The sequence below is a fragment of the Nicotiana tabacum genome, chromosome 1, assembly GCF_000715075.1.
Source record: "Nicotiana tabacum cultivar K326 chromosome 1, ASM71507v2, whole genome shotgun sequence".
Classification (NCBI taxonomy): domain Eukaryota; kingdom Viridiplantae; phylum Streptophyta; class Magnoliopsida; order Solanales; family Solanaceae; genus Nicotiana; species Nicotiana tabacum.
Genome location: NC_134080.1, coordinates 19786602 through 19858690, shown reverse-complemented (window position 1 = coordinate 19858690; position 72089 = coordinate 19786602). Strand labels below are relative to the sequence as shown.

General features: G+C 36.7%; 2 protein-coding genes across 2 annotated transcripts; one reads left to right on the top strand and one right to left on the bottom strand.

Moving 5' to 3' along the window:
- Positions 1-38143: 38143 nt before the first annotated feature.
- Positions 38144-38589, bottom strand: LOC142162064 (uncharacterized). Its single transcript, XM_075218370.1, has 2 exons — positions 38407-38589; positions 38144-38323 (listed from the first exon to the last, which is right to left on the bottom strand). Exons 1-2 carry the CDS (start codon positions 38587-38589, stop codon positions 38144-38146), a joined length of 363 nt encoding a protein of 120 aa, XP_075074471.1.
- A 22948-nt stretch (positions 38590-61537) lies between these two features.
- Positions 61538-65857, top strand: LOC107805343 (monocopper oxidase-like protein SKU5). The gene is made up of 9 exons (XM_016629375.2): positions 61538-62114; positions 62322-62431; positions 62515-62785; positions 62896-63034; positions 63644-64010; positions 64092-64457; positions 64555-64633; positions 65202-65401; positions 65493-65857. The coding sequence occupies exons 1-9, from the start codon at positions 61971-61973 to the stop codon at positions 65593-65595; spliced, it is 1779 nt and encodes a 592-aa protein (XP_016484861.1). The 5' UTR covers positions 61538-61970; the 3' UTR covers positions 65596-65857.
- Positions 65858-72089: the final 6232 nt, after the last annotated feature.

The window sequence follows — 72089 nt, the reverse complement described above, 5'->3', positions numbered from 1 at the left end:
ATGACTCAAAGTTTAGAGCAGATGAAGAAACACCCAAGGCAATGGCTTGGATTTCATTCTCAGGTCTATTGCTAACCTTTTTTGTGAAGGAATGTCTATATTCTCTAGCTACAGCAGTAGGTAAACCTATGCATCTAGACATGGCAACAATTAATAAAACTAGACCTAGTTGTGCTAGGGTGAAGGTACTAGTTGATCTACTTGCAAATTTGCCTAAAAAGGTGAGGATGGACATATTCAATGAAGCTAAAGGAACAACAAGAACTGAATGGGTGAGAATTCAATATGACATGCTGCCTAAATATTGTAGACATTGTAAACTTCAAGGGCATGATCAATTTGAATGCTGGAGGATACACCCTGAACTATATGTGGAGAAGGAGAATGCTAACCAAGCAGATACAGCTAAGAAGCAGGACATAGGGAACTCACAGCCTATAATGATTTTATCTAGTAGAAAGGTCGTGGGTAATGTGAATGTTACAGCAAAAGAGCAATGGAAGGAAGTGAAGGACAACAGAGTTAGAAATGTAGTAAATCAAAATACTAGTCTCAATAATAATGGAATGGAGATGGCACCAGCTAAGCAGCTTGAAAACAATCAGAACAAGGAGGGTACAAGTACTGTAGATAGACAAGTAGGAGCACAAAGCAACAGTGGTAAGGAATTGGTGGCAATAGACAATGAAGATAATGATCATGTTCAAGTAGCTAACAAGTTTGCAATATTACAAGGGGTGGATGAAGAGGAAGAACCTGTTAATCAATTGGCAATGGTGGCAGCTAATGCAGCAACAAACAGTCCAACAGTTCATAACCAAGCATCTACAAAGCAAAAACCAAAACATATGGTCAATAATGAGGAAAATCTAAATCCAGCAGCACAAGCTTTTCAGCTTAACTCATCGGGGATTGGTTCGACTAATGGTCTAGTCAATGGAAAGGAGGCATCAAAAGCAAAAAAAGATATTGCACAATGGGTAGAAAGAAGTTTCAAGGATAAAACAGGAGATGGAATAGTGAAGATCAATACATCATGCCAGGAAATCCCATCACAAGATACATTAGTGAACAAGGAACTTAATAAAACTCCAAATTCTCAAGCAGAAGGGTCAAAATCATCTACATTTAAAGAAAGAGTGCAAGGCTGTGGAGGCAGGCTATGGGATGCACAAAGAGAATACGATTCAGAGGAGAACGAAGTACCACTAGGATCACAAGCTGATGAGGAACCAAATGAGAAGGACAAAGAAGAAGATGAGCAAATTGTAAATGGAGAGCCCCATGCCAATGACAACAATACAACTGGTAATTTTTTAATAAAGGGAGGATCAGAAAATGTTGAGCACAACAATAATTATCAGATAGCAGAAGTCACAGAAATTAAAAACTATGAAGGAAGAGGCCCAAAGGTAAATGATCCTGGAGGAACAGAAGATGATAAACTTCAGAAAGCAGAAGAAGACCCACAATGACACAACACAACAGAGAAGGAGAAACAGCCAAAGCAAAAAACAGAAATAGTAAAATGTTACTGTTACATTGGAGAAAAATCAGTTGCAGCTTTTAAAAAGAGGAGAAGAGAAGGCCTTGGTCCCTAAAAAGAATGCACTTGGAGCTACATCAGGAGGGAAGGAAGACAATGAAGAAATAGAAGAACCTGGTAGATCAGGATATGACATGGATCAAGAATCAACTACCCAACACCTTATGAATGCTGCAAGGCAAGGTGACTTATCACCTACGCAAGTGGAAAAGGCAAAATCAGCAGCAAAAGGTAAGAAGAAGCAAAAAAAAAGATAATTTTGCAGCCCCAAAAGCTGGGGTGCACACAAGGAGAACGCTAACTAAATCCAACAATCAGTGATGAATGCTCTTATTTGGAATATAAGGTCAGTCAACACACAGCAGGCCTTTGAAAGGTTGACAAAAATGCACAGGCAAAATCACTATGAATTTGTAGGATTAATGGAGCCAAAGCAACAAGCAAAAAAAACTGGAAAGGTATAGAAACAAGATAGGACTTGCACAGGCAATTTCAAATGTTTCCAACAAGATCTGGGCTTTCATAGATGAGGTATTTGAGGTAACTGTTATGTACAATATGGTGCAACAATTAACACTATTATTGTTCTATACTGAATCGCATATGGAGTTTGTCCTAACATTGATATATGCTAAATGTGATGCAATTGAGAGGATAGAATTATGGGATTCATTATATGCAATGGCAAGGGATATGGATGCACCATGGCTTGTAGGAGGTGATTTCAATGTAATATGGGATGAAGAAGAGAAGTTTTATGGGTTATATGTGTCATTGAATGAAATTTATGACTTTCGACACTGCGTCAACACTTGCAATCTCTTCGACCTTGGATTTAAAGGCAGCATATTTACATGGTGGAATGGGAGAGTAGAGGAAGACTGTATATTCAAAAGGCTAGACAGATGCTTGTCCAATGTTGAGTTCCAACAAACATTTCCAGGAATAGAGGTGCAACATTTGTCAAAGACTGGTTCTGATCATAGTCCAATGTATCTGAAGTGTGATATTGAGACTCCATCAATAAAAAAGCCTTTTAAGTTCTTGAATTTTTGGGTGGAACATGCGACTTTTAAAGATGTGGTGAAAGAGAATTGGATAGCTGATTTCAGTGCAAATCCTTATATTCTTTTTAATCACAAGTTAAAAAAATTAAAGAAGGCCCTTTCATTGTGGAGTAAGGCTACATTTGGAGATATTTTCCAAAAGATAGCAAGCATGGAGGAGGTGGTGATGGTTCATGAAGCAGAATTTGAAGCAAATCCTACAGGGATGAACATGGAAAGGCTACAAAAGGTTCAGGCAGAATTGATCAAATGTCTTGCACTAGAGGAGAAATATTGGCAACAAAAGGCAGGCATGACTTGGTTCAAGGAAGGGGATAGGAACACTAAGTTCTTCCACGCACAAGTGAGAGGTAGGAGGAAGAGATTTCAGCTTAATAGAATTCAAAATAGTGGAGGAACCTGGATTGAAGAAGAACAAGAAATTGCAGAAGAGGCTATCAAATTCTACGAGGAACAGTTCACAGAAGCAGCTACTCCTTCATCACTTGATATCATAGAGCATGTTCCTAATCTGATTAACATTGAGCATAATGCAGAGTTGATTAAGCAGCCAACAAAAGAGGAGGTTAAAGTGGCAGTACTTGGACTTAATGGTGATAGTGTTGGGGGACCAGATGGTATGACAGGCAAATTCTATCATTCTTGTTGGGACATAATAGGGGATGACCTGTACGACATGGTGAGGACTTTTTCAATGGCCATGAGCTACCAAAGTGTGTAACACACACCAACCTAGTTCTGCTACCAAAGAAAAAAGAAGTTACCACTTTTTCTGATTTAAGACCAATAAGCCTCAGTAATTTTTCAAATAAGGTTATATCGAGGGTGGTACAAGAAAGGCTAGTGAAATTTCTCCCAAGTCTGATATCGGGGGAACAGGCAGGTTTTGTTAAGGGCAGGAATATAGTAGAAAACATCCTTCTAACTCAGGAGATAGTGACTGACATTAGGCTTAGAACTAAGGCTGGACGTAATGTCATCCTGAAGCTAGATATGACCAAAGCCTATGATAGATTATCTTGGCTATTCCTAACCAAGGTATTGAGAAATATGGGATTCACAGAAAGGTTGATAGGGATTGTCTTTGGATTAGTTTCAAACAATTGGTATTCTATTCTAATCAATGGTCAAGCTCATGGGTTCTTTAAGTCCTCAAGGGGAGTAAAACAAGGTGATCCTGTATCTCCAACTTTGTTTATCTTGGCAGCAGAAACATTATCTAGGGGTCTCAATGCACTACATACTAACCTGTACTTTTGTGGATTTGGGATGCCAAAGTGGAGTCCAAAGATCAATCATTTGGCGTATGCAGATGACATGATTATTTTCTCATCCTCAGACGAAACATCTCTGATGCTGATTATGCAAGTGTTGAATGCATATGAAGTTGCATTTGGGCAGCTTGTTAACAAGACCAAATCAGCTATGTACCTGCATCATTTAACAGACATGGAAGTGGTCAGCAAGGTGGAAAGGATCACAAGCATTCATAGGAATGATTTTCCTATCATATATCTAGGTTGTCTTATATTTTATGCAAGGAGAAAGCTGGAATACTATCAGCCCCTAATTACTAAGGTAATGGACAAACTGCAATCATGGCAGGGTAAGTTATTATTAGTAGGGGCAGGGCAGTTCTCATATCCCATGTACTGCAAAGCATGCCTATGCATTTATTATCAGCTGTAAACCCTCCAAATTATGTGATAAATAGGTTGCACAAATTGTTTGCTTAGTTTTTCTGGAGCAGCTCTGTAGGAGGAACTAGTAGGCATTGGACTTCATGGAATAAATTATGCATGCCAGTTGAGGAAGGAGGAATAGGTTTCAGGTCACTGCATGATGTAGCAAAAGCATTATTTAGCAAGTTGTGGTGGAATTTCAGAACAAAACCAAGCCTATGGAGCTCTTTCGTATGTCAAAAATACTGTAAGAAATTGAATTCTGTAATTGTTCCATGGAAAAAGGGGTCTCACATTTGGAGAAAAATGTTGGAATGCAGAGATCTGATTGAACATCAAATCTTTTGGCAAACAAAAAGGGGATTCTCACTATTTTGGATTGAAAACTGGACAGGTCTTGGGGCACTATATTTTTTAGTTCCTTAGGACTTTGGCATTGATGAAACTGTACATAATGTATATGATGTTACCTTAGATGGTGAGTGGGATGCGGACAGGCTATTTGAACTACTTTCTGAAGACTTTTCTGGAGAAAATCAAACCACCTTCACCTCAGCAGGTTCTTGACATGCCTTGTTGGATGCTGGAAACAAGAGGATATTTTAGTGTTAAGTCAGCATGGGATTATACGAGAAGAAGAGACGAACCAAGAACAGCTTATAGGATGATTTGGGTAAAGGGAATGCCTTTTAAAATAGCTTTTTTCATGTGAAAAGTGTGGAAAGCAAAGTTACCTTTAGATGATTTCATGAAAAGGGTAGGCTACTGCATGCCATCAAAATGTTGGTGTTGTGTACAACCTGACGAGGATTCTCTTCAGCACTTTTTTTTAGATCAGAAATTGCAAAGACAGCTTGGAAGTATTTTCTATCGAGGGCAGGAATAGCTGTGGAGGGATTAACATTGCACCAAGCAATCACAAAATGTTGGACTGCAAATGTGTGCTTAAGACTCAAACCAGTAATGCAAGCACTCCCCTCATGTGTAGTCTGGGAACTCTGGAAAAGAAGAAATAGTATGAAGTATGGTGATGTTGTGACAACTAGCAGGGTGATTTATCAAGTTTCATCAAATATCCAGGCATTGGTGAAAGTGAGAAAGCCTGGGATGGACATGGTACCTCACAAATGGCAAGATCTATTAGCTATGATGGAAAATTTCACTCATAAACTTAAGGTTACCAAAGTCATGTGGGAATTTCCAAGTGCAGGATGGCTAAAAGTTAATACGGATGGTGCATCGAGGGGAAATCCAGGCAGGAGCTCAATAGGTTTTTGTATAAGAAATGAAAATGGTGACATAGTCAAGTCAGTAGGGAAGGAGATTGAGGAGACAGCAAACACAATAGCTGAAGCAAGGCCATGGTAGAAGCACTAAGGTTCTGCAGATTTCAACAATATTATCATGTATGGCTTCAAACTGACTCAATGTTATTAAAAAAGATAATGGATGGGATCTGGAAACCACCATGGATCATATCTGAGCAGGTAGAGGAAATGATGCAACTAATGAATGGGGGCAATTACACAGTTACTCATATTCATAGGGAGGGTAACAAGCTGGCAGATCACTTGGCTAATTATGCTTTAGATCATGGAGAAATAGAATGCCAACAATTCTGGCATCTAGATACACAGGGAAGGAGGTTAGTTAATGAAGATAAGCTGCAATGTCCAAGTCTAAGGGTGAAGGTGGACAGGAGATAAGAAGCAAAGAGAAAAGGAAGAGCAGGCGCCATGTCAATTTAATCGACCAATATATTCAAATCCTAAGGGAGGAGGATATAATGGTTGGTATTTCTAACTATCTTTTCTCTCGTGCAGGTGCCACTACGAGTATATTATCCTATGCTTTCAAAAATCCAAGAATTAAAACGCATATATGGGCCATGACTTGGGAATGTCTTGTTTTCCATCAAGACAAAAGGAACGACAAAGGCAGGCACGCCTGGAGTTTTAATTTAATACAAATGCATGGGATCAAGGAGTCATCGTTAGAAGCAAAATTCGAGCTTTTTTGTAAGTACGCGTCCAGCAGCTTGATAGAATATGAAGGCATGTGCATTGGGATAACACCACTGGGTGTAATCAGAGACATGGAACACACGCATGCTTCTAGCATTACTATATGAATGCATGCTTCAAGATGTTTGGGTCCTGGAGATTACTCGGTCGACGAGCTACAAGAGTTAGGAGAACAGTTTAAATTCCAACAGGCATGCATGCATGTTTTCACAAGGAATTGCACGTTGTCATACACATGGGAAAGAAGGCATGCGCATGGGGTTTCGACAACAAAAAACTGGGACATGGAATTGCTCGCTGGCAGTGTAACGCAAGCTGGACAATGAATTGGAATATGCTATTTTGGTCAAGCATGATTTCTCACATTTCTGGAGGGGCACGCATGGCATACGCATGGATGCAGAAAGTCGTGCGCTAGTGCATTGGGATGGCAACGCTGTCGAGAAAGCAAGGACAACAACGGGATTAAGAATCGAAAGGACCAATTTACGATGGATGTTCATTCACGCTACCTACAAGCACTAAGAAATGGGGATAGAGGAATCGTGGCATGCCTGGGAATTAAACAAAGGCTTGGCAATGTAACGCTTATCAAGAGTAATGCTTAAAAAGAGTCCTCGATGCAAACGAAAAGCTTAGAAGCGTGGCTGCAATTTACAAGAACAAAGCTGGAAAGTGTAGGCATGCACTTATGGATTATTAAATTAGTAACTTTGGGTGTTGTGCGAGCACACCAAAACATTGGGAAAAGCTTTCGACATCACATTTGCACTATCTAAGTTTTTCGAGCTGCTGGCAGTGTGTATGCATGTTTATGCACAGCACTTTTCCTTACCTAATCCAGGTTACAAGTGGACGATCGCTAAAGACATGCAAAGGAGACTCAATACAGACAATGGATTCAATTGCAATGGAAAAATCTCTATAAAAGCTTTAGATGAAGTTATTCTGATCGTTTATATGCGATAGCTTATTGTACTCTTGCCCTGCACACTACGACGACTTCAATGGGTGGTATTAGCACTATGTGCTCATTCCCTTGAGGAAGAGTGAAAGTTGCGAGACAATAAGGATGATAGAGAGAAAGGAGATGTGGAGCTCGCATTATTTCGAGAAAAGCTGGAAACAAATCAATGCATGCGGCGCATGGGATGTCGACACAGCTTTTAAGGCTTTCTATGCACTTTTGGCACGTTGAAAAAGCAAGATTGGGAACATTACACACCCAAAAAAAGCCAAATGTACAGGAAATTTCAACAACGGCCTGGGGAAAATAGGCTGGGAAGCACTACTTTGGAAATCGCTCATAATAGTACTAGACTCAAAGGACTAGTTGTTACAAAAAAAAACCCACTTTCAAGTTCATATTTTTTACATTCTTGTTAATATGCGAGATTGACAAGCCTCAATAGGATTAGTACAGTAAGGTTAGCCCGGTTTGTGTTATATGGGTAACAATACCGGTGCTATTGTCCCCCTTATTTGTACTTTTCCTAATTAATGTATTTTTCTTTTCTGTTATTAATGAAAAACTAGCCCTAGGCACTTGCCTAGTGGATTGCAAAAAAAACGGCTTAGAGTTGAAGAGAAAACCCTAGAAATGAGAAAGGTCTTGAGGAAAGTCAGATCCTGAGTCGAAAAGACTCATATTGTTTGAACATACCGGGGTAATGGCCGAAGAAGCCATAGATCTATAGATCTGAGAAGGATCTGAAGAGAGCCATTGAAGTCGGGTTTCAAAACCTTGAATAGTTTAGGTCTGATGGTGAGAAAGGATGAGTACAGACCATCCATGGCCGGAGACGCCATGGATTCCGGTGGAAACATGGTGAGATAAGGTGGGAGACGATTAGGGTTTCAGAGAGGCTCGAGAGGATTTGAGAGACGAAGGGGTTCAAAGGCGGCATCTCAGGTGAAATGAATTAGGTCAATGGGGTTTGGGAATTAAAAAGGAAAGGGTGAATTACGGTCGTTGATCAAAATGATCAACGGCCTGGATCAAAGGGGAGCCGGGTGGGTTTTTTTAATCAGGTCAGGGGTCGGGTAATTTGAGGGTTGGGCTGGTTTAATTTGGGGGCGGAATTGGGTCAAATTGAGGGCCAAAATTGAAAGCTGAAAGGGTTGTAATTGAAATAGAAATGGGCTAAGTGTTAAATAGCCTATTTTACCTTTTTATTTTATAAACAATAGTAATAATAATTCTAAAAGTAAATTAAAAACATTGAGCCAACAAATACTATATAAATATTAATTTAAAAATACTAGAAATAATTTTATAATTATAAAATGCTACTAATCGTGAAATAGGCTATAATTGCAATTACATGCAATTTAGCTTAAAAATACCAAATAGGTTTGTAAAAATATACAAAAATCACCTTAATTATATTTTGGTGTAAATATGAGAATAAAATAAGTTATTCACCAAAATAATAATCTTGGGAATAATTATTGGATTTTGTACTTCTAAAAATAGATAATAAATTGATTTTTAAAATCTTAAAAATTAGAAAAAAATACCAAAACTCTTGGGCATGCTTATATGTGTATGTATATGCTATTTTGAAAGCATTTTGTATATAAAAATTCATAGGAAAAAATTGGGTATCAACAGCTTCCGCTCTTTACCCGGAAAGGATGAAAGAGTTGTCGGGTAAAGATATGATGGCCAATTTTGACCGAATGAAATGATTTTGAATAGTTTTGACCGAGATCTGGTTTCTTAGCTGCCTACATATCCCTGGTATTACAGGAATCAGGCTATATGTAGTTCGGATCCATCGGCGGAGTATGCCGATGGAGATTTTTGAAAAACGGACGCGATGTTTAGGTTGAGAAAGGATGGTCAGAGTCTGTTAGGCTGCGGGAACTGGAGCGGGATCGCTCCTACTGAGACGGCCGTTGCTAGCCAGTGTACCTACAAATGAACAATACCAGCATATATATATTGTGCATAAATTTAAACGTGATGCAAGTTCCCATTGGACCGTGAATGCTGTCTTTGGACGGTTAGGATGACGTCCTCGGACCATGATGTCCTGGTCCATGAAGCATGGCGTTCTCGGGCTATGAAAATGGTGCCTCCGAACAATGATGCCTTTGGACAATTTAGCGATCTTTCAGCCCATGAAAATGCAGAAGGTGGTGATCTTTCAGCCGATGCAAGACGTAAATAAAGCGTGGCGGTATTTCATCCATGCAAGAGATATAGAGTGGCGATATTTTAGCCATGAAAGAGAAATAAGGTGGCGGTATTTTAGCCATGCAGATGGAGATAGAGTTTAACCTCGGAAGGCAGAAAGGTAGCCTTATGCAATGCAGGAGATGCAGATGGAGGTAGAGCTTAACCTCGGAAGACAGAAAGGTAGCCTTATGCAATGCAGGAGATGCAGATGGAGACAGAGCTTAGTCTCGGAAGGCAGAAAGGTAGCCTTATGCAATGCAGAAGATGCAGATGGAGGTAGAGCTTAACCTTGGAAGGCAGAAAGGTAGCCTTATGCAATGCAGAAGATGCAGATGGAGACAGAGCTTAGTCTCGGAAGGCAGAAAGGTAGCCTTATACAATGCATAAGATGCAGATGGAGACAGAGCTTAGTCTCGGAAGACAGAAAGGTAGCCTTATGCAATACAGAAAATGCAGATGGAGGCAGAGCTTAGTATCGGAAGGCAAAAAGGTAGCCTTATGCAATGCAGAGAAATGCAGATGGAGGTAGAGCTTAACCTCGGAAGGCAAAAAGGTAGCCTTATGCAATGCAGAGAAATGCAGATGGAGGCAGAGCTTAGTCTCGGAAGGTAGAAAGGTAGCCTTATGCAATGCAGAAGATGCAGATGGAGGTAGAGCTTAACCTCGGAAGGCAGAAAGGTAGCCTTATGCAATACATAGAAATGCAGATGGAGGTAGAGCTTAACCTCAGAAGGTAGAAAGGTAGCCTTATGCAATGCAGAAAATAAAAGGCGAATAGTAATGAAATCTCTTAGCTGATAGATGATAGCTGATAGTTGATTGCTATATTGTGGCTGCTGTGGATGTCGTGTACAGATAGCAACTGTAAATAGGTGATGATTCTGAGAGTTGTATTCCCGGGAAGTATGAGTGTATAGATATATCTGATGATTTTACGACTTGAGTGTCTGCATCCAAAGAAAAATTGTGAGTTTTGTAATGGGGGGAAGGTTAGTTCGTTTCCCCATGAGCTTCGCTTGTCCTGCTTGGCGTTGTGTATCATTGAGGTAGCGTTGCTAAACAAAGCAATTTTGATACCAGACATGCATGATTTAGAAAAAATGTAACATAAATACATAATTTAAAATAGTTTTCTTTAGATGACCCGACGAATGCGATGCGGTTCAAGACATTGCAACCTCTCTCGCTCCGGAATTTTGAGGGTCCTCCTTAAAATTCTGCCCCAGTTTACTGTGCTGGTGCTTCTGACGGCTGCGTGCAATAAATGGCTGAAATCAACTTCGGAATTTTGAGGGTCCTCCTCAAAATTCTGCCCCAGTTTCCAATAGCGGGGGGAAATAAAAAATTTATTGAATTGTGACTGAACCCATAAGGCTACCTACGTATCGCCTCTTAAACGGGAATCAGGTCAGGCGTAGTTCAAATTACATCATACAGGAAATCGTAAGAGTTACACATAGTATCGCTTTACTGCATCTGAATTGATCGGCTTCGGCCAAACTTCACCGTCTATTTCTGCAAGTATGAGGGCTCCTCTGATTATAACCCGGTGAACCATGTATGGACCCTACCAGTTAGGAGAGAACTTCCATTTGGCTTCATCTTGATGCGGGGAAATTTTCTTTAACACCAGCTGCCCCGGTGTAAACTATCTCGGCTTGACTCTTTTGTTGAAGGCTCTGGACATTCTGTTCTGGTAAAGTTCACCATGGCAAACTGCATTCATTCTTTTCCCATCTATAAGAGCTAACTGCTCGTAGCGACTCCTTACCTATTCTGCATCGTCAAGTTCTACTTCCTGTATGATTCTTAAGTAGGGAATTTCTACCTCGGCGGGAATGACTGCTTCTGTACCATAAACCAACATATAGGGAGTTACCCCGGTTGATGTGCGAACTGTGGTGCGGTATCCCAATAAATCAAATGATAACTTCTCATGCCACTGCTTGTGTTTCTCTATCATCTTCCATAGTATCTTCTTGATATTCTTATTGGCGGCTTCTACAGCTCCGTTCATCTGAGGTCTGTAAGCTGTAGAATTCTTGTATTTGATCTTGAAGTTTTCACACATGGCCTCCATCAGGTCGTTGTTGAGATTGGAACTATTATCAGTGATGATTGACTCCGGAATTCCGAACCAACAAACAATACGGTCGCGGACAAAATTTGCTACCACTTTCTTAGTCACTGCTTTGTACGATGCTGCTTCAACCTATTTGGTGAAATAATCAATTGCCACTAGAATGAACCTGTGCCCGTTTGATGCGGCAGGCTCGATAGGTCTGATAACATCCATTCCCCAAGCGACGAACGGCCATGGCGAGCTTGTTGCAGTAAGCTCGTTTGGAGGCACCTTTATCATGTCTGCATGTATCTCACAGCGATGGCATTTTTGGACATACTGGATGCAGTCCATTTCCATAGTCATCCAAAAATAACTAGCACGGAGTATTTTCTTGGCTAAGACAAAGCCGTTCATATGTGGTTCGCAGGTCCACGCATGAATTTCCTCCAATAATCTGGATGCTTACTTTGTATCGACACACCTTAGTAATCCCAAATCAGGAGTCCTCCTATACAGGATTCCTCCACTATGAAAGAAGTTGTTAGATAATCTCTGAGTGTACGCTTCTGAGTAGGATTTGTGAGTTCTAGATATTCTCCATTCGTCAAATATTCCTTGATATCATGAAACCAAGGTTTTCCGTCTACTTCTTCTTCTACATGAGCACAGTAAGCTGGCTGATCATAGATCTTTACCGAAATAGGATCAATAAAGTTCTTGTCTGGGTGTTGTATCATGGACGATAGGGTAGCCAATGCATCGGTAAACTCATTCTGAACTCTGGGAGCATGTTGGGACTTTGTCTTTGTGAACATCTTCCTCAACTCCTGTACATGATGCAGATAAGGGAGTATCTTGGAGTTCTTGGTTGCCCATTCTTCTCGGACCTGATGTATAAGCAGGTCTGAATCTCCGATCACTAGCAATTCCTGAATGTTCATGTCAATGGCCATCTTGAGCCCTAAGATGCAGGCTACGTACTCGGTCATGTTGTTGGTGCACGGGAACCTAAGCTTGGCAGACACTAGATAATGTTGGCCGGTTTCTGATACTAGGACCACTCCTATGCCAACTCCTTTGAAGTTTGCTGCTCCGTCAAAAAACATTCTTCAACCATCATAGGATTTTGCAATATCTTCCCCTATGAAAGATACCTCTTCATAAGGAAAATATGTCTTTAGAGGCTCGTATTCTCCATCCACGGGATTTTCAGCAAGATGATCTGTCAGTGCTTGTCCTTTGATTGCCTTCTAAGTCACGTAAACAATATCGAATTCACTCAGCAGGATTTGCCACTTGGCTAACTTGCGAGTGGGCATGGGCTTCTGAAAGATGTACTTCAAATGATCTATTCTTGATATGAGATAAGTAGTATAGGCACAGAAATAGTGCCTCAACTTCTGAGCTACCCAAGTCAGAGCATAATAGTTGCGTTCCAATAGAGAATATCGGGCCTCGTGCGGGGTGAACTTCTTGCTGAGATAATAGATGGCCTGCTCATTTCTTCCCATTTCATCATGCTACCCCAGGACATAACCAAAAGCTCCATCCAGTACTACAAGGTAGAGTAATAGAGGTCTACCCGACTCGGGCGGGACCAAAACTGGTGGTGTTGACAGGTATTCCTTGATTCTGTAAAAGGCTTTCTGAAAATCATCAGTCTATTTGGTAGCAGCGTCCTTCGTCAACATCTTAAAGATTGGCTCACAAATGACAGTGGATTGAGCTATGAACCGGCTAATGTAGTTAAGTCTTCCCAAGAAACTCATAACATCTTTCTTTTTCATTGGTGGTGGCAATTCTTGGATGGATTTGACCTTTGACAGATCCAGTTCTATTCCTCGGCGTCTCACAATGAACCCAAGTAGTTTTTCGGCAGGAACCCTGAATGCACACTTGGCGGGATTCATCTTCAAGTTGTACCTTCTTAGTTTGTTGAAGAACTTACTCAGATCTTCCATGTGGTCAGTGGCTCTCTTGGATTTGATGATGACATCGTCTACATATACCTCGATCTCTTTGTGTATCATGTCATGGAAAATAGTAGTCATGGCCCTCATGTAGGTGGGCCCACCATTCTTTAACCCAAACGGCATCATCTTGTAACAATACATCCCCCACGGCGTAATGAAAGTCGTTTTCTCCATGTCTTCCTCATCCATCCATATCTGATGATACCTAGCAAAACAATCAACAAACGACTGCAGTTCATGTTTAGCGTAGTTGTCAATTAGAATGTGTATGTTCGGCAAGGGGAAGTCATCTTTCGGACTGGCCCGGTTGAGATCCCGATAGTCGACACAGATTCTAACCTTCCCGTCCTTCTTTGGCACTGGCACAATATTGGCTAACCATGTTGGATACTCTACTACCCTGAGAATCTTGGCTTTGACTTGCATGGTGACTTCTTCCTTGATTTTCAAACTCATGTCGGGTTTGAACTTCCTGAGCTTCTGTTCTACTGGTAGACATGTCGGATCAGTTGGCAATTTGTGAGCTACAATAGATGTACTGAGACCAGTCATGTCATCATAAGACCAGGTGAATATGTCCTCATATTCCCTTAGAAATTTCGTGTACTCTTTCTTTTCTGATGGTGACAGATGAACACTGATGCACATTTCTTTGATATTTTCTGCATCTCCTAGGTTGACAATCTCAGTTTCATCCAGGTTAGACTTAGGTCTGATGGACCAATTGTTGAGGCGTGCTCCTCGGTTCACAGCTTGTATAGAAGGGCCTTCCTCCCCCTCTTCCTCAAAAATGACACAACAATCCATATTGTCATCTTCCAAAAACAAATTCCTTATCGCCGCCAGTGCTTCCTCTTCTTCTGACCCATATATGACATCGATTGGCTGGAAGTTCTGCTCTAAGCGAGGTATCGGATGCTCCAGCGGGTAGTAGGTACTGCGCCATGGTGGCGACCAGTGGTTGAACTCCTCCCAAGTGTATTCATATCCCAAACCAAAAGTGGTACTGTGTTTCTTCAACTTGATAGGCTTAGCGATTCCTTGGAGATTCTTGCCAAGTCCCTTGCAAGTTCGTATCCACACCAATTCAGTATACTTTCAATTTTGTTATCCCACCATTTATCTTTGTCCACGGTGTTGACTCGCTCAATGTAATGGTAGGTTTCTCCGCCTATTTTTTTCTTCCTCCGATTGCTAGTATGGTCCAGCGACTGTATATGGGATTGCTACCGTCGCCGTGAATAACTACCTCTTGGTGATTCCACTCTAATTTCACTGCTTGATATAGGGTTGATGCTACAGCCCCAGCGGCATGGATCCAGGGCCGTCCCAATAGCAAGTTGTAAGATGTTGGGACGTCTATCACTTGAAAATCAACGTCGAACCAAGTCGGTCCCATTTGCAGACACAAACTGATTTCCCCAATAGTGGAGCTTTGGGATCCATCGAAAGCTTTGACATTGATGGCTCTATCCTTGATCTTATGCAGGCTCTTTCCCAATGTTCTGAGAGTCACCAATGGACAAATATTAAGGCTGGACCCTCCGTCAATCAGGATTCTAGTGATGAAATAATCTTCGCATTGCATAGTGATGTGCAATGCCTTGTTGTGGCTTAGCCTTCAGGTGGCAACTCATCTTCGTGGAAAGTGATTTTGTGACTCTCCAATACTTGCCCTACCATGTTTGCCATTTCTCCTTCAGTTATGTTGCTGGGCATATATGCCTCGCTCAGCACCTTTAATAAGGCATTCTTATGTGCGTCAGAGCTTTGTAGCAGAGCCAAGATAGAGATCTGGGTTGGCATTTTGTTCAACTGATCAATGACCGAATACTCTTTGGCTTGTATCTTCCTCCAGAGATCATCAGGCCCAGTTTCAGTGACGGTTGGTCGTCCAGAGGCCTGCTTACTGGACTCAGCTAGATGTTCTGGAGTATAAACCCTGCCGGTTCTTGTCATACCCTGTGCTGCAATTGCTTCTCTAGATTTGGTTTTCCCTTTCCTTCTCGCCTCGACGGTGTAATCCCACGGTATGGCCTTTGGGTGGAACGGTGTTATGACTGTCATGGCCATCGGAATGGGCACCCTTGCTTTGGGAGGTAATACAGCAACCTCAAATGGTACAAGTGCCTTTGGGGACCCAAACTCGACCTCAATAGGCCCTGGCGTCTTTGCAGAAGAAGGTGTTTCGAACTCAAGTGGTATGGACATATTCACTTCGGCGTCTCCAGAAGGTTGCATCTGGACCACAATCGGGTTAAGGGTGACTGTTGGTTTCTTTGGCTCGTCACCTTCATCGATCAATTCAATCGACCCTTTGGGGTCCCAATTGTCTTCTATCTCAATCATGTGAACACCTCCACCCTTGTGGTATAGTAGAGGGTTGTTACGGACATTTGTAGTAGACTCCTTTGCCACAATGATCTTGTTGTCAATTAAAGCTTGGATCTTATACTTCAGAGAGCGGCACTCATCAATGGCATGCCCCTTCATGCCGGAATGGTATGCACAGGTTTTGTTTGGGTTGACCCATTGGGAGGGGGTTTTCGGGGTTTATGGCAGGGATAAGGGTGACATAACCAGCAGCTTTGAGCCTTTCATACAGCTGGTCGATAGGTTCAGCAATGGTTGTATACTGTTTGGGGGGTCCGCAGTTGAAGTTTGGTTGGGGTCTAGGGAAATTTTGGCGAGGGGGAGGTGATTGATGTGGGCTTGTTGGGTGTTGTAGTCTTGGTAAACAGGTGCGGGTTGAGAGTATCTGGGTGAAGTGGGCTGATATGTGGGAGGTGGGGATGATTGGTAAGTAGGTGGTGGAGCTTGGTAAGAGGGCAAGGGTGCTTGGTAATTTGGGGTAGGCTGATATGTGAGTGGAGGTAATAGGTAGGTTTGGTATTTGATTGGGGACTTTGTTCTCTGTGCAACCATCACGGCACTCACATCCCTTTTCTTGGACATGCCACCAGACTGTAGAGCCTTGTTGGTGGCCTATAATGCTTCAAAGTTTGTGACCATACCACTTTTAATACCTTCCTCGATCCTTTCCCCTAGCTTAATGATGTCGGAAAATTTCTAGCCTTCAATCAACATCAACCTCTCATAATATTGTGGGTCTTGAGCCTGGACGAAAAACCTATTCATTTGTTCTTCTTCTAAATCTGGCCTGACCTTAGCATCTTCTGATCTCCAACGAGTAGCATACTCGCAGAATGTCTCCGTAGGTTTCTTCTTTAAGTTCTGGATGTAGAACACATCTGGTGCATTCTCCGTGTTGAAACTGAATCTGTCCATAAAATCGGACACCATAATTACCCAATTCTACCACTTCTTCAGGTCTTGGCTAATCTACCAAGATAGGTCATCCCCTTTCAAGCTTCTCATAAAGAGCTTCATGCGAATCTTTTCATCCTTCCCTACTCCGACCGGCTTGTCGCAGTAGGTCCTCAAATGGACTCTGGGATCCCCTGTACCATCAAACATCTCGAACTTGGGAGGTTTGTACCCCTCGGGTAGTTCGACATCTGGCTGAATGCAATGGTCTTCGTAATTCAATCCCTCGATCCCCTTGCTTCCTTCAACACCCTGAACTCGGCTAGTCAGCTTCTTGAGTTCTACGGCCAGATTCCTGATAAGAGAGTCTTTGTCATCAGACTCAGGTGTGCTTGAAATAGGTTGAGTATAGTGTGGTATGGTTTCCACATAGATGGGGGTGTTGTGGAGATGATCATTTGTGGAGTTTAGTGGTTCAGGGATGAGTAGTGGGGTGTTGTTTGAAGTGTGGCATGTGTTGCAGTGGTGATGGGGAGTGGGTTGGTTTTGTGGTTTCGGGATGTTTTGTGGAGGTGTGGGGTTTCGAGTGTTGGGAAAGTTGACATCTGGGGTGGTGAGGGAATACGACAAGCTTGCCAAGTTCCGAACTTGGTCCAGTTCTTCCTGAAATTTCAACAACTTTTGCTCGAGCTGGGAGGCACTTTCCTTGGAAAACTAAATACCCTGAGGAACCTCTACCCTTTCAATTGAGTTCTCCTTTCTGATGTTGCTCAAATCTTCCATTTTTCCCTTGTTCTTGTTTCTGATAGGACTCAGAGAAGGAGGAGGCGGAGGGCCCTTAGATCTTGTGGAGTATGATGATGATGCCAGAGTAAACGAACTAACCTTTGGGGAGGGGAATAAAACAAAAAAAAACAAAGGTAGAAAGTTAGTGTGGGTTGTAAGAAAAAGAGGTTGCGATATTTAAACACATAGGCAAAAGAAAAGACTCCTAGCTACTTGGTCCCAGAAGGACCTTCTTCAGGTTGAATGTTTTCGTTGATCAGATCCTCCAGCTCGCGCAGATTTTCTAGTAAGAATGCCCTTGCCAGGCGTTTTCCTTTGCCTTCCTCAACGTTTTGACAGTCAATGACTCTTTTCCTCAATTTCCCTTCCAACTCCAGCAGACTGTATTCCAGATATTCCAGCTTCTCACTAGCCCTGGAGACTCTCTCTTTCCATTCGTTGATTTGGTTACTTGATGGGAGGTTCCTCCACCAGGTCAGCAAGAGTGAGGGTATGTTGACCATACCAAATTCGGGAACTTTGTCATTCATTTCTGCAAAACAAAAGGGTGAGGCCATACTTCTGACAGATTCAGCTATTAAATATCAACAATTAGCATGAGCAGCATTTAGTTTTCCAAATAAATGCACAGACATGGTAGCGTCCGTTTGGATTTCAAGGAAACCCAGTGGACTTTGGACAAGGCTATCTTTAAGAGTCATTATGCGGACAACATAACTGACTCGACTAGGTTTGACAGTGATACATGCACAATTGAACAAAGTAAGGTTTCTATGGGTATTAGACCAGTACCCTTGAGTGGACAACTCAAGAGGAAAAGGCACGAAACCGTCGACTGTACCGCTGATCGACTGGTTTTACCACAAATACGCCTTTGCCAAATTTAGGGGGTGATAATATTGGAAGAGAGCAACCACTCATTATAAGCGTTGCTATGGTATTTTGTTTGGCACGAGTGGGATGTGATGTTGAATATACAATTACAAGAATGAAACAAGTTGTCACGTATTTGCACGTTCATAAAGTAATGATTACAATAATTGCTCATAATTACAACGGCATTGAAGGAAAGCGGTAAAAGAAAGCATTAAAGAAAAGAAACAAAGATCCAAGTCAGTTTCATAGCAGAAAAAAGGTAAAGACATTAAATAAAGGTAATAAAGAAGTAGTGAAGTCACAAGTAACATGAGATGGTAAAAGCCTAAAGAAGTCCCCAGCAGAGTCGCCATGCTGTCGCACCCCATTTTTCTAAAAGCGAAATCGGGTTCATGACATTTGAGAGGGCAACTCGTTCCTCTTGGGAATTGGGTTTTTTGGGTTGAAGAGTCTCCACCTAATGATTAAAGTGCATTAGGACACTAAAGAAGAGTTCGAGTTCGAAAACCAGAGTTCAGGTAAGGGCTAGAAATTATCTCGAGGAAAAGGTGTTAGGCACCCCCCAAGATCCACTAGTGTGGTTCCCGGCCATGTTACAATTGTGACTTTAACTAACAAGTAAGCAAATAAAGGTCTCAAATAGAAGGGGATTTACACATAATATTGCAAGTGAATTGAAAGTTTGAAGAAAGATAAAGAAAATAGAAATCTTAAGCAAACAGTCTGGACAGTTAAAAAAAGGATAACAAGTAAAGGGGAAGGGGTCCTAGGTTTACAAACAATATGGATCACATCAATGCAATACCCGGCAATCACTCCTCAGAAGAGGGGTCGCACGTGGTATTAGCGCACCGACCATCATGTCCATATCTACCCTTTCCCACCCCATTAATGTATTAAACGCAGAATAGTGTCGTTACTTATTGCATGCTATTACCCGTCCCGATCCTATCAGTCCTGGAGGCATTTGGGACTAATAGTCCTAAAGGGAGGAGGTTGGGGCTTTTCAGAGTTTTAAAAGGACAAAATTCTAATGCGACAAATAAAACACATAAGCAAGTAAGGGAAAACAAAAGCAGTTTAAGGACTCAAACAGGCCTCCTGACTTAAAGGAGCAAATTATTTAGCATGACTTCAAATACTGGTTATAGTCTGAATTAAATTTAAAGCATTAGGACATGCTGCTTCATCACATATTTCTCAGATGAGGAGTCCGAATTAGGCCTTGTCTGGTTGCAATTTATTAAAACTGACACAGTTAAATAATTAGATACTGCTTACCTAGGTGGAAGTATACTAATTTTAAACAAGGGTTACTAATTTTAGAACCAATTAAATTCTCCAGATATTAAACAAACATTACCACTGAGTTTAGACTTATAGATAAAATAGGCGAATTAGATTCAGACGGCTACTCCTATAGGCATTATTTTATAAGCGTTATTGATTTTAAAATGATTATGTAAGTGCAGGAGCCCTATAGGCATGGTTTCTAGAATGAAGTTGACTACTATTAAACCTATGATTGTTTGCCTAACGACAGATGAATATGCAGAAATGCAGAAACAAAACTATAGTCATGATTTCTATATGCAGAAACTTATAGGCATAATTTCTAATGCAGTAATGAAACAACTTATAGGCAAGATTTCTACGTGTAATGCATAACTTATAGGCAGGATTTCTAAATGCATAAGTGCAGAAACTTATAGGCATGGTTTCTAATGTAATAATGAGACAACTTATAGGCAGGAGTACTATATAATATGCATAAATGCAGAATTTGGAAACAGTAATCCCTATGAGCATGTTGTTTACCCATATGCATACATAAATGACTCTCCCTTTTTTAGCTAGAGCCCCATAGTTATTACAAATTATTACAGACCCGAATGAATCAAAAAAGTACATCAGAACTTCCATTAGCAACCAAATAGCCTAATTCAGACTCAAGGTCTAGCAATATGAGATAAACCAACTTCCAGGATCCGTTTTCCAAAAGCCTTTCTCTTATTTGGGATGTGTCAAAGTTCCCAAGAGTCTCAAAGGGACTCAGGGCAGTGCTTATACCCCTAACATATTGCAGAATTAGATTATAGTGCAGTGTGGAAGAGTCAGCCCTCAAATGTCCAAGTTCAGAGGGAACTCAGAGTCCCAAAGCATGGCTCATAAGAGAGGGGATAGAACTTAGAATCTAAGAGTAAGTGTATGTGCATAGAGGGGGATTAGGAAAGGCCATGGCAGGCTGGTGGTCATGCCCAGCAATTTAAGAGTGCTGGCACACCCTTGACCAGCCTGTCAGCCAAAATTGGGAGTTAGGATCCATTGAGGATCAGGTTTGGACCTGGGCAGTAATTTGGATACTGCCAGGCCATGAACCTTAACTCAAACACATAGAAGAGAATAGGGGTAGGGATTCATAACAGAAAATAGATGCAAGGAAAGAACACACATAGTTAACATTAATCATGAACAACAAAGTGAATAGTTTTGCAGAAAATTGTAAATAAACACATAGGGGTGAGGCATGAAAGCTAAATTAGAACATACCAATTTCAGGGGAAAAAACAAGTAAAAGTAGTCTTGAAAAAGCCAAGTTGCAAGCAAAAGTTCCAAAGGATCCCAGAAAAGAGCAAAATGTTGTAAGAGTATTGAACTCAAAGCAATAAAGTGTGTAAGTAAGTTGAAAGTATTGATCTAAAAGTTCGAGGTATTGGACTCGAAGTGCCCTTAAAAGTGCAGAAGGGTAGTCCCTTTTATAGTGCAGAGAAACAAGTAAGAAAGGCAAGGAAATATCATTGAAATCGATCTCCCTTTGGTTAAGGGATTCTGATTCCAACGGGTAAAAGCCAGTTAAGGAAATAAATTTTAATTAAAACCTTTCAAAGTAGCACAAAAGGGGTAAATACATAGAAGTTATTTAAGGAAAACCATCAATGGTACACGGTTTGTGCCAAATATGGCAAGGGAATCAATCAAACAGCCATGAAACCAAAATTACAGGTTCAATTCGAATGAACCAAGTCAAGAAAGGTAAAGGAGGTTCAATCGAAGAAAAATCAGTGACAATTCGTCAGCCTTATTAAAAGGATTTCAGAATCAATCAATCAGTTGGGAAAAACCTTTTGAAAGAGAAATTTCACATATATAAAGCATACTAATCAAACGAAAGGAATCGTCAGGTTACTCAGAAAAAGAGTCTAACATTGAAAATCTTAGAGTCACAAACAAAAAGGAATCGAGTTCAGTTACAGACTCATAATGAGTCTGAAAGCCTAGGGTCCCAAAGTGGAACCCTAATATCACTTGCCAAAGAAACCCCCAAATCCTAGGGTTTCGAATTGAGTCAGACATAGAGGTGAGAGAGCAGGTCATTGAAAGAGGCTTAGAAGTCTCTTCCAAAGACTTTATGAGATACAAATATACATGATAGAAAGAACTGATTCAAGGTCATGAGAACATGTTTGAGAAAACTCGGAGTTTAAACAAGTTTAGAAGAAAGAGATGATACGAGCTCAAACAAAAGCAGGTGAAATATTCTTAGCAAGAACACAAACAGAGCTAAATAAAGTAAACAAAATCAAAGAACTCAACCATAAACATGTATAGCAAAGAATAAGGATTAACAACACGGATTAACAAGTGAGTACAGGAATAACAACAAAAATAGAAGAATCTTACGTAATAGAAAGGAAACAAGAGAGCAAACTCAAGCATGGTAGAAAAGAAAGCATACGAGTATAATATAGGTAAACACACATGAAGAAAGAACAGAAAGAATCGGAAAGATATTTGAAGAAACTTTTTCAGAAACCCTAAAATTGAAATTGAGCGATTTTGAAAAAGAAATTTGGGGGAAAACCTTTTAAAATGTCAAGTAAAGCCCAGACATATCATAGATCTAAGAAAAATAGGCGAGTACAGAACCTCAAATGGCTTAGAGTTGTAGAGAAAACCCTAGAAATGAGAAAGGTCTTGAGGAAAGTCAGATCCTGAGTCGAAAAGACTCATATTGCTTGAACATGTCGGGGTAATGGCCGAAGAAGCCATAGATCTACAGATCTGAGAAGGATCTGAAGAGAGCCATTGAAGTCGGGCTTCAAAACCTTGAATAGTTTAGGTCTGATGGTGAGAAAGGATGAGTACATACCATCCATGGCCGGAGACGCCATGGATTCCGGTGGAAACATGGTGAGATAAGGTGGGAGACGATTAGGGTTTCGGAGAGGCTCGAGAGGATTTGAGAGACGAAGGGGTTCAAAGGCGGCGTCTCAGGTGAAATGAATTAGGTCAAGGGGGTTTGGGAATTAAAAAGGAAAGGGTGAATTACGGTCATTGATCAAAATGATCAACGGCCTGGATCAAAGGGGAGTCGGGTGGGTTTTTTTTTAATCGGGTCAGGGGTCGGATAATTTGGGGGTTGGGATGGTTTAATTTGGGGCGGAATTGGGTCAAATTGAGGGCCAAAATTGAAAGGTGAAAGGGCTGTAATTGAAATAGAAATGGGCTAAGTGTTAAATAGCCTATTTTCTCTTTTTATTTTATAAAAAATAGTAACAGAAATTTTAAAAGTAAATTAAAAACACTGAGCCAACAAATACTATATAAATATTAATTTAAAAGTACTGAAAATAATTTTATAATTACAAAATGCTACTAATCGTGAAATAGGCTATAATTGCAATTACATGCAATTTAGCTTAAAAATACCAAATAGGTTTGTAAAAATATACAAAAATCACATTAATTATATTTTGGTGTAAATATGAGAATAAAATAAGTTATTCACCAAAATGATAATCTTGGGAATAATTATTGGATTTTGTACTGCGAAAAATAGACAATAAATTGATTTTTAAAATCTTAAAAATTAGGAAGAAATACCAAAACTCTTGGGCATGTTTATATGTGTATGTATATGCTATTTTGAAAGCATTTTGTATATAAAAATACATAGGGAATAATTGGGTATCAACAAACTCTAGACCTCCTTAATCTTATCTCCAACCCGTAGTGTCTTTAGTGTTAATCTACTAATTTAATTTGTTAGTTAATTAGATACAAGAATCTTAATTATTTATAATATAGGAATTGTTCGAGCTTGTCTTCTTAGCAAAATTGAACAAATGTAGCTAAGCCTTAGTTCTCTGTGGAATTCGACTCCGGACTTGTAAACCGGATTATATTTGCAACGGTCGCTTAATCCTTTTTATAAGGCATAGTTGGGCGTGATCAGACCCTAACTTTCACATTCAATTGTCACTTACAATAGTAAATCTTTTTCTCTTTCTCATCACATAAGATAATCAAAGAACCCATTATAAATTCATGGGATTTAAATTCTGGTTACCAGTTTTTTCTTCACGATTTTTGTAAATTTTGTAAACTCTTAATAAGTTGTTAGACCCCAATGATAATTTATCGTAAAAAATAAAAATTTTATGGCCTAGGTATTCCTCCTTGAATAAATTCCTAATTTTATAATAAAGAAATGACATCAAGTCGAAAAAAAATTAAAATTTTCTAATCGGAATCTTTCGATTAGCATAATATTCTTGTTGTTATTGTTCGAAAACGGAGGAATGGAACAAACATGAGAATCATGGTTGTGGTGGCAGCATGGTTGTTATGGAGGAAAGGGGTTGGTGGCAACTATGGTGATGGCAGAGTTGAAAAGATGGAGAAGTAAATTTTTGTAACAATCAAGAGTTTGGCTATTTTTTAGGTGGGTCAGATTTTGGAGTTGAGTAAAAAAAAGGATTAAGGGAGGGTTTATCTAATTGGGGCCATAGTTTAAAATTGAACCAATAAAAATTTATCACGTGTAATTTAAATAATTTTTTTTATTTGGCATTGACCGTTAGTCTTATGGACATAAGTGAGCCAAAAAGATAACGATGGGGGCTCAAGAAGTGAATGGAAGATATATTTGTACCAAATCGAATAGTTTGAGGGTAGTTTTGACCCTTTCCGTATGTAGTATGAGTGTATGGATTATGATTATTTTCAACTTGTCCTAAAACTTATCAACCAGTACATTTGTCACTACTAGATGTAAGGTAAATATATGAAAATTGAGCTACTGTTGCCTACTGGTAAATCACTCATGTGAGATTATATATATTACTAATGCACTTGAGCAGGTAATTAATTACTCGTCCTCTTCTTCAACTTGCCTTGTCCTTTGCAATTGTAAGCTTCTAATTTATTATCAATTTGATTTCTTCTAAAAACTAGTTTAGTTGCTCAAATGGCCATATCGAAATGCAACTTCTCTCTCTTATTTCTCAAAAAGTAATAGTAAAACTTTTTTTAATAGTAATGTATGTTCGGATCACCTTACTTTCCAAAAGTAATGTAACTTTTCCAATCCAGAAAACCCCCAAATCATTCAATTTACAGAAAATTAGATGATATAATCACTCGTTTGTAAAAGTCAATTCCTTGATCGTTTGGTGAAAAGACATAAGTCGGGCCTAACTGGTTTGAATCTTTTTCTCTTGATTTCATCAACTAATCATTTCATTAATCATAAATCGCATGAAATTACTTTTTTAATTAACTTTTGCATATTTTATGTAGTGAACTACTAGTCATTTACTTATGAGTTAATAACCTCAAATCTGCCTAAACTATACAATATTTGTCAATTTCCTAATTAAACTATTGCATTTCTCCGAAAACCTCCCGAACTATATTTCCCTTCATAATAAACTCCCCCGTCATTTATGTGGCATATTATGTGAAATAAATCGCCTAAGAACGCGTGAATAGTGACAATAACCATTAAAATGGGCCCACCTGACAGCAATTAACAGCTAATTAGCCCCCTTTTATAAAAACTTATATTTTCTCCTCTCTTTTTTTTTTTAATTTTATATTACACCTTTCTTCTCTCTTTTTTCACCTGTCTTCATTTCTTCATCTTAATCCATTTGAAATTCTCGCTCTTGTTATTATTGAGTTTATTTCTTATCTTTCTCGTTTTATTCATCCTTTATTTTTACCCAAATTTATTTCAAAGGAAGAGCACAAAATCCCCAACAAAAAAGAAAAGGCATAAACCTTTTTGAACAAAACACAATGGTACCATGTCACTACCCACGATCTTTCTTCTGTAACTCTAACACTATTTTTCATACCATCAACGCCTTCCCCTTCTTCAATCCCCCTACTCTCCTCGAGCCCCATCCTAAAACCTTTTGTCCTTTTTTTTTTCTTATTTTTCAAACAAATCTAAAGTAGCACTTATCTTTATTTAGTGACAAAAAACACAAATCTCAACAAACAATCACAAAACCCTAGATTTAATTCCGATTTCTAATAACAGCAATAACAAGTAGAGAAATCAATGGTAAAAACCGTGATTAATGAAGAGAATCGCTACTTAGAGAAGGTGTCTCTCATCTCCGATGAGAGAATTTTTTCTGATGAGAGCAAAGAGACCATACTTTGAGAGGAGTAAATGACAGATTGTGCGACAAAATCCCTTTTTTATCTTTCACATAATTAGATTAACATATATTAATTAAGCATGTTTTTCCACGTGAATTGCCACATGACAGGTTTTAAAAATTATTTAGAGAGTGTATCACACGCACTAGTAAGAATGAGACGGAGGGATTTTATTATGAAGGGATATAGTTCAGGGGGGTTTTGGGGACACGCAATAGTTTAGGTAGGAAACTCACAAACATTATATAGTATAGTTTAGACGGATTTAAAGATATTAACTCTTTACTTATTGTAAAAATGGCGTGTAGTAGCCACTAATTAAGGGTGTCTTTAATTTTTATCCACTATATAATGCTCAGCAAAAATAGCCATTACAAATAGGAAAAAGACAGTTTTACCGTTTCTTCAATGCATATATTCCGAAACCATTATTTTTTTCATTTAGAAGAGGGAAAATTTGAGAGCGAATCTTTCAGGGCAAGCTTCGTGTGTTCTCAGCATCTATATTATCCTCGCATGCAAACGAGCTGCAGTTAATCTTTCTCCTTCTTCATCTTCTCTGTCATCTTCTCTGAATCGAAATATCGAACTGATAATTTTTTTTTGTTTTATGCATTTTTGTTTTTCTATATATGTAATCGCGATCAATGTCGTGTCAAGTATATGTGAAATTTCAAAAATGATCATTATAAGTTGATTCAGTGTCGGAGAAGTAGCATATTTTTGTGATGCTGTTATTCAGAAATTTTTTGTGTTTAAATGTGAAATGTGTTTGTGGTTGATTCAATATATTTGATTATGTAAGGGCATTTCATAAAAATAGTCGTATAAATTCATAAGCTTATTGTGTTTATGAATTTTTAGTTAACTGTGTTCATGAAAGATAAGGACCAAACGACATTAACTTTTGAAGTTGGAACTCAAAGTTAAGAACTGAGTGTCCTTAACTTTTGAACTTGAAATTTGGAACCTGAAAGTTGAAGTTCAGGACCAAGTATCCTTAACTTTTGAACTTGAAACTATAAGTTAAGAACTGCTTGTCCTTAACTTTTTAACTTGAAACTTGAAGTTAAGGACCAAGTGTCCTTAACTTTTGAACTTGAAACTATAAGTTAAGGACTGCCTATTCTTACCTCTTTAACTTGTAAATCTAAGTTAAGGACTAAGTATCCTTTACTTTTGAACTTGGAATTCAAAGTTAAGGACTGCATGTCCTTAACTTTTGAAACTTGAAATTTGAAGTTAAGGACCAAGTGTCCTTAACTTTTGAACTTGAAACTATAAGGTAAGGACTGACTATTCACCTCTTTAACTTGTAACTCTAAGTTAAGGACTAAGTGTCATTAACTTTTGAACTTGGAATTCAAAGTTAAGGACTGCCTGTCCTTAACTTTTTAACTTGAAACTTGAAGTTAAGGACCAAGTGTCCTTAACTTTTGAACTACAAATTTGAAGTTCAGGACCTATTGTCCTTAACTTTTCAACTTTAAACTTTAAGTTAAGGACTGTTTGTCCTTAATTTTTTTATTTTAAACTTGAAGTTAAGGACCAAGTCCCTCCAACTAACTGTAAGTCCTAATCTTTATTTTCTTTTTCCTTCTTTGTAGTGTGATAATGGAAGGAGACCGTGTATTCAAGTTTGATGTTTGGCGTAATTTTATGGTGTATTGGAAAGGAGATTTACAGTATACGGAAACAATCAAAAGTTTTTTGTCAAACAGGCAGTGGAAGAAGTTGAGGGATGATATTTTTGGCAACTTCTTCTGATTACAAAGTGTGAAGTTCTGTGGTAAACTTATTCACTGTATATTGCTTTCAAAAATTATAAATAATGACCCTGATTCAATGGCATTCAAGGTTTTTGACCGTGAAATTAAATTTACATGTGACGCATTTCATATAATTACTGGTTTGAAGTATTATTCCTCACCGGACATCAAAGGTTTACATGAAAAAGAGAATAAGCTTTCGAAAGTCTATTTCCCCGGAAAGGATAGAGTTGAGTTGGGTGATTTGTTTAATTTTATTACTAGTCACCCACATGGTACAGCTGCAGTATTTGTAGGCAGCGATGATGATGCTGTGAAGTTGGTAACAATTTATTTTGTTGAATCTGTTTTGATGGGAAAGCGGAAGAATATGAATGTGTCCGAGCAGATAATGAAAATTGTAGACGATGATGAACTCTGTTATTCTTTCAACTGGGGCTCTCTTTCTTATAAAACATTATTAAAATCATTGAAGAGTTGTTTGAAGCCGAAAGAGAATGAGACTGAGAAAGAGAAAGACAAAGATAAAGACAAGGATAACTACACTATACTTGGCTTTCCTTTTGCCTTTTGTGTTTGGATTATGGAAGTAATTCCTATTTTCCAAGAAAAATAATTTGTGAACTTCCAAGAATCTGGTTATCCTCGGATGTTATGTTATTCGGAAATGAAATCTCCACAGTTTGATTCTCTGTGTAAAAAATACTTCCATAATGAAAATGTAAGTCAATCTAATTACAAGCTATTTTTTGTTTATTTGTTTTAGTTCTGAAAACTTATATTTATTTTTTGTTATATAATAGTTGTATAAGTTGATCGAGGTGTCACCATTTATTCCTGTTGAAGAAGATACAGAGCCTCTTAGTGTGGACGAGCCAATTTCTCAAGATCAAAGCTCAATGCCTTCTTCCACACAATTTGATGAAGCCATGCTTATGGAAATTGTTAAAGTAGGTTTTCTGCTTTTGAATAGCATTAGTTTTTTATTTGATTATTTTTTGCTTACGAGACCTTTTTGCTTTTATGTTTTTTGATTTAGAGATTATCAGAGAGTTTTAAGAAGGATCTGCAAGCTGAAATTACTATTATAAATCAGAAAATAGTTGTAGCAGAAAAAAAGATTGAGAATGAAATAATAGTAATATCATTAATTTCAGTTAATCCAAGTTCAAGACTTTGTGTCCTTAACTTTTGAACTTAAAACTATAAGTTAAGGACTGCCTGTCCTTAACTTTTTAACTTAAAACTATAAGTTAAGGACTGCTTGTCCTTAACTTTTGAACTTAATACTTGAAGTTTAGGACCAAGTGTCCTTAACTTTTGAACTTAAAACTAAAAGTTAAGGACTGCCTGTCCTTAACTTTTGAACTTGGAATTCAAAGTTAAGGACTGTCTGTCCTTAACTTTTGAAACTGTAATTGAAACTTAAGGATTGTCTGTCCTTAACTTTTGAACTTGGAATTCAAACTTAAGGACTGTCTGTCCTTAACTTTTGAACCTGCAAGTCAAACTTAAGGACTCATGTCCTTAACTTTTCGACCTATAATGCAAACTTAAGGACTGCCTGTCCTTAACTTTTAAACATATCCTTAACTTTCTAACTTAGTTTCTTTCTCAGGATTTAAAGAAAACTCTAGGATCAAAGCTTGATACTTTGTTGAAGATTTATGGGAAACCTGATGAAAGGAACATAGAGAGAGAATCTAGTGTTCCAATTACTAAAGATGGAGTTGATGATCATTGTCGTGGTACAGAGCCTACTGTTGCAATTAACAAAGATGCAGGAGGTGATGAACGTGATGATATGGATGTGCATGCAGAAGTTCTGTATGAACGCGATTTTAGAGATGCACATCTAGATGATGAAACTGAGAACGTCACTTATATTGGGAAAGGTTAGATATAGATTTTGAATTTTTTTTCATTTAAATTTATATTCAATAGCGTAATACATATAAACTTTTTTGTAATTACAAATATTTGTAGAATCTATTGATGGAGTGGAAGTTCAAGATGTAGGAGAATGTCAAGACTAGGAAAATCCAAAAGAGACAGGAGTAACAGAAAAAAATTGTAAATGTGGATTGCAATCTCAGGAGGATTTAGAAAGTCCATTGGGAACAAGTGTCAGTGAGATTGTATGCAAATGCTTAGAAGGAATATATGATCTGTCTACACCTCTGTCATATAAAGAAAAATTTGGAGTTCAAACTTGTGCCAATCAAGGCTAGATAAAATTTTCATGATATATTGAATGTTAGTTTTAGTGAATTATTAGAATGGGTATTAATTGCGTCGCGTTACAAAATCTTTTGAAGCTGCAAGGGAAGAAGCTAGAGTAGAGTATCAATAGAAAAGTGGAGTACAATCTCAAGACCTACAAAATACCGAAGGAACAAGCAGAAGTGAGATTGTTTCCAAATTCATAGATGGAACATGTGATCTCCCTACACCTCCCTCTCTTACCAACAATATTAGAACCCAAGAAAATGCTAGTGAAGATAATGATGTAATTGGGATGATCTTGACTATTGCAAACAGTTAGACAATGTTTTTTTTAATTTTATAAATTGTTTGTTTTAATCAAAGATTAGTGACAAGTAGTAATTGTGTTAGCTGTTGTAAATTTTTTGCAGAATCGTGAACTTGCAACTGAAGAATATGGATAACAATTACAAGATAAAGAAAATGTGCAGCTGGAAGATAAAGAAAATGATGCAAGCAATGTTTTAGATGAATTGTCTCTTGAAAAAACACAAGAAGGCAGTGTGAACAAGACAGGTAATGATTGTATCCTAAATATTATATTCATAATTGGAATTTTGTCTCTTCATTTGACGACTTGCAGCAAACTAATATATTTATATAGTGTTGCCTACAGAGGAAAACAATGATGAAGATCCTAACCAATATACGAGGAAAAGAAAGAGAGATAGTATTGGTTATGATGGTCCGTCATTTTCTGTTCTTACTCCTACTCCTCCAAGAACACAAATGAGCATTGATGGGGGTTTGCCTATGGAGGTTGAAAACACAAATAAGCATTAATGGGGGTTTGCCTATGGAGGTTGAAGGAAATGTTGAAGAAGAGCTTGGTCGAGGTAAAAGGAACAAGAAGCTTAGTTGGAAGTTGAAATCTCCTTTTGATCAGGAAAGAAAAAAAGGAACATCGATGGCAGACAATCAAAATACTCCCAAGATTTCAGGCTGGATAAAATCAACATATACTTGTAGATGTATTTCTCATTATGCCACAGATGATGCAAAATTATTGAAGAAATTCATTGTATGGTTGGGCAAGGAGAAAAGGAGAGGTCGCAAAAAAGAGTAAGTGCCTTAATGTATTTCAGTATTGATATTGACGTTGCTAAAGTTAAGTGTCCTTAACTTCTGTGATTGTAAGTCTAAGTTTAGGACCCAGTGTCCTTAACTTTTGAATTTGAAAATCAAAGTTAAGGAGCTATTGTCCTTAAATTTTCAACTTGGAAATCAAAGTTCAGGACTAAGTGTCCTGAACTTTTGAATTTGTAAGTCAAAGTTTAGGACCATGTGTCCCTAACTTTCTAACATGTAATTCAAAGTTAAGGACTGCATGTCCTTAACTTTTGAACCTGCAAGTCAAACTTAAGGACTGTTGTCCTTAACTTTTGAACTTGATACTCAAAGTTAAGGACAGACAGTCCTTAAGTTTTGAATTTTGAACTCAAAGTTAAGGACAAAGTGTACTGAACATTTAAACTTGTAAGTTTAAGTTAAGGACCATGTGTCCTTAACTTTTGAACTTGAAACTCAAATTTCAGGACCAAGTATCCTTATCTTTTGAACATGTAATTCAAATTTAAGGACTGTCTGTCCTTAATTTTTCAACTTGAAAAGCTAAGTTCAAGACTAACTTCTAACTTTGATATTTTCAAAATTTCCAAGGGACAAACTGATATATATGCTGATGATAATGGTGTGAGAAAGAATCCATACAAATTGTATCATCAAAAAATCAGTAGCAAAATGTTCTTCCTTGAGCTTTCAAATAGTAGCTTTATACTTGATGATAAGGTTAAATAATTTGCAAGGCATTTATTTTCTTTATTCTTAATTTATCATTTTTAATTATTTTATGACTGTTGGTTTTTTTTATTTTTTGCCTTTTTATGAAGCATACTGACATTGTCCTAAGGCTGTATTGTGGTCCGGGCCCGGGCCAAACGTGCCGGGGCAAACGGGCCTGGGCTTTAGGCGAGTCGGGCTGAGGCGGTCCCGGGCCAAACGGCCCCAATGTGTGGAACCGGCCCACGGTGGTCCTAAGCCCACATGGCCCCGGGCCCCCGTGCCTAATGGGCTTTTTTCGTTCCGGGCTATTTTTTTAAAAACATTTTAACTAAGGCACTTTCTTGTAAACTATATATGTATATACTAGTATAAATTGCTTATATATAGCTATATAAATATATATGGTAAATATAGTATGTATAGTATGTATATATAAAGGTGTATTATGTGTATATATAATTATATATTGCCTTATGTAATATATATTACCTTATATATATGTATGTATGTATATATATATATATATATATATATATATATATATATATATATATATAAATATAGTATGTATAGTATGTATATATAAAGGTGTATTATGTGTATATATAATTATATATTGCCTTATGTAATATATATTGCCTTATATATATGTATGTATGTATGTATGTATGTATATATACACACACACACACATATATATAGGCTATTTTTTTATCTAAGGCACTTTCTTGTAAACTATATATGTATATACTAGTATAAATTTCTTATATATAGCTATATAAATATATATATATATATATATATATATATAGTTTATATGTATTAGATATATAATATATATATACTATATCAAATTTAAACACAAAATAAATTGCAAAGAAATATTCAAGGGAATGTCTTATATATTTTACTATTACGACATTAACAAAGAATGGCAATATCTTTCTTAGTCTTCCTCCCCCCTAATGGAATGAGCACAATAAGGTACTAATACCACCATTAAAAGGAAAAAAAACTAAGGAAGATGTGCCAAAATACAAGTTACATGTTAGTCTATGTATTATCTCTAACAAATCTCATAAATCCTTGAAGGTTCGGAGGAATTTCCATTGGTGGTGGTGGAAAAGAAGCTTGTTCATCACCGCTTCCGGGCGAAGCAGCATCCTGCGCAAGTTCTGCTAGCATTTCTTCATAAGCTTCATCTATCTCCGGTTGTGATTCTGCAAGTCCAAAATTTCTTCTTTCCAAACGGATCCAATCTCTGAAGAGTACTGATTTTTCCAAGCTCTCCCTCATAGACGCTCTATGATCACCGATTTGAAGTCTCGCTTGACTGAATGCGCTCTCCGATGCCACTGTTGAAGCTTGAACACTTAAAATATCTCGAGCCATCCTTGAAAGAACTAGATAATGTTTTTGTTTGTCCTTTCACCATTCCAAAACATCGAAGGAGCCGTCGAGATTCTCTGATTCAAGTCCCTGCGACAAATAAACTTGAAGCTCATTTTGTTGTGAACTATCACCAAAATTATCACCTTGAGAACCCCTGAACTCCGTCCAAGAACTAAAGGCTTTTAGATCCGCAGTTCTTTTAGATGCTTGCGAACTAGACGAAGTAGGAGTTGGAACATTTGGTCTAGGTTGATCTAAGGCAAGTTGATAAGCATTATAAATTATTTGAGCATTTATTTTAATTGAGACTTTTGCATCTCCAAGTGTAGCAAATTCCTCAGCTGAAAGTGATAAAGCGTTATAAATTTCTGAATACCAAAAGTGAGGACCTCCTAATTTCATTGTAGGATTTAACAATGCAGCAACACCAAAAATAGGGGGGATAGGGAAAAAATATTTTTTAAACTTAGCTTTCATAGAATTAATAGGTTCTTGATAAATTACTCCACCCTCTGAAAATTGAGTAAATAAATCTACAAGTGCTGGAATATAAACTAAATAGTTAGAAATAATCGGATAATATTGGCCAGATAATTCATTTGTAGCAATATGAAATTGTTCTAAAAAGTCTACAAGTATTTTAACATTACTCCAATCTTGATTTGTAAGGTGCTCATCATCATCATCATCACCTACACGAGCATTATACGTTGCGCTTATTGGGTTCCTATATTCATATGCAACAACTAAACTTTCATACATGTAATTCCATCTAGTTGGACAAGGTTTAGGAACCTTTCCTTCTCTAAGGCCAAATTCATCACATTTTTTAAAATAGTCTCTAAGTCTACTTCTACGGTTTGAATAAAAAAGCCAATTAAGAGCCATTTTAACCTTTTCAATTTCTACATTTAAAACTTTCATACCAACACCGACGATTAAATGGTAAATATGACAAATACATCTAACATGAAAAATATTACTAAATGCAGGATTTAGTGTAGTTGTAAGCAAGCCTATAGCGTTAGTGTTACTAGAAGCATTATCCATTGAAACCGACATAAGTTTATCGCTAATGCAAAAATATCTACAAATATCTGCAACTGTGTTAGAAATAAACTTACCTGTGTGGCGTGAATTAATTATTCTATAAGCAATAATGCGCTTTTTTGTATTATCCACTCCTCATATATCCAATGACTTGTAACAGTTAGATAATCACAGTCATTACCACTTCTACCAATATCAGTAGTAATAGCAATGCGACAATCTATATGAGTAAATAAATAGCGCAAATATTGTTCATATTCATGTTTATATTTATAAATATCGCTCTTTACGGTTGCGCGAGGCCATCCTTTATAAGTAGGATTAAAAACTCTTCTAATATAATGCACAAAATGAGGGTTAGAAGGAAAACTATAGGGTAAGCACATAACAGTAACCATTTTTGCCAATTCTTCACGATCCTTTTTTGGATCATAATATAAAATACCACCGGTAACAGTATTAATTCCCAGTTGAACTAGATTTGAACCTGTACTAGGGTTAACCGTAGTATCTACACTTGTCCCCTCTTGTGCAGCTTTCATTTGTAAAAATCTAGCTTTATCTCTAGGGTGTTTCAATATGTGTCTAGTCAAACTACTCGTACCGCTACGGTCTCCAGTAAATTTATGAACTAGTTGAGACCCACAAGTTTTACACTTAGCCTAATTTTGTTCTCTTAGTTGAGTAAAAAAGTGTCAAACAAGAGATGTTTCAGGCCGTTTAGCAGGTTGTCTATTAAAAGTAGGGGTTACTACAGGAGGGTCAGGCGGGGCATCATTTGGGTTATTAACAGGACTAGTAGGTGTATCATCTAAATCCGGTTGTGTTTCATCTAAATCATCATTTTCAAAGATAGTTTCATTAGGATAAAGAGCATTCATAACTTCTTCATTTAATTGTTGACCTGGTGCAACATCATGGCAAAATTGACTACCGAAAAATTGAAAATAAGGGTCATCACTATCAAGAATAACAGGTGGGGGAGGACGGGTAACAGGTCTGGGTCGGGGAGCCGGGGGAAGAGTAGTAGCTTGGCTACTAGATTCACCAATTTTAGATTTTCCCTTACCGTTACCACCAAAATAAATTCAAAGAAAATGTCATATTAATTATAATTATACTAAATAAAACTAACAAATCTATAATATTAAAACTTAAGAGTTGGAACGAGTTTACCGAATTGACGAACAACTTCTTGAAAATTGAATATCGTTGAAGACTTGAATACTTCAATTCACCAACTTCAAAATTTTTCACGAAATTGCAATAATAAAGTAAGCAATTATAGAAGAAAATTAGAGAGAGATTGAGAGAGATTGATGAATTTGTGAGTAAAAATGAAAAAATGGGGGGGGGGGGGGGGTATTTATAGTTGAAAATTGGGAAAAAATATAATTATAAAAAGTTTGGAATTAAAACAAAGTTTGGGGGCAAAATGGCTATTTTTTAAAGTGCCAAACGGTTGAATTTTGATGGCCAACGGCTAGATTTTAAAAATCTGACCATTGGTCATTTTTAAAATTTTTTTTTTTATAAAAATAGCCGTTGGAGCCCGTTTGGCCCGGTTGAACCGGCCCAGGCCCGCCTGCCGATCCCGGGCATAACGGTCCCGGGCTCACGGGCTATTTGGGTTGGACCGGCCCGCTACGGGCATATGCACCACTAGAGACCGGGCCCGCTTGAACCGGTCCGTTTGGCCCGCGGTCCCGGGCCGGGCCCGGACCACAATACAGCCTTACATTGCCCTATATTATCTGAGAAAGAAGGAACGCTACCACCCTCGCGACCATTCTTTTCGTTGCACAACTACTGATATTCTTTTTGATAACTATATGGTGCTTGTGTATAAAGATTTCAGTGAAGATGCTACTGATGACTTTTGGTGTGCTGGTGATAATCAGTTGTTTCTGACACCATATGTGTGGGGGGACAGTCGTAGATGTGGGATTGCTTGGACAGAGGTTGACAAAATCTTTTTTCCGTGTCGGCTTCCTTGAGAAGATGATAATACTATGACACACTTTCTTTTGGGAGTATTGGACTTGAATCAGAAAAATATTGATGTATACGATTCCTTATATAGTGAGCCATATGAGGCATGAATGAATCACACGGAAATGTATGCATGCATGATCCCTCACTTGCTAAAGTTCTCACAGTTTAACAAACATCACAAGTCTTTTGGAAATGCCTTCAACAAATTTGATATTCAGTGACAAAGATCATCACACCAAACTAGATCGTACGTGTTGTTATTTGTTATATTATTTATATGTACTTTATATTTATTGTTTAATTCACTGCATATCTTACATTTTTCTTAAGACTGATTGTGGTGCATTCCTGATCAAGTATGTGGAGTTGTTGATGATTGGAAAGGATGTGGAGAAATTCCAACCTGAAGACATAAAAGACTTTAGAAAAGAACTTGCCGCAAATCTTTTAGCACATGGTTAGTGGAAAAGAAATTCTGGTTATGATACACCACCAGAAAATGTTGGCGATGACTATGAGAGTGAAAATGAAACTTGCTGTTCAAAAGAGTTGTAGTTTAGTTGTAAAGAAAGTTAGTTGTGGTTGATCTTTTGTATAAAATTGCTGTAAAGAATCCATATGAATTCTGCAAGTTCAGAAAACTTCTGTAAATTCCTCAAAATGCACTTATATTTTGTTTGTGTAGCAAAAATTTTTTGTCACAGCTATGCAAAATTACGATTTCAGAAGTAATATCAAGGCATCATGTTATTAATTTCTTTGTTTCTCTCAAGTGTTGATTTGTCCATGGAGTTTGTTAGTATTAGTTCATGAATAAGTGTAATTGAACTTCAAATTGAAAGTTAAGGACCAAGTGTCCTTAACTTTTGAACTTTGAACACACAAAGTTAAGGACTGCCTGTCCTGAACTTTTGAACGTGTAATTCAAACTTAAGGACAAACAGTCAATAACCTTTTAACTTTATACTCAAAGTTAAGGACTGCTTGTCCTTAACTTTTGAGCGTGAAATTCAAACTTAAGGACTGTCTGTCTATAACTTTTTAACCAGCAAGTCAAACTTAAGGACAGACAGTCCTTAACTTTTGAACTTTGAACTATAAGTTAAGGACTGTCTGTCTTTAACTTTTGAACCCGTAACTCAAAGTTAAGGACTACTTTGAACTATAAGTTAAGAACTGCATGTCCTTAACTTTTGAACTTGAAACTCAAAGTTAAGGACAGACAGTCCTTAAGTTTTGAACTTTGAACTATAAGTTAAGGACTGTCTGTCCTTAACTTTTGAACCTGTAACCCAAAGTTAAGGAACTACCTGTCCTTAACTTTTGAACCTGTAACTCAAAGTTAAGGACTGTGTGTCCTTAACTTTTGAACCTGTAACTCAAAGTTAAGAACTGCCTGTCCTTAACTTTTGAACCTGTAACTCAAAGTTAAGGACTGCGTGTCCTTAACTTTTGAACCTGTAACTCAAAGTTAAGGACTGCCTGTCCTTAGCTTTTGAACTTGAAAATCAAAGTTAAGGACTGTATGTCCTTAACTTTAAATCTTTGAACTTAAAAGAAACAAAAAGAAGGTAAGCAGAAAGAATTTTTGTAAATTCATACATCTGCTCAAATAAGAATAATCTAAATGAATCTAATTTATAGCAAAAACTTAAAAGAGTCGATAAACATAAGTGGATATATCTACAATTCTCTATGCTTTCTTGAAAATGGATGGACTGCCGGAGAATATATACAAGCTATTCTATTATGACCAATTCTTCTGCAACGACCACATTTGAAAGTTATTTTTGATGACTCTGTAGCTGGAATGTGCCTTTTCTTCTGCCTTCTACCTGGTGGTACTTTGAAATCTGGAGGTTTAACAATTTGTGACTTAACACTCTCTAGTACAATCCAAGAATCAGTATGTCCTACAGGATGTATTTGTAATTCATATGTTTTCAGCCAAGATTCCTTTAAGTACTAGTGCGAACAAAAGTTGGACTTCTTGATGTTTCTCTTCTCGATAGCTGCAATTGCATGTATGCATGGTAATTCATCAAATTGAAACTGAAAAAAATCACATGTTTTTTTGTTTAAGTCCACCAAGAAAGTTATTCCTTCTTCTTCAACTCTAGAACGCCATGAATCAACGGGGAAGACCTTCAATGTTGAAAAATTATAAGTTAGTACATTATGTTAAATTATATTAAAATCATAAGATAAACATAGAACATAATACTTACATTCAAAGTAAATGCTAAATCTATTTTTTTCTTCAATTCCTTCTCTACCCAACAAGAAACATCATAAAAAGTTCCTTCTGTTCCGTTTCTTCTTTTATAAAACCAACGTTGTAGCTTCACTTGAATGAAATCCATCATTCTTAATATAGGTAGCTCCCTTGCTTCTAATAGGACAGAATTCATTGATCAACTATGTTTGTTGTGAGCATGTCATATCTTCGTCGTGGACTACAAGAACGTGCCCACCTTTCGGTGGTTCTTCCATCAAGTAGTCATAAGTCTTTTTATCTACTTTTGCTATATCTAACATGTATAGATCAAATTCTTTGCGTATGTATACTCTTCAAGCACTTTGAAAAAGTTTTATGACCTCACTTTTCATCTTCCTTCGCTTTAGGTTCTGCTCCAAATGATAGATGCAAATCCCATGATGGCTTTCAGGATATACCTTTGCTATGCCATATGCAATAGCTTGATGCCTGTCTGATAAAAAAATTAAATTCTCACGGCTCCCAATTGCATTGCGAAGCTGACTAAAGTACCACTCATAGGAAATGTTACCTTCAGGTTCTGCTATTCCAAGGCTAGTGGCAAAATTTGGTTATTTGCATCCTTTGAAACTGAAATCATTAAAACACCACGAAATTTTGACTTCAAAAAAGTTGCATCAACAGTAATTACTGGTCTACAATGATTCCAACCAGCTATTGATGATCCATATGCATTAAACATATAAAGAAACCTGAAAATTCAATATAAAACAAGGTTAACAGAAGTTAAGGACAGGTAGTCCTGAACTTCAGATTACAAAGTTAAAAGTTAAGGACAGACAGTCCTTAACTTAGAGTTTTAATTTATAAAGTTAAGGATATGCTGTCCTTAACTTTGAGTTCAAAGTTCAAAACTTAAGGACATGCAGTCCTTAACTTTGAATTACAAGTTCAAAAGTTAAGGACAGCCAGTCCTGAACTTCTAGTTACAACTCAAAAGTTAACTGGTTAAAGACAGCATGTCCTAAATTTTATAAAACGTACTAATAAATTTTTTTTTGATTTACCTGTTGTTGTCGTCTATCTTTATGTTAGTATAAGTTCCAGGGTTTTTACTTCTCATCATATACAAGTATTAAAACAATAATTCATAATTCTCTTCGGGAGTTCCTCTTATTAAAGTGGAAGCAAGTTGAATAGCACGCCACACCTTGTGATACCCAATATCTAGTCCATGCAATTTTGCATCTCTGTCATGACAAAAGCTGGTGTAACTTCAAACCTTGGGTCTCGAAAATTGTCGATAATGTAACCACTAATCAACTGTGAAGTAGCATGCCTTTGATCAGCTTTTATAGTGTTAACAGAGCAGTTATGCTTTTTCTCAATCTTTACTATCTTGAACAGTGTTGAATCTTTAATTCTGAAAGCATGCACACACCAACAACACATATCATCATTGCATTTCAACGAATATCTTGTTGATCTTGATCTAACAACCTTGAATTCAAAATCTCCTTTAATTGTTACATTCGAAAAACAGTTAATTATACTCTTCTTCTTGTCAAATACTGATCCGACTTTTACTTCAACCAATGAAGCATTTTCTCTTAATATCGTAGTTGGGGATTCTTTTTATTTCAAATTTGATCTTCATCTAGTTAGTTGAATAGAGGTTTTTTCAGCAACCTCTTCGATTACCGGCGCACTCTCTAAGACTTGAATACCCAAAGCTTGTTCGTTGTCAGTCTCTATAATGCTTTGTCCTTCTACTTGAATAGAATCAAATGTTTGAAGAACCTCTTCAGTTATTGGTTGAGCTTCAACCATATCTATTTCCATTATCTGTTGGCATTTGTCTTGATTGTCATGTTGAGTTTCTCTGTTGACATGTGTTTGAAGCACCTCTTCAGTTATTGCTTGAGCTTCAACCATATCTATTTCCATTATTTGTTGGCATTTGTTTTGATTGTCATGTTGAGTTTCTGTGTTGACATTTTCGTTGCTTGTTGATCCAAAAACTCTTTCAAGCACCTCTTCAGTTATTGCTTGAGCTTCAACCATATCTATTTCCATTATTTGTTGGCATTTGTTTTGATTGTCATGTTGAGTTTCTGTGTTGACATTTTCGTTGCTTGTTGATCCAAAAACTTTTTCCGAAATATCAACAATGAAACGACAGCCCTTGAAGAGTGAATGAGTTTGTAGTAACTCTATACATGTGTGAAGATCTAAATTTTTGCATACAAGCATTCCCTTGCTTATTCCAAGGTTGATAGCAAACCATATCATTGCTTCAAACTTGTGTCTATCCAATTCAATAACTTCAAAGATCTGTTTAATGAAATCTTCAAACCGAATTGCCTCAGGTACCAGAACAAGCTTTGTTTGATGATCAAGATATTTATAGTCTTCAGTCCATCTACCATTAAAAGCAACTATAATGCATATTGTTTCCATCCTGCAAGTCAAGAGAATGGGAAACTCAGGACATATTTTATAATGCAATCCTTGTATAATTAAGAACATGTACTGTAAGTTCAAGACCAAGTTAAGGACCAAGTGTCCTTAACATTTGAACTTGGAATTCAAAGTTAAGGACTGTTTGTCCTTAACTTTTGAACCTGTAATTGAAACTTAAGGACTGTCTGTCCTTAACTTTTGAACCTGCAAGTCAAACATAAGGATTCATGTCCTTAACTTTTCAACCTGTAATCCAAACTTAAGGACTTCATATCCTTAACTTTTGAACCTGCAAGTCAAACTTAAGGACTCCTGTCCTGAATTTTTCAACTTGAAACTCAAACTTCAGGAACTAGTGTCCTTAAAAATCAGGACACTATGTCCTTAATATTATGTGCTCAATTTTTATAGAATTAACCTGTAATTCAAATTTAAGGACTTCCTGTCCTTAACTTTTCAACTTGAAACCCAAAGTTAAGGACCAAGTGTCCTTAACATTTTCAATTTGAAACTCAAATTTCAAGACTTAGTGTCCTTAACTTTTTCAAAATAATTTGCAAAACAATGACAGTACGTCCTTAATATACAGAAGAACAACAACAAAGTTAAGGACATTGTATCCTTAACTTTTTCAATTCAATTTGCAAAATGAGGACACTATGTCCTTAATATTATGTGCTCAATTTTTATAGAATTATCACAGGACGCGATGTCCTTAACTTTATCAATCCAGAAATTCAAAAAAAATCAAATTTCTAATTACTGTATAAAAATCAATAGAAATCGGAAAGAGTATAACTATGTCGAAATAAAAATCAATAGAAAAACATAAAAGTATAACTTACTATAAATCTATGTCGATTTTTGGATGAAAATGTTGAATTTTTTAAATCGGAAGAGAATCTTCTTTAATTTCGACGATCACAGTGTAGTTTTGCGTTGCTGCTGCTGTCGATCATTCTTAAAAGTGTAGGTATAAGTTATAGCAGAAGGGTATTTTCGTCCAGCCAGGTATAAGTTTATTAAACCAGTGGCTAAAGACTAAAGACATTTAAAACACTGGCTTTAAAATAAAAACAGGTGTTGTTAGTGGCTATTTATGCACATCGCCCTTACTTATTGCCGTAAATAAAATCAAAACCCAACAAGTAATACGACAAAACCACCACAAAAAAGAAAGACCAAGTCGCGTGATTTATAAAATAAAGTAAATTAAAATCCTAAGGTTAGTAGGAGTCAAAACTTTTCTAATGCCTTTTTGGGCAAAAAAATACATTTCTACTACTAAAAAAAAGTTACATAAATAACTAAAACGCAGCATAATACTGCATTTTACTTTAACGGAATGTTAGCCGTTAAAGTAAAACGCATTACTATACTGCGTATTATTAAAAAATTATTTTTTTAAGGAAAACGCAGTATAATACTGCGTTTTCCTTAAACGCAGAATTGTACTATGTTTCCCTATTAATATTGGGCCCACCTATATTTAATTAAAGGGAAACGCAGTACAATACTGCATTTAAGGAAAACGCAGTATTATACTGCATTTTCCTTTAATAAAATAAAGCCTTTCTTCTTCCCCAAGACAACGACAGAACGCTATCTCCATTAAAAACACCCCTGCTCCACTGTTGGTCCCTCCCTCTCTCCCCCCGTCAAATTTTTTTAAAAAAAATTGGGCCCCACACTGACCCAAAAAGCAAAGAGTGTAGGTCCCGCACACAAGACAAGCTTTGGATTCCTTCATTCGGGTGCAAAAATTCGATTTGAATCAATTTCAAAAAACTTAAATCGAGGTATTTCGATTTTGTTTATGTCGAAACTCGTATAGTACATGCATATTTGTATTGTTGAATATGTTTTCATGTTAATTTGCGTTATGTTTGTGTTTAAATTTGTATCTTATTTATACCCGAATTGATTTATTAGCTTTGGGACAAAAAATTATTAAAATTTGATAAATATTTTTTATTGTTAATGTTATGTTTTTATTTGCTTAAATAATAAATAAATATTATTTATTTAGTTTGTTGTTCATATTTGTATGTTATGTTTGTTGTTTCTATATGTAATAGTGACCTTTTAGCGTAGTAAAATATAGAGCCTTTTAGCGTAGTAAAATATAGAGCCTTTTAGCGTAGTAAAATATAGAGCCTTTTAGCGTAGTAAAATATATAGTCTTTTAGCGTAGTAAAATGTAGAGCCTTTTAGTGTAGAGTCTCTGTAGTTTAAGTATGTAGTAACTGCAAACTCTATCCAATTATACTTTACAAAATTAATTATTTAATTTATAAAAATAATCTTACAAAAGTAAAAAATTAATATATGTTGTCAAATTAACTCAAATATCGAGCCTGGAACTCATAGATAATTACTCAATCCAATTCAATAATTAATTATTTAATTTATTAAATTAACAAAATTGTAAAAATGCTGAAATTGACATGCATAATAAGTAAGGATAACTTGGTGCTACTGGGCGTCAAATATCGAGCCTGGAACCCATACATAATTATTCAGTCCAATTCAATAATTTTTAATTTAATTCCTTAAACTAACAAAATTCCATCGGTAACTAAAATTGACACGCATAATAACTAAGGATAACTTGGTGCTATCCGGCCTCAAATATCGAGCCTGGAACCCATACATAATTATTCAGTCCAATATTAAAAATAATTAATTATTTAATTTATTAAGCTAACGGAATTCTAAAAATGTTGAAATTGACACTCATAATAATTAAGGATAGCTTGGTGCTACCGGGCCTCAAATATCGAGCCTGGAACCCATAGATAATTATTCAGTCCAATTTTAAAAATAATTATTTAATTTATTAAACTAACAAAATTCTAAAAATGCTGAAATTGACACGCATAATAATTAAGGATAACTTGGTGCTACCGGGCCTCAGATATCGAGCCTAGAACCCATACATAATTACTCAGTCCAATTTTAAAAATAATTATTTAATTCCTTAAACTAACAAAATTCTAAAAATGTTGAAATTGACACGCATAATAATTAAGGATAACTTGGTGCTACCGGGCCTCAAATATCGAGCCTGGAACCCATACATAATTACTCAGTCCAATTTTAAAAATAATTATTTAATTTATTAAACTAACACACACAATTAGTTTTCTTTAAATTATAGTAGACGACATGGACTTTCCGCCTGCGCATCCTGGACCAGTCGAGGATCAGCTATTAGTGTTGTAGGGCGATCATAGGTCCTCCTTTGTATGGGAGGGACATCTATCGGATCAGCCTCTATGTGATAGGAGACCTGACGATTTGTGGGACTTCATGGCGCAACATCATTTCCATGCCCGCGTAGTCGCGCGCCTACAGGCTACGGGCTTCTATACGATTTTTCAGATTGGGCGGATGCAGCTTGATTGGTGGCTCGGTGGCGACCGGAGACGCACACTTTTCACTTGCCCACTGGAGAGGCCACCATCACGCTGGAGGATGTTCAGGTTTTGTATGGGCTGCACGTAGATGGACGGGCCGTTGCACTGCCCCAGTACATTAGATCCATGACCCATGGATAGTATTTGGATATGATGGGGCAGTATACTGGTTACAGACCTCAGGGTGACGCTGTACAGAGATGGGGTAGTCGCGTTGCTTTGTCAGTCATCAGAGATCAATGGCGTTTTTGCACCCAGACATTACTGGCGAGACAGAGGATCCCCATATTGAGCGGTACACGAGGTTGGCGTTGCTCCTGCTTTTCGGGGGTGTCTTGTTCCCGAACACTTCAGGAAGTCTAGTGAGTATGCGCTTTCTCCATCATCTGCAGCAGCTAGATGATTTACTCTTGTACAGCTGGGGTGCTGCTGTTTTCGCATACCTGTACAGGAGCATCTTCCGGGCAAGCATGCTTTGCCAGGTGGACATATGTGGTTTTTTGCCCCTTCTACAGGTGACAACATTTTCGAATACTCTGTTCATTACTCCGAATTCTCTATGGTCGAAATGACTCATAAATTTTGCGTCAACCTTTTATCTTAGGTTTGGGCGGCAGCGGATCATGTCGTTGCAGCCACCTCTACCACCACTTGCGCCGGGTGAGGCTTATCCGTTTCTCTCTCTAGCTTCTAGGTGGGTTCTCCGGCGTGGGAACTACTGAGGGACGATGCTCATCATAATCTCCCCCTTGTCAGGGATGTGTTAGATATGCTGGTGGCTGGACAGGTAAATATGTACCTACACTTACTTGTTATAAATTGAGTTGTGTTGCGCATACTCACTTTTATGTTATTATTTGGTAGTTCATCTGGACGCCATACATCGATGAGTTGCTAGCTCAGCTGCCCGATTATTGCTCAGTCGACCGACTACTTTGGAGCACCTCCGTCCCGATGTTCTTCTTCAATATGGTTGAGTATCATGCTACAAAGCGTGTGTTTCGCCAGTTTCACCGTCCCCAGCCTATACCGGGGGAGCCTGCATGGGTCCCTACACACTATCAGCGGGATGACCGTGTTAGGGTGGATGATATATTTATGGGATGGCTAGAGAAACAGGTCCATATTTGGGAGCAGCGAGGTGACCGTATTCCGCCACCACCTTCATTTACCCAGGAGGCTACTATTCATCTGTATACGTCATGGTACCGCCATCACACCCGACATCGAGAACCCCATTCATGTACTTGGCGAGCGCTACAGACCATACACCGGGAGGCACGAGTCACTGGTATGTTTTTGTGGCTTATTAATATCTTATATTTGTGATATAGCATTATTTTTTTAATATCTTAAGTGTTTCACAAGCTATTGGGCATCACCTGGTCTACCAGTTGGGACAGGAGATGTAGCAGCATGCCGATAGTGCTGCACTCGTTGAGTATGGCCGGCGGATGGCAGATCTGGCTCGTCGGACCCTGTTTTAAGCGAGAGATAGCGCGAGGTTGGATCACGAGGCTCAGTATGCGGCGCCAGAGGACTACCATCAAGGTAGGGCTGTCCCATGAGGAAGGGGTAGGGAACGAAGGAGGGGTGCCCCACGAGGCAGGGGTGCCCCATGGGGTCGCGGGGGTCGCGGGGGACGGAGAGGAGGTGGTCCCCATCAAGGGGGCGTTGAGGCACCTGTCGACCCACCTGTTGAGGGACATGATGAGGATTTTGGAGATGAGGATCTTGGAGATGATCAGTTGGGTTATAGACCTCAGGTAGATTAGCCTTCCAGCAGCATGCCGTCGTACAGCCTTCAGCTATCTCTGCCAGCATCGCAGGTCACCCAGTCAGGAGCATTGTCGATCATGGGTACATTCGACGGGGATGTAGACCAGTACTTTGCATGCCCATCTACCACAGCTGAAGATCGGCCGACCCGGGACGTGGATGGCGGGCGCAGGTTGAGTTATGCCTCATCCCCGGCGGTTGATGCGGATCTACCACAGGCGCAGGTATGTTTGTATTACTTTAAAAATTCAATTTGTTTTCTTTTCCTTAATGAGCTGCCATTAATTAATTTTTAACTTTCTTATGAAGGCTTCGTCCCAGCCCATCTTTGAGGCCACTACATGCTTTGATGAGGACACCACGGATGCATATACTCAGGAGGCCGACGAGACCACAGTGAGAAAATATTTTTTGACTTAACACGTACAATACAAATATACTTTTTCACATGCTAAGATTAGTACTTGTTTTGTAGGTTGCTGACGGCCCGGCGACCTATTCTTCCGATCCTGCCAGCTGTGGTGTCGATGCTGCTACACATCCTCACATAAAGAGGCGGCTTGATGATGATGATCCAGATAATGTACCCGGGCGACAGGGGATGCGACTCAGGCCAGCAGCAGCACTAAAGCACACAAGTTGCGGGACTCATTGATTTACTTATGTTTTTACTTTGTGTAAATAGTGCATTATGTAAATAATGGTAACAATTATCTTTTAACAACAATTTTATTTTAATTGCGTTTGAACAGCAATTTTACTTTAACAGTACAACACAAACACAAACCTTGCAAACCTAACACAAAAACAAACAGTAGAACTAATGAAAACACTGGACAAAGGAAACATAAAAATACACTACAACGCTCAATACGTACATGCCATTATTTAGTCACAACCGCCTAGTATTCTCTGCTTCATCCACTCGAGCTTTTTTTCCAACTTTTTTTTCTCTTCTTCTGCCACCTTGAGTTTCGCCTTCAACTCTACAATTTCTTGCTTGGATTGGCGCTCTCTGTCCCACTGCCCCATACACACATCATGAAGATGATACAACTTGTCTTTGTAATATTCCTGCTCACATGGTTCATCAATCCATACCTTAAAATTGCATGTAGGTACGCCGGGTTGCCTATAAAACATGTTCATACACGCCCAGTAGCGGCGTCCAGCTTCTTCCTAACAATCGTACATCATGCTTTTGATTCCACAGTCGCGCTTTGGGCAATAAAGGGGTTGTCGAGACATTTCTTAAAGAGAAACTTTAGTTTTATGGAAATATTTGCTATAGGTTGTTGTTAAGCGCAGAAAATAACTAGAATGCGCTCGTTATTTATAGGCAAGATTTCACATATAACGTAGTATTATACCACGCTTTACATACAAGTAAAACGTAGTATTCTACCATGCTTTGCATATTAAATTTCTCTGAAATGACATTGTTTTATCACATGGTTTTCAGCTTTTTCAGAATGACATGATAACTCAACAAAGCGTAGTACTATACTGCGTTTTACATATTACATTTTCCTGCAAGGAAACAACTTTTTCACATGCGTTTCTAGTTTTTTCTGAATGACAAGACAACTCCATAAAATGTAGTACTATACCACGCTTTAAGTATTAAATTTTTCTGCAAGAAAACATCTTTTTTCACACGGTTTTCATCTTTTTCAGAACGACAAGACAACTCCATAAAACGTAGTACTATACAAGCGTAGTCTTATACCACGCTTTGTACATAATTTTTTTTAAAATTATTAGATTGGTGTTCTTTAGTAACACCAATATGTTGAATATTTGAACAATTTCATGAAGAAAATAATACATTATGTAGATAATGGCAACAATTCTAGTTGAACGACACAGGTTATTGTGACAGAATTTGAACAGCAATTTTATTTAAACATGACAACAGAAACACAAACACGGCAAATCTAACGATACACATAACAAAAACAAACAGTAGAACTAATGAAAACACTTGACAAGGGAAACATAAAGATACATTAGTACGCTCAACACGTATAAGCCACTGTTTAGTCACGCCCGCGTACTACTATTTGCTCTAACCACTGGAGTTGGTCTTCCAGCTTTTTTTGCTCTTCTTCTACCTCATTGAGTTTCGCCTTCAACTCATCAATTTCTTGGTTGGTTCGGCGCTCCCGTATCGCTTGCCTCGTACAGGTAATATGAAGATCATAAATTCTTTCTTTGTAGTACCCCTGGTTACATAGTTCATCCATCCATACCTCAAATTCACATGTAGACTTGTCGGGTTGCTCGTCCTCCTTGTACATACATGCCCAGTAGCGGCGTCCACCATCTGGCCACCATTTATACAAACTACATTTTTCTCCGCAATAGCACCTTGGGACATAAACGGGTTGTTCAGACATTTCTTAAAGAGAAACTTTGGTTATTGTTAAGCGCAGAACATAAGTAGCATGCGTCCGTTATTTATAGTCAATATTTCACACAAAACGTAGTATTATACTGCGTTTTAGTTATTAAAGTTAAACGACTCAATAAAACGTAGTATTATACCACACTTTACATATTAAAGTTATTCTGCAACAAACCAGGTTTTTCACATGGTTTTCAGCTTTTTCAGAACAACATGACAACTCAACAAAACGTAGTATTATACCATGCTTTACATATTAAAGTTATTCTGTAATTAAACAGCTTTTTCTTCAATCATTCCAGCCTTTTGAGAACGACAATACAATAGATAAAACGTATTATTGTACGACGCTTTACATATTAGATTTATTTTTTAATACGTAATTTTTTTTATTCCACATTCTTGGTCTTCTTTACTAACACAAATAAGTTAAATATTTGAACAACTATATCAAAACGTCACGTTAAAAAATAAGATGTAACAAGATTGTGGAACATAATTTTACTTGATATATATTGCAACATACACAAGTACAGACACATATTAAAAAAAACAAAACCAAAACAAAAGACTAGGGGTATCCTTGATAGTTGGGTACATTCGACGAACTTGCACTAGGAGCTGGATTACCACCGCCACGCACACCACCTGAAGGACATTTACGAAGGTCGTGTCCTGGCTGCGAGCATATGCCACATTTACGCGCATAAACGGTGTCACCAACATCCATTTGGTTCCGTATACGCGTTCTCTTTTTCACTTGCAGCTTGCGTAAATAGTCCTTGTTACATACCATCTTAAAAGGTTCCGACGGCCAATAATGCTCAGCACCTAATGGCTGCAGCTGCCCGCTATACGTGTCTACGTATTCAACAACACTGTATTGCCTATCAATATAGTTGGTTGCCCCATATCCAACTTGTTGAAAGCACTTCAACGCATGTGCGCACGATATGTGGTAGATGGTCCATTTCCCACATGAACAAAACCTTCTGGCTTCATTCACCGTCTGTAGATTATTCCTACGGTGTCCGCGGATAGCGGTCTTAACTTCAAAAACACCCCGGTCATCATCGTACTGTAGAAACGAATGCCATTGTGTTCGCCTCCTGTACCTTTCAAATCTTCTCATGGGTATTGGCATAAATTGAACACCCTTGTTCATCAATGCCGATGCAACTCCATGCCTTTCAACTAACCTCTCCGCACTCTGTTTGAATGTCATGCGGACTATGGCAGTGACAGGCAGTCCATGGGAAGACTTCAACAAGCCATTGAATGACTCCGACACGTTTATAGTGAGGGCTCCCCATCGTCTGCCACCATCAGCATACAATGTCCACATGTGAAGCTCATGTCCCATCAACCAAGTATAGGCTCGTGGATCTATCTGCCGGATCTCTTTCATGCGCCTGGTGAATTTGCACTGCTGATACTCAGTTGCAACCATCCACATTAAGTCATGCAAGGCCTTGTCAGGATATTTCTTCTGGAAATTGGCCTTCAGGTGCCTCACACAGTAACGATGGAATGCATATGGTTCCTGCCATTCAGACAAGTGCCGTACAGAACTTAAAATACCATCATGTCGATCGGATATTAGACAAATACCTGAACGCTGTTTGACAACGTGCTGCTTCAAGTGGTTTAAAAAAACGTCCACGTCGCTTCGCTTTCGTTGGCACAAATGGCAAAAGCTAGTGGAAATATTTGGTCGTTGGCATCAACTGCAACTGCAATACAAAGCTTAATATCATACTTTCTATAGACATGAGTACCGTCTATGGAAATTACAGGACGACAATGCACAAAATCATCAATTGCTGCTTTAAATGACCCGAACACATAGTTGAAAATATATTCGGGTCTGTTCGGACTACGCTCACGCCTCCATTCAACAACAGTGTCGGGGTTAAAGTGTTGCAGTGCGGCCATGTACCTGGGTAGATTTGAAAAAGACTTATCCCAGTCGCTATAAATAAGTTCAAAGGCACGTTTGCGACCGAGATATGCCTTTCTGTTGGTTATAGTACAACCATACTCTTGGTGGACGGTTGTAATACACTCTTTAATCTTGAACCTAATGGACACTTCCAAATATGGAATCAAGACAAGAGAAACCAAGTCCACATCCAGGTTGAAGTGATTCTCATTGAATGTGTCCATTTCACATCTGTGGGTGCTAATAAATTTACCTACTTTCCACAAACCTGATTTTTTCTTGCTGGCACGCAACATCCAGTGACAACCCATAAAGTCTCTACGACATACAGCCTTGTATACCTCCATAGTTGACTCACTTACTATCATCTCATGGCACTCTCTTATACTGTAGATTTTTACAGCCCTAATTAGGTGAGCTTTGTCGGGGAAATACATGCCCTTTGTCAGAACAGCTGGTCTAGACTCATCTCACATCGCTGACCGAATTTCGTTATCATCCCTTGTGAGGGCATCCACGTTCGGCATACTTGGAAAATTATCAAGGTAGGGAATATTACGCTCATGAAATGGCACGTGGGACTCGTACACTCTTGGTCTAGCGGGAGGTGGAGGAACATGCTCCCTCATTAGCTTAGGTTCAACATTCACTTCCTCCTTCTCATCACCCTCATCATGGAAGGGTGTGTCATCTCCAGACTCATCCGCATTGTTGTCATAATCACTATCATCTTCCTGACTCTGCGCATCTGCCAACTCACGAGTGAATACGTCGTCTATGGGCAACTGTGTGAGGTCAGGAACATCAAGAAGCTCGTTTTCACTTCACAAAAAGAACAAAATGATAAGTTACCCAACTAGATAAATACTTTAGAAATAGATATATCACTTTACTTACAAGTCGTACTGTCTTGACGTTTCATGATGGATATTTTCTTGTTGGTGATGACTCCCAGATGGACCACCATGGTCCAATACTCCAGAACCACACATATTCCAACTAGGAGCGGAGTCATAACTTGTAAAATTCATATTCGGACGGTACCCCCTATGAAAAATATGAGTGTTAATACAAATCCAATTCAAACATAAAATAAACATCGCTAAAGCGTAGAAAAATTGAAGTTTACCAGTCGTCTTGTGGATTATATAAAGTCGAAAAATTATTTTGTGGTTGCTCATTCGCCGGTGGTGACAAGTTTAAATCAAGGCAAGCTCTTTCATTCGCAATCTGTCCGGCAAAAACTGCTCCAGAATAACCACTCAATGACTGGGGGTATGGGAACGTCTTCCATACCCCCAGAGTTATTCTCCAGCACAATCTATTATCGTACCAATTTATCGTACTCCATTGTAAGCGGCAATTTAACATGACACTGTGGAGGTGAGCTATACCTCACAGAGTTATTCTCCAGCACAATCTCACCCCCTCCTCCCCTCAATATAATGAAACCCTTATTTTTGGCTCTTCAGACATTGTAAAAAGATGATTGATAAGAAGAAGAGAGAAGTATGAACGGAAGTTTGAAGGAAAGTATTGAATGAATTTTCATAAAATTCAAACGCCTTTAAATAAGCTTGGGGTGCAGAATTTTTTTTTATGTAAAACGCAGTACAATACCACGTTTTATGTATTTGAATTATTGGTATGTCAGTTATCCGCAGAACACTTATTGGTGGGCCCAAATTTTAAAGCAAAATGTAGTATAATACTGCGTTTTCCTTAAACGCAGTATTGCACTGCATTTTGCATTAAAAAAATATTCCCAGCAGGTTCTGCAGAAGTGGGCCCAATATTAATAGGGAAACGCAGTACAATTCTGCGTTTAAGTACTGCGTTTTTCTTTAAAAAAATTATTTTTTAATAAGACACAGTATAGTACTACGTTTTACTTTAACGGCTAACTTTCCGTTAAAGTAAAATGCAGTATTATAATACTGCATTTTAGTTATTTACGTAACTTTTTTTTAAGTAATAGAAATATATTTTTTGCCCAAGGTCATTAGAAAAGTTTCAGACTCAAGGTTAGTAGTAGGACCACTTCAAAAGCTACAATATCCAATCCTCAAATATTGTATCCTCGTCTAATATTTATCCGTTGGCTTCACGTATGGTCAATTTCTGCATCTGCTGGTTGCCTTAGCAAATAGGAGTATCATTTTAACTCATTTATTTTATTTTATTTTATTTGTTGGGGGTTGTTTAGAGTACGGGCATCTCGAGGATGAACTGTTTGAAGCATGTTTCCACAATATATGCAGGTTTCATTGACTTTGACTTATTATCTGCTGCACTCAACCTCACATGAGCTCAAACCACTATTAGCTGTTAATGTAATTTTAGTTATCACATAATTTAACCGACTGTAATAAATCACTTAATTATATAGTATTTTTCTTGCAAGTTACCAATCTCTATTTGTTATAAAAAGTTAAAATTCATTGAGACCTTCAAGTTTATACTTGACTGATCCAAATTGAAAGCACTAATTTGTACGCGTTTGTACAATGTTTGGTTAAAGTAAAATAAAAAATTGCCTGAATTAATAAAGGACTATATTCGCTCCTTGTGACAAGACTACGTACCATCTCCAGCTTCCTTTGCAATCATTATGTCACTTGAATACTTCTTAAAATTAGGTTTTAATTTTAAATTCTTTATTTCAATTGAAGTTGAAATAAAGAACCAAGTAGTAAAAAACTATTGATTTCGAAATATATTTTAAGTTGAAGTTATTAAAAAAAATAGATTGCATATACTTGAGACACCTGAAGCTTAACACTAGGATAAAGATCCATTACACTTCGAATAATTGGAAGTTAAAATGAAGAAGAATTGTTAATTTGGACACTACATATACCCGAATGAAATTAAAATTCACAGCAAATTTAGTAGGCGTTTGGATATAAAAATTATAATTTTTTGAAAAAGTAATATTTGGAGTTAAGTTAAAAAATAACATCTGTAATTTGAAATTTTGTTTGAACATACATTTCACTTGAAAATTTTTTGCAGTTTTTTGTGTGGGAAAAAAAAAATCTGAAAATTTTGAAAAAGTGCTCAAGACCATTTTTTCATGTTTGAAAAACTCATTCTCAAAATTTTTAGAAACTTACAAAATTTCATGAACAAAAATATTTTTAGGAAAAAAAATTAATTTTTTTTATGAACAAACGGGGCCTTAGCTCCAGCTTGTGAGACTAATAACCTGAAAACTTTAATCATGATTCATGAACTTCTGGTTACCATCCCTTTTAATAACAGATTAGTCAGGCACAATTACTTTAATAACAGACCAGACATGCACAATTACCGTAACTGGCCATTAATGGGATTCATTAGAAACTAATTTCTTTAATTATCACTTCTTTTCTTGTCTACCACAAAGATGTTTTTAACCTTAATTCACGAGAAGTTAAATTGAGTATCAAATTTCATTTGATATCCTAAAGTCTATTAGTCCAATTATTCCTAATTTTTGTTGGATAAGCTCATAGGGCGATATACCCTCCTTATCACAGAGCTATTCATTTTCAAGTTTTAAATCGAAATCTTTGATTAAAAATAGAAAAATTACGATCATCCCACCATAATTTTTCATTCAACTTTATAATCGATTGCTAATGTAAAAATAAACTTATTTTTGAGACCTAATTTTCATCAAAAGTCAAGTTGGCGAATCTTTAATCAGATCAATTAATTCTCTTATAAAATGTATAGCTCATTTCATTGATGTTGATCCGTTTAAGTTAAAGAACCTATAAGTCGCGTTTTTGTATACGACTTATAAATCGTATTTTCGCCTTAAATTGCATTTGTTAAATACGACTTATACATCGCATTAATTAAATCTCACTTATATATCGCATTGCATTCAATGTGTACTATTTTGAAACAACAACAACAACAACAACAACAACGATCCAGTATAATCCCACAAGAATGTGTACCATTTTGAAAGTTGCTTTCATTTTGCGTTAATTACCCTATTCGTCCTTTGACGTCCATTGCGCTCTCTTTTCTCACTCTCCGTGTCATTTTTAAAAAAATAAAAATAAAAATCCTATGAATGTTATGAAACAATAAAAAAAGTAGAACATTGCAGAGAAAAATAGAGAGAGAAAATTCTTATTGATTTGGGATGAATTACAATGGAATAGAACCCTCTATTTATAGGGAAAGAGTGACTTAGCCACCAAGTAATAAACCCTAAGATCTCTCTAAAATATAGACATTCACCATAAATAAAATTCTATTTATAACACTCCCCCTTGAATGTCTATTCAACAGATAATGTGCCTCGTTAAAACCTTAACTAAAATAAAACCGAGTGGGAAAAAAATTCTAGAGAAGGGAAAAGAGTACACATATCTAACAATACACATTTTAGTTCCCTCGTTAAAAACCTTGCAAGGAAACCCAGTGAGACAAAATCTTATAAGAAAAAAAGAGTACAACGCGTATTTATCTCCCCCCGATGAGAGCATCAATTCACATTCTTGAGCCTTCGCATTCAAATCTTGTGCACTGGCTTCTTGAAAGTTGACGTCGGCAGAGATTTGATGAATAAATCACACATATTAACTCCAATGAATATGTTGCACCTTGAAAACTCTCGCTATCATATTATTATGCTTATAATTATAGCAAGATACAAATGTGCACAAATTGTACTTAGGATGGAGTACTTCATAACCAAGAATTTTATATGCTTTAAGTAATTTAAATTCTTCATGGATTGTCATATAAGTTAAGTCATACAAGTCATATATTAGACTTTAATTAGATGCATATTAAGTTTTCATCTCATGCTAGACAAATATGATATCGAAAACCGATTGCACATATTATTGACTTTATACTTTCAAGTGCTTGAACTACATGTCCAAAACTACATGTCTCTCATATGAAACCAATTCTATTCGAATTTTGTCTCTTCCATTTGGCCAATAATTTTGTGTCTGTATTCGACAGACTTAAGATCCTCATCTATACTTAGCGCTATGATAGATGTCGTCGACGAATATTTTATATCGGTTCCAATATTTTTTTCATAAAGGCATAACATAGAGATCTCTTCCTTCATATTTTCAGGTACCTGAACCTCTCCTGAGATTTTATGAAGTATTATATTATGTGATCTTCTAGATCACTTGCCTCCTTATTATGATCATTTTGATCATTTGCTCATCTTCTTTATCAAGAAGTTTATTTGAAATCGATTTGTCTATATTCTTTAAGCGTACCATAGACTTTGTCCTTCTAGGACTTAATATGAACATTTGCAATGAGAATACAGTTACTTTCGTTAGGTCAGTAAATGCGTCTGGCATGCTTTGCAATATATTGCAAATGAATTATCTTTTTATGAACTTCAAGTTCATATTATCTTATTCGGGGATCTAGATATACAAATGATGATTCATTCCACGTAACCTTTTCTCAACTGTTTATCATGTTTCCCTCTCATGTTAGAAAAGCTAAGTTTCGTCCTCAATTTTGGAAACTCGCCTTTGTGTGTTATGGTGTTAATTAAAATATACACCGTACATCAATAGTAGGATGGAATTATTTTGTTCCTGACCCTAAACCACTTGTGAGGGGAGAAAATATAACGTATATCAAACTGATATATATAACTTTGTTCTCATAAGCAATAATTTAGCTATTAAGTGGGGGTACTCAAGAAATCATTTCGCTAAACTAACTGTGATGTAAACCAACTTATCAAATTAAACTGTCTTGAATAGAAAATATGAAAATTATGCTCGAAATTAAATTATTGAGCAAGTTACCTCGCATAACACCATGTTGCGGGTTAATAATAATTGCATATGTAACCATCTCATAGATGCACCTTATGTGGTATACATGACAGGTGAATGAGCTCATGTTCACCTTTGATATTTCCAGCATTCACATGATTCGATCATGATTTTAGTTGGTTTATTAATTAATAAGAACAAGCAACATAAGAGAATTTATAAAGAACTTTCTAGTTATTTAATATTTACTCATGTGAATTCTCTATTATTTTTGCACATCACACTTAAATTGATATGGCTAAACCAATTATGCCAATTGGAGAAATTATCAATAATGATAAACTTCAGGTTTACACCATGACATGTGTAATTGTCAATAAACTCTAAGTTTATTATGATATGAGTTTTTATATCAATAAACATTCACTTTATTATGGTATTCTTTTATTTATGTAGTACAAACTGGAGAATAAAGCGAGTAACTTTTCACATACATATTACCCCGCTACAAGTTGTAGTAATAGAAGATATTAAATTTTTCCTTTATTTATAGTCTCAATATAACCATCCGCTTTCGCGAATACTTTAGAAACTCAATTAAGTTTCTTTGAGACTTACTACAACATAATATCTTAAGGTAATCAATTGTGTTTCTCCAAATAGTATAATTGGCTCTTGTAGCGTTCTTAATTAATTTTGTAGTACCATATATTCATCAACATCCATTTGGTGAATATTTCTTGTAAAGAGAAAGTTATATCATTATGGTTATAGTCAAAATTATATGCAAGATATGTTTCTTGCATTAATGTTATTCTTTAATAATCACATTACCAAAATATTTTGGTGTATAATAGGTACGTGATCAATGACCACTCATGCCATAATTGAGACATTATGTTCTTATTACATCTCAAACCTCCTCCTAGAGGTGAGTGCGGTATATTCACTACCACTAGCACATTTATATTCTTCCAAGAATGAATATGTATTCATAAATCACATGTTATCACATTCATATCATGAATAGACTATAATCATCTATATGTGCTTTATAAAATCTCATGTCAAATCGATGAGACATATTATTTTCACAGAGTGAAGGATTATTTTGAGAATCCTTATTGTTCTCATTATCATAATGATGACGATTATAATTTCGTCTATTGCCACGCCTACATCCATTGATACCTTCACGGTAATAATTTTATCTTCTTTCAAACTTATCACATATTGCTATCACATTCTCTTAAGGGAATGAGAATGAAGCAAATTCAATGGGACGAGTTTTCACTTCTTGTGCTCATGATCATACATGACTTTGATCATGGCAAGACATAGAAATTTTATCACTTCAGGTGGTTATAATTTCTTACTAACTCCATTAGAGTTATAATCAAAATTTATTTTCTTTGCTTGTATTTAAAATCAAATTATAGAATGTCAAGAATTTAAAAGAGAAAATAAAGTAAAATACTTACCTTACATCCAGAATTTAATTATGACGGAAGTTCATGGAACGATTGACAATCATTACGCTCAATCCCAAAGCTTCTACTCAATTGGTTAGAGTCTCGTGCTGATAACGTGTTATGAAACAATAAAAGAAGAAAAAGAACATTGCAGAGAAAAATAGAGAGAGAGAATTCTTATTGATTTGGGATGAATTACAATGGAATAGAACCCTCTATTTATATGAAAAGAGTGACTTAGCCACCAAGTAAAATCCCTACAATTTCTCTAAAATATAAACATTCATCATAAATAAAATTTTATTTATAACAGTGAAAGAATTCTCTAGTGTAACATAAACCTTGTCTTTGAATCATAATTTCAGGAGAAAGGAAAAAGAATTTTCCAAAGAATGAAAAATATGATTTCGTGGTAGCATGGACAATGATTTTTTTCAGCAAAATATCACATGGGAAGGAATAAGAGCTGATGATTGTGTTATGAAACCATTGGTTAGTCTAAGACAATGACCACTAAAATTTATGATGGAATGAATAAAATGATATGCTCTTAATAAAAGGTTTGAGTCCTAAAAAAATAAAAATAAAAAATAAAAAAATATTAGTAAGTGATTTTCTGGGTCTTACCTATATGAATTCGAATTAATCAATGCCTAAAAAACATTGGCTGATAAATATATAAAAAAATCTTAAAATTTATTATTTACTTTTTCAAGTCATATACATAAATTATATATTAATATATAATTTTATATATATAATAAATAAAGTATATATATATATATATATATTTTATCTTAACCGGTTATTTTAGTTTAAACGATTGGATGAACATTTGTTTAAGTTGATTTTTATATTATTTTTTTCATGGGATACCGTTGAGAAAGAAGAAAATAGAAGGAAAGGAAAGAGCCGTAAATGGGCGAACCATAGCCATTAATGGGTGAACCCATCGACAAAGGGCCCCACACGGTGCCTGGATACCCTGCTGGCAATCATGTGGAGCTTTCCTGAGCAAGTTTCTTGTACGACGCTCCTTACATAAAAATAATGGTCTTTCTCTACAACTTGCAACTTCTATAATCCCTGTTAATAATTAGTGTCTCAACACAGAGCCACATCGTTGGTTACGGTTCGGCTGAACGCAGTAATTTTGGTTTAAATCATGTATTTATTTTAATATTTTTTATAAAATATGTACAAATCATAAATTTAGAACACATTAACTTAAAAAAATTAAGGTCCCAAACTCATAAGTTTGAAATCCTGACTATGCTGTCTGATATACCATAAAAGCTTATATTTAAAAAATTAACTAAATTAAATTTTTTAAAAGTAGCAAAAGTTGTCTAGAATTTCTGGGTTTAACTATCTCGAAACGTCCGAATTAAAAAGTGTATTATAAAAATTAAGATAGAAAGAGTATATTTTACGATTATATTCTCGAAAGATAGATCTTCTCCTTATTTAGCGTAAAAGTTTCATCGTTTCCTTTAAGTCATTCTAAATGTTTTGTCTTTAGTGAAATTTAAAGATATTTGGGATTAGTTAAAAAATTATAGACGCAATCGATGTAGAGAAGAAAAAAGTAAAGGTATATACTAGCTCGCTCAGTGGTGAACATGCTTACCAAAATTAAGTTGTTCACGTTATATGTATTCATAAGTAAAACATAACTTTTTCTGTATTAGGAACAAACTTAGTGCATATTAACTTGCGCAAGTCATCATTAAAGATTATTTAGTTTGAAAAAAAAATTTAGTTTCAGAGTATCACCGATATGCAAAGAATAACAAGTTGCTATTTACTTGAAGGATGATGAAAACACAGTGTATGTATATAAATGGAGTATTGCTATTTGAGAGATGATAATTTGAAGTTAATTGTAGTTAGTTATTATTACCCTATAAGTAGATGATGCCTTTATGAAACCAATTAAGAGTTGTTGTTTCGGATCTACTTATATATATAAGAAGCTTGAGCCGAAGGTCTTCTGGAAATAGGCTATCTGCTCCTTTGGGATAGGGGTAAGGTCTGCATACATATTATCCTTTCCAGACCCCACTTATAAAATTTTATTGGATCGCCGTTGTTGTTATATATAGAAGAAGGAATAGCAAAATAAGTGTATACAGAAGAAGATTGATCATAAATGTAGCAACTAATTACTTATTATATTAAAATGTCAGGAACATAAAATGGCTAGAAAAAGGAAAAGAATAATAGAGGTTGGTGGAGGACAAAATTTGGTTCTCAATTAAAGGAGTAGGCGTGTGGGTAATGTATGACTGGGTATGTATCAATCTGAACTGTCCATTGGCTGTCATCCCCAAACCCCCTTACCCCACCTCATCCCTAAATATAACTAAAACCCTTCTTTTATTTATGTCCTCGTTTGTCCATAATTTTTATTTTCCTTTAAAAAAAAAATTTTAAAAAATATTTATCTATAAAATTGCAATATTTTTCAAGTGAAATGCACATCCAAACATAATATCAAATTTCAAATACCATTTCAACTTTCCAAATACTACTTTTTTTAAAAAAAAAATATTTTTATATCCAAACGCCTACTTATTACTCAACGGGGAACGGAATTTTGCAATAGGACATTTTAGACATTAAAAATGGTAAAAATAGCACATGCTAGCCAATTTTCGGACTGGTCATTTAAAAATAGCTAGCATTTGCAAAGTCATTGAAAAATAGCCACTATTTTGCTGTAACACGGAAAGTTTCAGCATAATATACTGGAGATCGGTGCACCTGTGTATGAACTTCCAGCATATTATGCTGGAACTCCAACACACAGAAAGTTCAGTATAATATACTGGAACTCTAGTATATTATATTGGAGTTCCAATATATTAGTTCCAGTATATTATACTAGAGTATTTTTCCGGATTTTGAACAGTGTTTTCGTTCAGATTTATCTTTACATGAAAAGTGGCTAAATTTCAATTACTTTTGAAACTGTGACTATTTTTAAATGACTACTTATAAATCTGGCTATTTTTGAATTTCGTGCTTAAAAATGTTAACCAATATGAAAATAGTAAATACAGTAAGTTGTTATATATCTAGGTTATCGGACAAAGCTGATGACAATGTCAAGGAAAACTTCATCACATTATATGGGCTACGTTCATATAATCATATTGTACATTGTGAATTATTACTTGTACCGAGCTATTATACATTTTTGTTACTAGTATCTTGCTTTCTAAGTCAATTTTTTTTATAGAGCCTTAATATTTCAACTTATGAAGAAAAAAACATAGTCATATCACTCACCAAGTGTTTGTGTCATTGATTAGTATTATATGCTGTATTTGTATGCTAACAAGTAGGTTTAGCTGAAACAATTCATAATGGTGCATTCCAGTTATAAATCAAACAAGGTACATACAATCTTTTTCACTTCCTCAAATCTAATTTATGACTTATATATAATCTAATTATTTATACAAAATTTATGCCATATTTTCTATGGTTTCTGTTAACGATACTGATATATTATATCTTTTTGTTTTATTTTTGTCTTCCTGAACCGATGATCTATCGGAAATAGCCTCTCTGTCCCATCGGGGTAGGGGTAAGGTCTGCGTACACACTAAAGTGGGATTTTACTGGATCGTTATTGTTGTTATGCCATATTTTCATTTTTGTAATTTCATTCCCCTGTGAAAGATTTTATTTATTTTTAGTTTTCTTATGTATATGACATGTATATATCTTATTATCTGTCATTGGCTCATTTCTATCTCTCACACACACATTACACGCAAAGACACGCATTCCTTTTCTTGATTACACTCTTTCCCCTCAATCCATGCATTGCTCATGTGCACCCTAATAATTATAACAATTTATTACTATTAGTATTAGCAATTTGGACCGACATAAAACTTTCAGCTCACCCCCTCTAAAATCCAAGCTAGCACCACCATTCCTTTTCTTTTCTCTCTCACCTATGACCAAGAAAACTGTACCCCATAAAAAGTAAATTGAACCGTTGGTACTATTGGCTTTACTATTATTATTATTATTATTATTATTATTATTATTATTATTATTATTATTATTATTATTATTATTATTATTATTATTATTATTATTATTATTATAAAAACCACTAGTACTACTACTATACTTTCTCTTTCTGTCTTTCTCTCTTAGCTGCTTTCTTTGTTTCTTGCTTTCTTGCTCTCTTTCTGCTCATTTTTTCTTTGCTCTCTATCTTATAATGTAACTGCACAAAAAAAAGGGAACATTTTTTTCTCATAATACACTTTGAAAGTATTGATCTTTACTTACTTTGAACCAAATGGCTTCTTGTACTCAGTCTTTCCAAATCACACTTGTGTGCATTTTCTGGTTTATGGGGTTATGTTTTGCTGGAGATCCATTTAAGTTTTTTAACTTTGAAGTTTCCTACATTGAAGCTTCTCCACTTGGTGTGCCCCAACAGGTTTGTTTTTTCAGATCTCTTATTTTTTACATACATTTGTTGCTTCCTAGGTAGCAGGACAAATGTTAATGTTTTGCATAGTGTTTCTTGAAAATTGGTTTCAGATCTATGGGGTATGTGATGTCAAAGTTTCCAACTTTGTGTTTAGAGTTCAGTAATGCCTAGAGTTTGAGTTTATTGAGCTATGTTTACCTAATCTTTTTTCAGGTTATTGCTATAAATGGAAAATTTCCCGGACCAACTATGAATGTGACTACAAATGACAATGTTGTTGTTAATGTAAAGAACAAATTAGATGAAGAACTTCTTCTGCATTGGTAAGTTTAATTTTTCCCGCTGAGTACACTCTTTTGAATGTTAATGGTTATTTGGGGTTATAATTTTGTTGTAATTTATACAGGTCTGGTGTTCAACAGAAGAAGACAACATGGCAGGATGGGTTACCAGGAACAAACTGTCCTATCCCTTCAAGATGGAATTGGACTTACCAATTTCAGGTCAAGGACCAAATTGGAAGTTTCTTTTACTTCCCTTCACTCCATTTTCAAAGAGCATCAGGTGGTTTTGGTGGAATTACAATTAACAACAGGGATGAAATTCCAATCCCTTTTGATTTTCCATATGATGATATCACTATTATGATTGGTGATTGGTACACCAGAAATCACACGGTTAGTGTTTACGCGATGAGTTTATCGTGTAAAGCTTTTGTTGAAGTTAAAAGTATTTGTATAGTTTTAGTGTGTAATGTGTACTTTTTGCTTCTTGTTGATCGATGTAGGCTTTGAGGAACACGCTTCTTGCTGGGAAAGATTTGGGGAAGCCAGATGGTGTTTTAATTAATGGAAAAGGTCCTTATAGATACAATGATACTATTGTGCCTGATGGCATTGACTATGAAACTATCACTGTCCACCCAGGTAAAGCTACATTGTGCTAGAATGTGACTACTAGTTAAAGAGGAGTAAGATTTATGTTGTCTTCAAAGTAATTCGTGTTATTTGTTACATGGATTTTATCTGCTCTGACAAAAACTTCCCTCTGTGACATTTTCGCCATAAAACTTCCTCTAGACACTTTAGAGTTTCATTTCACCTTCTTGCAAGTGCTTATGCTTTCGTGTTTCAGTAGTGTAGAGAAGGAAAATGAATTAAATGATTCCGCGAAATAATGCATCTGTATGTAGAAATTAATTGATTATCTGGGACCAGTGGTGGAGCTAAAGGTAAGAAAGGAGGTTCAATTGAATCCTCTTCGTCCAAGAACTATACTGTGCAAGTAGGGCAAAAACAAATTTATACACACACATATTTGTGTGTGTGTAAATATATATATTTCCTTGTCATAAGAGAAGCTTCTAGGTATAACATTTTTGCATCTTTTCTATCACCTTGTTAGAATTCCTGACTTTGCCTCTATCTAGAAATGTAAGTCTTCATTTGTGCTCCTACTTAGTCTTGTTAATTATCTATAGTGTGATACGCTTCTCTTCTTTGTTGTTTTGTAATACTAATATTATGATTCTGCAGGCAAAACCTACCGGATTCGTGTAAGCAATGTAGGAATATCAACTAGCTTGAACTTCAGAATTCAAGATCATAACTTACTTTTGGCAGAAGCAGAGGGATCATACACTGTGCAGCAAAACTATACTAGCTTAGACATACATGTTGGACAATCATACTCCTTTTTGGTAACCATGAATCAGAACGCAAGTTCTGATTACTATATTGTTGCAAGTGCCAGATTTGTGAACCAATCACAATGGCAAAGAGTCACTGGTGTAGGCATTTTGAAATACACAAACTCAAAAGGAAAGGCACATGGTCCTCTTCCCGAACCACCTCAAGATGAATTCGACAAAACTTACTCTATGAACCAGGCTAGATCTATCAGGTTTGTTTGTCTCCCCAAATGCACTTATCAACTAGTATCAGGAAGTTTTAAGTAATTGGTGTTATGGTGTATGCTATGCAGGTGGAATGTAACTGCAAGCGGAGCTCGCCCAAATCCCCAAGGCTCTTTCAGATATGGCTCAATTAATGTAACAGAGATATATGTGATCCAAAATAAGCCGCCAACGATGGTAGATGGAAAAAGAAGAACAACACTTAATGGGATTTCGTTTGTTAATCCTAAAACACCAATCAGACTTGCTGACAAGTACAAATTGAAGGGTGTATATAAGCTAGACTTCCCTACGGCACCACTAACAGGACCTCCTAAGATGGAAACCTCTGTTATAAATGGTACCTACAGGGGATTTATGGAAGTAATATTACAGAACAATGATACCAAAGTGCATACATACCACATGAGTGGATATGCCTTTTTTGTGGTTGGGTATGATCTGGCCTCCTCTCAGTGTTCATTGTATTCAAACCTGAAACTGGAAAACTTATTTCTCTAAACTTGACTTTTCATTAATACCAACTTGCAGGATGGATTATGGTGTGTGGTCAAATAGTAGTAGGGGCACTTACAACAAATGGGATGGAATAGCTCGAACCACAACACAGGTAATCATTGCTATATCTTGCAAATTTCTGTGAATTCTTTATAAGTTAGTACAGGCTTACAATTCTTCTTGGTGCCAAGAAAATAGTGAGTAGTCTATTAGACAGGTGAAATAAGGTTGATTTAGGTATATGAAGTATGTTATAAAAAAGAAAAGGTATAGCATGTCGTTAAGACTATAATCATTGCTGTGGCATGTTGAATTATGGATGCATGCCTTGGCCAAACTCACGATATTTTTGTTGCCATCTCAATGAACACTGCTTACAGCCCGATGAGTTCAACTCTTTTCTTGCTTGTATATGCCAGTGATAAGACGACCACTTTGTAATTTGTTTGCATTACACTATAAGATATGCTATAGCATGTTGAATTAGTATTGCTCCACATTAGGAGGAGCCGAGGAGGTAATGCCATTTAAATGGCATATAACCTTAAGGGACATGAATATACTAGTATCACTGCTTGTTATTTTGGAAATTTTGTGCTTAGCTGCAGTTCCTTATATCATCTCATGTTCTCAAAGACTCCATATCATGACAATTCTCTTATCTTTCGTATGCTGCTCAGGTTTTCCCTGGAGCATGGACAGCAATCTTGGTCTCCCTTGACAATGTCGGAATTTGGAACCTGAGAACAGAAAACCTCGACTCCTGGTTTCTAGGCCAAGAAACATACATCAGGGTTGTTAATCCAGAGCCCTCTAACAAGACTGAGATGCCAATGCCAGACAATGCACTCTTCTGTGGTCAACTTAGCAAACTGCAAAAGTAAATAAACAACTATCTTCACCAACGCGTTTTATTAAGCATAATAATATAACTCGGAATACCTATCTAACATGGTTCATTTACTCCTCAGGCCTCAAGATATATCATCTGCAACATCCATTAGAGGCAACGGGTCGAAATTCATTTTCACGATGCTGCTGCTGGTATCTGCAATCTTTTCTGTGTTCCATTAGGGAACTTTTTCACTGATGCTTGATGTTGGTTTAAAATTCGGGAGCCCGGCTTTTCCTAGTGAGGATATTGTGTTTGTAGGAGTCTAGTTGTAGTTATGTTGATAAAGGCCATTATTAATTGTTTTAACCTGTAATTTCCATTTATTTTCCGGTTGTGTCAATTGCTGCTCCCCCGGATGGTTGTTTAATTTATTGAAATTTCATACATTCTTTTAAAATTGCCTATAATATATGTAATGGCTACTATTCATTAATTTTACTACATTTCACTGTCCCTTTGAGTCTTCCCACTTTGTTCATTGTACTGCATAAAATTTTTATCCACTTAAACTTTGATCATCTTACACACCCCTGATAATAGAAAATCTGTGTGCTATTACTGTAAGGACTCGTTTGGTACGAGGGATAATTAATTTCGGAATTAACTTTGAGATGAGTTTATCCCATATCTGGTTTTGATAAAATTGTGGTATACCTGAGATTAGTTATCGCGGGATTGTAGTGTTATTTTTATCCCTATAGGAGGGTGAAACAGCTAAACCCGGAATAATTAATTCTGGATAACTTGTTTCCAACAAAACGACCCCTAAAGCTTTTAGCAAGCTTTTTGCAGTTCTATGTCCTTATTCATGCACTAAATGCATCTGTTTTAGCCTTCTAAAGTATAAAACAGTTATATTGATTCTAAACTGGGTACAAACTCGAAGGCTGCATTTTGAATAATTTCAAACTCAAATTTTGGATTGAGTCAAAATGTTGACGTTTACCATTTACTAACTCAAAATGAAGACAAAACATTAGCTAAATTACTTTAGAAAAAGCAAGAAACAGGAGAAAAAAAAGTACCAGCCAAATAATTCACAAATTTTGAGAATAGTTGGAATATTTTATAGGCTAGCATATGCTTCTCTGGCAGAAAAGAACACTGTACTCTCTAAAAAAAGTGGAAATTCTGGAAAGGATATAAAGGGTCCGATATTCCGAATATTCGATTGCAAAGTACCAGCCTGGACTTATATGCCAAATTCAATTATCCTTGATTCTTTACAGATTAGCAAAATAGATAATGGTAGCATGTTTGATTTGACCGTGGTTCTAAAATTAGTTAAATTAGTTTATTTTGAAAAATATTTTTTTCAAAATACTTTTCAAAAAAGTACTTTTGGTGACAAGCAATTTATATTTGGCTAATCAATTTGAAAAAAAACTTTTGAATAGTAATTAGTGTGGCCTAGATTTTCAAAAATACTTTTAAGTGTATTTTTTCCGAAAGCAATTTTAGGAATCTACTTATTCCTCTTCTCAAAACCGTCTTCTACTTAAAAGTAACTTGTTTTTCCTTCTAAAAACTTGACCAAATACCTCCACCCGGGAAAAAAAAATACTTAGGCCAAAAAGAAACACGATCAACCAGACAATGAATCTCCTTTCGTGTTATTTTTACCCTATGGTTGAGGTGTACTATTTACTTACGACTACTATTTTTATTTTTATTTTTTTATAGTATATTTATTTACGACAAAGGTTTGGATAAAAAGAGTTAGCCCTTGCAGTTTAAAGAATACTTAAGAAATTCTAATCTAAGATTCGTATAAAATTGGGAGAGAGCATAAAATGATAAACATAAGAGCTACTCCATTAATGTTCATAATTAATCATTAATTAGAGTCATTACTAAAAGAGGTAACGGCATAAAATTGACTTTTATGTCTTTCCTAAATGCAGTATAGCCTTAAATTTTTATTTCCTCCACAACCACTGCCCACAGGCCACAGCCTTAATGTGTTCAAGTTTAGCCCCAAACAAGAAAACAAAGAAAAGAAAATTGTTCTTTGTCTAATCGAAGACAAACTTCGGGCCAAAACCATCACATGAATTCACGTGAAGCGTCTAGATTGTCATAACTCATAAATGATGCCACACCTTTTTTTTTTTACCACCACTAACTCCTTTAAATAAATAAACTAGATTTTGAAGCACAAAAGGGTTTTCAACTAGAAAGTAACAAAATCGTGTTCAATTTTTTTTCCAGAGTCGTCATCTGATATTGGTTTTGATATGCCAGATCACCGTTTTAAAAAAAAAATATTTTCTTTTAAAACACTTTAAACTCCAAAACTAAGTCTGCACCACAGATTCAAGTAAGGGGGTTTATTTGACTCGGGGAGAAGGTGCTAGGCACTCCCCAAGTCCCGTGAAAATCACGATTGTGTACATGATCAAGTTGGCTTTTAAAATATTCAAATTGAGGTAAAATCACAGAAAAGGAAAATAAACATAAAAGAGGCTCGAGGTCGTCCCACCTAAATGAAAGAAAATTAAAAGAAGGAAAATTAAAGTTCTAAATTATCCTACGCTACTTCTTCTACGATGTTCGCCACAGCCTCCATTTACATGTACGACGGGGTATTCCCCGGAATAAAATATATACAAATCCTTCGGATATTCCCCGGATAAATTTAACTAAGGGAACGACCTCTCGCCTCAAAATTAAACAAATCAAAGTCCTAGAGTTTGCCTGCCCCAGTGATAACGGCCTAAACATGATTCTAGTGGGTAAGTGATAAAATAAGTAAAGTAAAACTAAAAAGAACAATTCAGCACATGCTTCTTCTTTTAATTTCTAATTATGAAGAAAGGCGATGAATTAAATACTAATGAGCTCGATCTTTCCTTGTCCCACGATCCATGCTAACCCATATGCATTCAAGCAATTTCATGTCCAACCAGAAACATTAGGCCATTATCATGTAATTCATCATAACACATGAAAATTAACAACAGACATAACAAATAGGAGGAGACGAGATGGACCTAAAAATTGGAGTTTATATCGATGAGAATTTTCAGCAATTACACGAGAAAAATGAGCCCAACTGCTACGACCAAACCCGAAATAGTAATCGAACTCGATTCGAAACCACGAACTGCAATTCCAAACCTCGACGGACAGTGACGACCTCAGCTTAAACTAAAACCAACAAACAATAGAGTAACGACCACCAAACAAGGGTCTCGAACCGGCGACGGGAACTCGAACCGGAATCAACCTCAGCTCAAACGAAACTCTATCTCGCCACTAGTGAATGCATAAGTTAATCCCACAGCAAGGCTAAAACAACATAAACAATCCAAGAAGCAAGAAGTTGACTGGATGATTCTGGTGCTAGTAATACAACGGACACAATGTAATGAAGGGAGTGATTATAAGAATATTGTACAACGCTAATCCTGCCCCTGTTTCTGTCCGTCCGTTTCCCCTATGTGTATTATAGGAGAGGAAAATTAGTTCCTCTTTTTCGCTCTTGTTCCTCTCCTCTATGTGTGTGTGCTAGGTCTGGACTAAAAGGGGGAATGATGCGGCTGTTCTGTTAGAGGAATTCGCGGCGGCGATGGAGGTGAAGAAGAAGGTCTGGTCGTTGGTTGTTTGGAGAAGGGCTGGCGGTGGCTTAGTGTGGAGAAAAGGGTTGGTCATTGTTTTTCTTCTGTTGGGTGGTGTTACGGCTTGAAAAGATGAGGTCCGGTGGGTTTAGGAGGAGGTCTGGCGGCGAGAATGGTGGAGGATGGAGCAACGTTTTGTTTTGTCTTAGATGGGCGCTGAAGCTTTTCCGAGAGAGAGAAGCGTGAGAGAGACGACTCTCTTTTTCTCAATTGTCCGTTTGGCCGCAGCTCTTGTCTGTTAGGTTCTAAGGTCTAGGGATTTTTAGGGTGTGTTAAGGGTTGAAGAAGATGAAGCAATGACTGAAGGGTGGGGTTCTTAGGTCTAAGTTTTTTAAAAAGGTTTTAATTTGGGTGTATATGGTATTGGGCTCAAATCTTGTGGGCCATTCCGAATTGGGCCAAATTTTGGATAAGAAAAGCTTAACAAGCCTAATATTTTTTCATATTAATATAAAAATATAAAACTAATCCTAATTAATTAAAATAAATAATACTATATTGTGAAACTATTTTGGTATTTTTTCAAGATCATCATTTTGTGATAAAATAAAGCAAAATAGTCAAAACTAGTTAAAATAGCGATATTAAACCTAAACTAATTATTTAAATGCTAAAATATGTAAAGTCTCGGGGAGGGTCAAAATTACATGTCTACAATTGCCTCTCTTTGTAGGGGTGGGCATATTTCGGTCGGAACCGAATAAACCAACCTAACCGAATTTTTTTTATTTCGGTTTTGGTTTAAAATTTTAAAATTTTAGTTTTTCGGTTATTAAGTTATTTAGTTCGGTTAACCGAAAAACCGAATTATTAGCATATAGGTTCTTTAAGTTATATATAGGCTAAGCCCATATGTAATAAATTAATACTATTAGGTCCAATCTATCAAAGACTCAACCCAATTAAGTACGTTTATCAACTTCTCAATCTTAAAGACTTTCACTCTATTAAAACTTCCATAGCATATATGATAGATACCGGGAGGATTTCACATAGAGTTGTAATTTACACTATGTTTGAATTTTATGAACCATAATAGTGTGCAAAGTTTAGTCTATTTTTTTTATAAACACAATATTTCCAACAATTTTGAAGTTTTGGGAAAAAAACAACAAATTTGCCAGTCCTATTATTACATAGAAGGAGCCCAATATGTTAATGTTCAAACTGAAAACCGAACCGAAATTAGAAAAACCCAACTGAACCGAACTTATTTCAGTTCAGTTTCGGTTACTACTTTTATAAAATCGAAAACCGAATCGAATTTCTTCAAACCGAACCGAACCGACTGAATGGCCACCCCTACCTCTTTGACTGAAAACACGAAGAGTTTTCAGATAAAGAACGACGAGACATATTTTTTGACCCGACCCTTATTTAGAGAGACCAAAAACTAAAAGAAAGTAGAATGTGACGGAGCCCTGGTATTTGAGCTTCCTATATATACTTGGCTATAAAGGAATCAGGCCACGTGTAGTTCAGAAGTAGGAACAGTAATGGAATATACCGAGGTGGAAAGCCGATTGAGGTGCCGTTCCGTCGAGGTTCCAGTCAGCGGTCCTATTATTACATCCTATTATTACTAACTAAGCCTGTCAGCTATGAGTTATAAGATTCCTATCTATAAGTCTTTTGAAGCTTGATCTTGAGTCTTGCACGGTTCTTCTTGCAGACTTCAATTTGAACCTTGATTCTTGCTAGCTGCAGGTGCTAATTCACTCTTTCACGGCTTCTTTGGATCAAAACTAGACATGCCGTGCTCGTGACTTCAGCCGCGTCTTGAGCAGTTCACATCTTTCTTTACTTCTGCATTTTGGATTCACTTCTTCTTCTTTTCTTTTATTCTGGATTAAGACTACTTTTATTGGTCATCTCGGACTGTTGACTCGTATTCTTGCTGCGAGCTTCTGCTACTTCTAACTTGAATTGAATTCTGAAATGACTTTCCTCGTTCTCTAGGTGGGTTCCTGCAATCAAAACAACAAAACAAATAAAATTTTCTGCCCCAGTTTGCACTAGGCAGATTTGTGAGTTGTTAGCAAAAATGTAAATCACCTATGCTATTGATGCAACAATGAGAGTAAAACTAAAGACTCGACTAAGATGTGTGTCTCCTAGGGATGAACTCAAATGACTCAAACTAGGAAGTGCGTCTCCTAGGGATAACACTTGAATGAACCAAACTAGGAAGTGTGTCTCCTAGGGATGAAACTCGAATGAACCAAACTAGGAAGTGCGTCTCCTAGGGGTAAAACTTGAATGACTCAAACTAGGAAGTGCGTCTCCTAGGGGTAAAACTTGAATGACTCAAACTAGGAAGTGCGTTCCTAAGAATGAACTCAAATAACCCAAAACTAGGAACTACGTCTCTTAGGGGTAAAATCTCAATTTGGGAAGTGCGTCTTCTAGGGGTGAAACTTCAATGACTCAAACTAGGAAGTGCGTCTCCTAGGAATGAACTTAAATGACCCAAACTAGGAAGTGCTTCTCCTAGGGGTAAAATCTCAATTTAGGAAGTGTGTCTCATAAAATAAAAATATAACCTGAAAGACCCAAACTAGGGAGTGCATCTCCTAGGGGCAAAACTTCAATGGCTCAAACTAGGAAGTGCGTCTTTTAGGAATGAATTTAAATGACCAAATCTAGAAAGTGCATCTCCTAAAAAGTATAATCTGAAAGACCCCTACAAGGAAGTGCGTCTCCTAACGGGTGAAACTTCAATGACTCAAACTAGGAAGTGCGTCTCCTAGGAATGAATTTAAATGACCCAAACTAGGAAGTACTTCTCCTAGGGGTAAAATCTCAATTTAGGAAGTGCGTCTCTAAAAAAAATATAACCTAGAAGACCCAGACTAGGAAGTGCATCGCCTAGGGGTGATGTGTGATCTTCTCAATAGCATTTGCGTAAGCAGAATAGGGGCATTACACCTAAAAAATTCAAGCTTCCAAGCTTAGATATGAACATAGCCTTCATCCCCTGTTTCAGACAAAGAAAACTTGTGAGTTTAAAATATGATGGTTAGTTTGTGGCCTTGATTATGAGGGCGATTTCT

Bases quoted from the DNA above. Each gene is read 5' to 3' on its own strand.
- LOC142162064 (XM_075218370.1), bottom strand. From the start codon at position 38,589: ATGAATTCTGTCCTATTAGAAGCAAGGGAGCTACCTATATTAAGAATG. The intron at 38,324-38,406 runs GTAAGTATTATG...TCAACATTGAAG, and splicing joins ATTTAGCATTTACTTTGAAT to GTCTTCCCCGTTGATTCATG.
- LOC107805343 (XM_016629375.2), top strand. From the start codon at position 61,971: ATGGCTTCTTGTACTCAGTCTTTCCAAATCACACTTGTGTGCATTTTC. The intron at 62,115-62,321 runs GTTTGTTTTTTC...ATCTTTTTTCAG, and splicing joins CACTTGGTGTGCCCCAACAG to GTTATTGCTATAAATGGAAA. The intron at 62,786-62,895 runs GTTAGTGTTTAC...TGATCGATGTAG, and splicing joins GGTACACCAGAAATCACACG to GCTTTGAGGAACACGCTTCT.